Source organism: Phocoena sinus, chromosome 18 (genome assembly GCF_008692025.1).
Source record: "Phocoena sinus isolate mPhoSin1 chromosome 18, mPhoSin1.pri, whole genome shotgun sequence".
NCBI classification, from domain to species: Eukaryota; Metazoa; Chordata; class Mammalia; order Artiodactyla; family Phocoenidae; genus Phocoena; species Phocoena sinus.
In genome coordinates this window covers 26182046-26254134 of record NC_045780.1, presented here as the reverse complement: position 1 = coordinate 26254134, position 72089 = coordinate 26182046, and the positions used below count along the sequence as shown (strand labels likewise).

Sequence of the window (72089 nt, the reverse complement as noted above, 5' to 3'; positions counted from 1 at the left end):
TGCCCATTCCAGAGAACCTTCTCTGAGATTTGAGGGCAGCTTTTCTCTTCCATCCTTGGTATAAAACTCTTCAAGCCCAAATCCAGATCCTGTCCTTCAATCTCATGCAATTAGAATTTCTGGTGGCCTGAAGTGTCACATCAGATTTCCTGGGCCTGGTGAGCCAATGACACCTCACCAGAGCCTTCAGTTAGAAACACAAATAGACAGACAGATGACTAACAATGCAATTTAGGTGATACAAAGAGCCAAGTGTGTGGCATAGATTATAAATATCATTACCATTTTTGCAGATAAGAAATAATCTGAAAGCTAAAGTAGCCTGTGTTATTTTCCCAACCAGATGGTTGAGGAGGAAGATTAGAATCTGTGTTTATTGTCTTTCTAGAATGTCCCAGGAACTGTTCTAATATTTGTCTCATTTAATTCTTACAGTATTACTATGAGCTAGACACCACTGTTGCAATTTTATAGATGAAGAAGTAAAGGTTGGCAAATGTAAATATCTTGTTCTAAGTCACTCGATTAATACGTAGCAGGGTGGGTCTATAAACAGCAGGTCTTTCTGACTAATGAAGATGTTAAGTCCATCCTATTAGTGTTTTTCAAAGCCCAAGCCGTGGACTTCCTGAATCAGAAGTACCTGGTTTACCTCTTAAAATGTAGATTCAAGGGCCTCTTCCTGGATCTATAGAATCAGAATCTCCAGGCATGGTTTGACAATCTCTGCAGGAGACTCAGATCCACTAAAGTTTATTTACCAGCATCTATAGCATGCTGGCACCCTCTAAAGTCAAAGGCTGTGTCTCATAAATCTTCCATACCCTGGCAGCATCAAGCACAGAATTGAGCACCTGGTAGGTACCTAATTAAATCCATGTAGAAACAAATTTGTTCAGATGCAGCCCTTTTTTTTTTCAGCTGAGCAACAGTGTCTGTGCAGAGGCTAAGGTGACAAGAGCCTTCCTTACACAAACACAGGGCTACAAAACCAAATACAAAATGAGCTGCCTGGGAGAAAAATAGTCAAGGAAAATTCCAGGGCTTGTCTCACTTTGATTCCTTCCACTGCTCCCATGCTGGTCCCTGGGGAGAGGGGAGCAGAAAGGGGGGTGGCTTCCTGAGCCCCAGTTTGAGTCAAAGCTGCTCTCCTTCGCGCCTCTGCACTCCTGAATCTCATTCAAAATTCAAGAAATAACTTGGCCAAATGCTACACAGGAGTACAAAGAAAATATTTACAGAAAATACAAGTAAAACGAAAACAGACTCGTATCTCGGAAACAAATGTGATGATCTCTTTGGCCTTGAGATTTCACAAAGCAGAATGACAGTGACAGCTTATGGAGCCCAAATGCCCTTCTGAAAAGGAACGACATTTCCGCCCCAAGGGACGAGTACAACATCAAAGGAGCCCTTCTTCCTCTCTCAGATCTTTGTTTCTACACGAATTTTAGGTTAACTAATTTTTTTCCAAAGTAAAGACTTATTCCCTTAGGCAGAAAAAAGAAAGGCAGGAAAGTGGTTTGACGCGGGCCTCCTGCGCGACACAAGGAAACACAGAATGTGGGGCCTGCCAAGGAAGGGTTACAGAAGCCAGCCTTTAACGTATCTCCTGAAACCCAAATATCTACAAGAGAGAAAGCACTGATTTCCTCTAGTGAGTAGTTTTTAAATTTACATGTCAGCAGGGCCTTAGTAATATATTCAATTAAAATTCAGCCTGATTATTTATTGATTTTACATTTTCCTGCCCTGCTCCTGTCCAGGCAATTTTCTAGCCACTCTCAAATACCTCTCATGCTTCCCGGGAAAAGGCTGATACAAACCAAGAATTCCCAAACAAGAGCTGAAATACAAAGCTAATTATTTCGGGCATGCCTCTGCTATTCCAGCAGGTCTTTATGGGTTCAAGAGAAGTCTTAGGTCTGTTACAAAGGCCCGGTTTCAATTTGGGTAATTAGACTTCACCCTACCCTTGAGAGTTCCTCTGACATAGTTTCCTTCCTTTGCTTCCTGAGTCTCTACACATCTGTTTTGTTAATAAGCTTGGTTCCTCCACAGTCTACTAGTCTTTTCCAAGTAGATGGCTCTGACAGCATTTTCCTGGGTATTTCTCATCAGCAAGATCAGAAGCAACTGTTTCAAATCCTTCCGGACCTGTGTTAATGTCACCTGTCCCAAAAAGCCTTCCCAGCCCCCTTTCCAGCAGAATCAATCTTAGCTTTTTCTCCTATATCCTTCTATCTATCTCTCCTATTAACACACTTACTTCAGTCAGTCCCATATGATTGTCAATTGTGTGGCTTTCCTCCCCATTGAAACATAAACCCTTTAAGATCACAAACACATCATCTGATTTCTCTCAACAACCTACACAGCCCCTAAGTAGAAGGGGGAAAAAGCTAATGTTTATTAAAGCTTTTCAGGTACCAGTCACCTGAAATACTCCTAAATACTCACTAATCCTCGAAACAATTGATCTTAATTTTACAGGTAAAAAAAAAAAAAAAAAAGGATGTTAAACAAGATGGCTTATCATACTAAGGTGGAAGTGCTGGTAAGTGCTAGAGCAAGGCTGGGTTTCCAGGACTGGTGGACCCCATGGCTCATTTCATGGTCCAATGTCACTTCACTAACCTTAGCCAGGGCCTGACTACCATGGGCACTCAAGGTTGTTGATGAGCTTTTATGGAATATCTTTCTGAATCTACTACCTTCCTGTACCGATTTCTGTGCTGATGAGCAAGTCCACCAGCCATTTATGGGGCTTGAGGGTCACTCCTTGTAGGCTCCCTGCCCCCCGCCCCATGGCTCTTAAGGCTTTGATAGAATCCTATCTCCACCCAGTCATTTGAAGGATCTCTAAACAACATCACCTTCCTCTCTTCACTGCCTCCTTACAGGATCAACATGGTTGAATCCTGATGTAAAGTATCAGACCAATTTCCCCCACGCGTAGATCACACAGATTGATCTTTTCCCTATTTTTAGAGTTTCCGAAGCAAAATTCACAATCTCAGGATAAACATTAGGGAACTAACTATGTGTAAAATAATGGATGTTCTTACAGCAGGAATGACATACATCCTGCCCAGCCGTGAATATGAATGAGCCTCCCAAACGCACCTTCTCTCACTCCTGCTGCACCTCAGGCCTCCAAAGTCCAGCCAAAGGTGTGAATCAGAGGCCATGGTTCTACTGATGAGGAGCTTCACTTTCAGCTGGCAACTCTGAAGACAGCCTCTGCTCCAGCAAAGCTTTCCATCCCCCCCAGACTAGTGGATGTCAACTAAAATGCCTCTCTCACTCCTCTCCGACCATCTAGCACATGAGGAGTTGATGGACGGTCTACTAGCCACAGTAAAATGCATAAAACGCAAGTGATTTTTGCCATTTGCCTTGTCTACAAGAAACATATAAGAAATGGTATAAGAAATACCAAAGAGGGACTTCCCTGGTGGCGCAGTGGTTAAGAATCCGCCTGCCAATGCAGGGGACACGGGTTTGATCCCTGGTCCGGGAAGATCCCACATGCCGCGGAGCAACTAAGTCCATGCGCCACAACTACTGAGCCTGCGCTCTAGAGCCTGCAAGCCACAACTACTGAGCCCGCACACCTAGAGCCCGTGCTCCGCAACAAGAGAAGCCACCACAATGAGAAGCCTGTGCACCACAACGAAGAGTAGCCCCGGCTCGCTGCAACTAGAGAAAGCCCGCACACAGCAACGAAGACCCAACACAGGCAAAAAGAAAAAAAAAAAAAAAAAGAAATACCAAAGAGGCAGGAGCAAACCCTCTTTGGGCTGGACTCTTCTCCAAAGCCACTAAGTCATTTAGTTGATGGGAAGGTAATTTGGAGTTTTTATTTCAAAGACCAGAGATATTAATAAAATTCCTTATCTCTTTTGGATTCAGACCCTCTATTGCCTGAATTCTGTACTGAATATTATCTATATTGATAATATTCTCAAGTATTATTCCTGAAGTCTCTTCCCTACTAACCACGGAAGCTACTCCCTTACTGCGTGAGAAGCCAAGGGGTCTCTCTGTTGAGGACAAGCAACTAAAGGAGAGACTCTCTCATCCTATCCCAGGTACTGGTGTTTATTTAGATGCCCCTCCAGCATTACATGAGACAGCTCCCTCGTGGTGGCCAAAAGATGAGACTGACAATTTCAACCCACTTTTCAGAGAGAAAAATTGTGATTTTAAAAAATTCAGTAGAGTTATTCATGATGAAATACACACGTGAGAGATTACAGCAGGAGTCCTGAATGTGGATTGTCACATGGCTGGTTCTCTTCAGATGTTATTTTGGTTGAAAATATTGTTTGACCCCCAGGCTTCAGTATTTCTGTCTCCGAAATATGGCCAGTAGAAGGTGTTGGGTCTGTATCAATTTGGAGGTATTTAAACCAATAACCTAAATCCGATGGTTCTGAAATTTTTTTCCACGATTCTCTTTTTATTATTCTGGGAGGTATGAGATTTTGAAGTATTTTTTTCAAAATACTTCAAAATTTGAAGTATTTTTGAAGTGTTGACACCATCAACAGTGGAAAAGAAATACATTAGAAGAATGAAGTAGAGTTATAGGACAACCCCCTGTTGGCTGAGACAGGTGGACAAATGATGGAGAAAGCAGCAAGAAGCAAGATTACAGGTCAGAGAGCCAATCCCCTTCTTACCTGGAAGAGCCTACTCGCTTCTGTCTTTGGTGTTGGCGACTGGATAGAATTCTCTGGTTAAAGGGCCTTGGTTTCTTCCTGGGAGAAAGAGTGCTTTGTAACCCATGGTAAACATTCAGAACAGGGGAAAGAGCTTCACTTTCTCAATTACAGCTGCATCTATAGAAGCAAATTAACAGACATAGACTCTGCCCTTATTAGAAAAGATTGGCGTTGATGATCAGCATATTAATAATGGCACTAATGCGCTGTTATAAATATATGGCAGATACCATAACAGTGATCTGGATTAAGTTTCAAATTAATTGTTCTATAAATTGCATATCTGTGTGGTTATTTCATAATAAATCTCAAATCAGTTGACTGATCTTGACAAAATTTGGTTCATTTATCAAGGGAATAAATTTACATCACATGAAACCCATGAGTCAATGCATCAGATGACAGCCAATAAAAGCTTTCAAAGGGCTCTCTTTACTATAATTTGTAATTACGTTCAGAGCCATCATTCTCTTCCCTCTTTAACCACTCTGCAAAACACAAGATAACTCTCCCTGTTTCGGTTTATTTCACCATTTTCTACTTCATTCTCCTGCTTAAAAGCTTAGCCGGTAAAGCCTAAATTCCTCTACCTGACTTCTGATTGACTGATAAGTAATTATGCAGGGTAAGAACCACAATTCACAGAATCACAAATATCCAGGCATTTTCACAGGGCAGAGGGCAGGAAATGTTATGAAACTTACGTCTGGGGGGTTAGAGAAAGGATTACCTCTCTCAAGTTAGATGAGGCAACTTCATAGAAACTTCCAGGATTCTGAAATGTGTTCGAAAGATGAGAGCTACAGGTGTCCCTGGCACAAGTTTCTGTTTGGGACAAAAGTTCTGATGTGGTCAGGAGAGATATTTAGAGAGCCATCTTAAAAAGGAGGAAGTTGACCAGCTCTGTGTGCTCTAGCTAGTAATCTTGAAGCTTTAGTGTGCCTATGAACCACTGAAGGTCTTACCGAAATGCAGATTCTGAATCAGTAGACCTGAGGTGGTGCCAAGTTCCCACACTTCAAACAAGCTACTGGTGAGGCCCATAATGCTGGTCCATGGACCACGCTTTAAGGAGTCATCTCCGAGCTATAAGAAATATCAATAGTTTTGTTTTGTTTTAACAGAGCTGTCAAAAGATATGGGGGCTGGGGCGGGGGCAGGGGAATCTGTCAATGGCAACAATAAGTTTCTCAGGAAATGTTGTATATGGCATGTGGACAAAGTAAGACCTTTGGTTTTAACCCAACTCTACCATTTAGGGACTCCATTTCTTCATTTAATTAACCTCTTCAGACTCAATTCGCTCGTCTGAAGGAATGGGGATAATGAAAATCAACTTGTAGGGATGGTGATAAGAATTAAATGAGTTGAGGGGTATAAAGAACCTATCACAGCCTCTGCACAAAGTAGATTGTTCAAGAGTGTAGGTGTCCTTCCCTTCACCTCAATTACCCCCTTCATCACTTGAGATGTTCAAGCCGAGTTTCAATCGACACCCTTGAAGGAAGTTACAACGAGCATGCTCACTTCAGGGTGAGGATGATGACCCTGAGACTCTACAATGCCTGGCACTGATCCATGGAACTGGAGGGCAGTGACTTCTGGGAGGTGAGCCCCGGATGCACTGGTATTATTGAGGCCTGCCATTGTCGTGAACACATCTGTTATGCTCATGGGATAGATCAACAGTCTGGAATCTGAAGCTAATGACAGCTAATAAGTGAATAAACAGTTCAATACTGACATGCACGGCTGCATAAAGATGTTTCCATCAATACTGTTTAGAAAGAGCCTTTTATACAAATACCTTCCACTTGCACTGCCTTTCGAGAGCGTGCAGTTCTGTTATCACAGTTGAGACTTAAAAGAACCATAGGAGTGAGGCTAATCATCCCCATTTTATAAACAGGAAAGCTGAGATTCCCCCACCCACGAGGCCCAGGACCAATGTCAGAACCTGGGGTTCCCCTTTAAACAAATCGTTAACTCTGCGGATTCCAACAATAGGTAAGTACCCTTCATGAGCAAAGTCCTGCACAAGGAAGAAACGAGGCACAGTTAAAGACTAGAACATTCAGAAGCATTTGCTTGCAGCTACTCCAACTCCCTCCCTTTTATAGATCAGGTCACTAAAGTTCAAAGAAATGCAGCAACTTGCCTAAGTTCTCCCCTGAAAATGGAAAGCACATCTGTAAACATTCCATTAATCCTGCATAGCTGCTTTTAATATTCAACACTCCAGGACACCCCGGGTTCTCGTTTTTATTCCAGATTCTTTATGACCTGCTATAATTATCAATTAATCTGGGGCCATCACGTACTTATTTTAACAAACATATAAAATCTTGAGATTTCCATCAGAGGAGAGAGCAATCCTCCAGTTATCTTTGTCCTCTTTAAGTCAAATATTCTTAGACGATTCTCTTTCTGTTAATGTTTAAGGGTAAGAGATATGGCTAATGCCCCAAAGCCAACCGAGAGTGGTGTTGAAAAGGTTCGATTCTGGACTGGTGGGAAGAGTCACATTTACCATCTTCTCAATAATGAATTAGCCAAGGACTGGCCATTCTTTGTTCCATTTCTTCTACTTCCTTAATCAAAGCTGAACAGAATGAATTGCATGTAAAAAGGGAAAAAAGAAAACATTAAATATGAAAGGCCAACTCACTCACCTATATTTTTAGTTCAAGTGACAGCTTTAAAATTACAAAGGTAAAACCCCTTTGTTAAGTCGGGTTTTAAATGTGCCATTTGTCAAACTGGCACACTTTTACGATTTTTAAAATTACTGTTTTATCATGAAAGGTAAAAATACAAAGTGGTGGTATTATTCTTCATTTCTACCACCGCCACCCCATTTGCATTTGGGGGGCCGTTGTTTTTCTAGGCGGGAAACTGGGCTGTTCTCAGCAAAACGCTTAGACACATTTTCATTCAGGGAGCAAAGCTGTTAGATCATTTTCCAACCCCAGAGCTGTTATTGTTTCACAGAAATAGGGAAAATGATCCTTGCAGCAATCACAGAATTTCATAGCTGAAGGCGACCTGAGAGGTCATCTTGAGCAGCGCCCTCTCTTCACAGATGAGAAAGCTGAGGCCAGATAGGTGAACAGATTTGCCTGTGTTGCCCCAGCCTGTCTGTGGCCGAGCCTGGCCTGGATTCCAATTCTGTCCACGCCTGATGAGTGATTTGGCAACACGTCGCGATGCCCTTCCTGACATTACCTTCCAGTATTTTCTGGTTTTGCCCCTCAGGTCTCTTCCCCTCTTCCAGCCAGAGTTAGTAGTTTGACTTACGGAATGACCCTCACCTGGAGACTTGTAGGGTCTTTGTAGAGATGGCCGAGAGCAAAACACCTTTTCTGCAAGGTCAAGATAAGGACCAATTCTTTGTTTGGTTATAAAAGGGATGTGGGTATCTGGGAATAAGAGGTGAGAAAGTAACAGTATCTCAGAGAGAAGAGGAAGCTATGGAGGGAACAAAAGAACCCTCCTCCACCCCCTGCCGAGTCTGCTTTTTTTTTCTCTGTGATTATCTTCAGTAACAACTTTGTAAATCTTCCCTGAGAGACAGGGAGAAGAAACTGATTTCAGAGTCACTGGGAGGCACTCTGTACAGCTGTGGAATCTGTGCCTCTAAATAGAAATAGCTATGGTTGATAAGAAGTAGGCTGAAACTGTCATCAAGGCGAGCAAACAGCACCCAAGTGGATGGATTCTCTGACCAGGCTCTGCCCCAGGTCTTGTAAGGGTCTCTGACCAAAGCCCCAAGCTCTCTGCAACCCTCCATGCTTACATCTTAAATGGAAGCCCCAGTAACACATTTATAGATGGTCTTATTTCATCCCATCTCCAAGACCCACTAAGATTGTCCATTTCCATCCTGTCCTGTGATCACAGCCATCCTAAGAGTCAGACCAGCCCTGGTCAGGGCACGAGGAGACACCAGCAGATGAACAAGCACTGACTAAATATAAAGTGTCACCTAATGGAATTGCAGCTCTCAGTCCAAAATTGAAATTTTAATTTTGCTAAAAATGGGTTCTCACCATACAATTCATTATTAATGAAAGAAAAAGCGTGTATTCACATTTGCTAATTATTTTTCACTCACTTATGGCAAAAAAAAAAAAAAGCTTTAAACCCTATAATTTGGTCACCAATTAGTCTTTGATTTATCCTGACCTACTTGGTGTGTGTGGAGGTGTTTTTTAATATTAAAAAAGTCTTGCAGCTGAAAATTTACATTTAAAAAGTAATTAATGCCAATTCAGTGAAGAAATCCTCAGTTTCTTGCAGAATTACATTGAACGTCAAGCCCTTTTTAAGATTGGAAAGAATTGATCGTCATTTAAGAGGCGCTTCCTTGGTGCTTTGCCAAACAAAGTTCACATGGTGCCTTCCTCCAGGTAAACTGACATCAGAGCCGTTCCCATTTCTGTTAACTTTGTCTCCGTCACTCTTTGTACGTACGTGTGTTGTTACTCAGAAGAGAGCATTTGACTAACGGTTACCGTCAAGTTCCATTCCTCCCTGTTCCAGCTGAGTGCTTCTCAGACACACACTGTTCTGCTGCTTCGGGACCAGGACAATGATTCAGGCAGAGCCACTCGCATCTCTTGTCAGCTGAATTTCCTCCCTCCCGTCTCCTTTCTCCCCTCCTGCGTTTCCTGAGCCCTCATACACATAGTCATTTCCCCAGTGTGAACTCACCATCTCATTCTCCATTTCCCTCTGTCACCCCCCCAAAACAAGAACCCCTCTTTGGAGCAGGAGGGTGTGGGGGCCAGAAGCAGCTGCTATCCACGGAGCAGTGGTCTAGCTTGCGATAATCGCTCTGTTGTTAGCAGAACCACCATTGTTAGAAAATGAACCTCTGCAAGGTTTTCTGATCTAGATAAAGGAGGGTATTGGGCAGTCGTTTTACTACTGGACCAAGGAGATGTTCCACCTTCTCTTTTGATCTGACTCTTCCTGGCTTTTGTGTTGTCATAAACTTGAGCAAAATGCAATTTACTGAATTTTTCCCTTAAAAAGAATCTAAATGGGGATATAGTACCTCTGGGAGTTTCCGGCATGTGCAATGTGTATCATTTCATTCTAACACCATACCGTTCAGATGTAAACACTCAGCTGTCACAGGTCTCCTTATACCCGCAATCCCAACTGGAGTGAGGGGGCAGGATGAAGGGCAGGAATCACTAGTGCATACGGTCTGTAATATGTTCAGAACGAAATGACAGATCTGCAGTGGAGAGTTTCCATGTGGTTTTCGATCAACAGAAAAAGGCCAAAAAGAATAAAATCATTTTATCATTGTTTCTGACATCCTCAATTCATGGCAAGTGTGGTCCTGTGCTCCCTGACCTGGCTTCCTGAGTACACATGGATGCATGTACAGGCCACTTCCAGCTACTAAGCAGCGACTCTGGGACAGGCATTCCGCATACTTTATCTCCACAAATCCTCAAAGGCAATGTTCTGATTCCCATTTTATTGATGAGGAATCTGAGGTTCCTCAAAGAAATCATTTGCCCAACGTTACTTGGCTCGTGAGTGGCAAAGCTAAAATTCAAACCATTTCTGTCAAGTTCCGGACACTATACTCTAAAGAAACCTGAAAAATAGGATTTATTCAGAGTTACAGTTTACACCAGGATTTGGAACATATGGCCAGTAACCTCTGTATGGATTCTTTACACAGTTGACCCTTGAACAACATGGGTTTGAACTGCGTGGTCCAGTTACACACAGGATTTTTTCACTAAATGCGTACGTACAGCACTACATAATCAGCAATTGGTTGAATCCCGGGATGCAGAGCCATGGATATGGAAGGCCGACTGTAAAGTTATATGTGGATTTTTGACTACCTGGAGAGTTGGCACCCCTAACCCCCATGTCGTTCAAGCGTCAACTGTATTTTAAACATCTAGGTTGTGATTATCTAAAGATGCTGGAAATATAAAGGATTCAGATGTTGCTTTCGGCATCTTCATTCAGCAGCTGTTTGCTGGGTACCTCGATGGAGGTCAAGGCCCTGGCCAGTGGAAAGGGCGGGCTTTATGGGACACGGAGGAACTATTCTTAGTAACTGGGCATCAGTCCTCTCTCTGCACATCTTTGTCTTCCCCAATTCACCACAGCTTGCGTTTCTGAAAAGGCCCACCTTCTGCTCCAAACCCCTCTGCAGAGTAGCAGCCTCCGTTCTGCCTGCTCTCCGTGGCTTCAAATCAAAGCATGCGTTCCAGATCTCAAATGTGAGGCGTCTGTACAATCGCTGGGTTCCTACGTTGCCCTCCCAACAAATTTATTTCAAATCCAGCAGCCACGGGATGTGGAGGACCCACAGGGAGCCCTGGGTGTCCAGGTCACTCCATTCCACAGTCCTCTCGGCCCCTCCCATTCTGGTCCCATCCGTAAGACAGACCTTCAGCATTCATTCCCTGTATCAGAGATAGTTCACATCAACTTCTGAGCCTAGGTGTGCAGACCTGCTCTGAGCCCTGGCATGATTGGGGCCCCAGGGGTCCCCCATGCTCCACAAGCCCTCTTCCCCAGAAGCCGGTGTTGTTTCCTTGTACTCGGGGGAAGGGGGGGTGGAGCCTGGTCACATGTGTTAAGGCCTTCTGGCCTGCTACCTCCCACTTGGCTCTCACAATTCCAACCAGCACATCTCGGGACCCCGCCTCTATGAATGGACTAACTCAGACCCACTGATTGTTGTAGGCATCAGACACTGATCTTGGATAATCCAGCCGCTCTCATTAGACGGCTCCTGGCTCATCCCTCATTCCCAGATCTAATGAAAGGTCCTCTTCCAGGGCCAACTCACTCCCACCCCTCATGGCTTCAGTTGCTGCCCAAGCTGCCCCAAACCCTCGGCTTCAGGACTTACCCTATTTTCAACTGTTCCCACCTGAACAGGCTGCGATGCCCCTACCACCACTTGAGTTGCCCTTACTCTCAGTGCCACTACAAGAGTGAAGGGAAATGATTGTGTGCCCTCTCTTCGGGCAGCCTGCCATCAGTCAACTAGCCCACTATTAATTAGAGCCATTCACAGTGACCCTATAGTAACCAGGTCAGTTTCACCTGGTCACTCTGATTAAACATTGGATGGGGCTCTAGTTCAGGTATTCGGAGGTGTATTTGGAAATATCTAAGGAACGACCAATTTCTTCATGGTTTAATTTCAGTGATTGCCTCCACGGAAACCCGGCAAGAGGCCCAGCCAAGACCACTCAGGTGTGGAGGTCCAGCCATGGTCTCCTCAAGCCACAGGACCCTGTACCTCAGGTACTGGAGGGCATCCACCCAGCCCCCACTGATATGCACAGAGAGGAGCTGCTCCACCAGCGGCTCAGCTTTTGAAGCTAAAGAAAACATGAACTGTAGAAATGACATTATTTCTCTAGCAATTTCATCCTCTGCTAGGATAAAAACCAGCACCACCAAAAGGTAGATTTTTCAGCCTCTGTAAGCCTCAAAGACAGGAACCTGATCGCTTCCACGACTCACTGGGGCTGACTTGCAGACGCGTGGTGGCACTTGTTCCTAACAGCCTCCTTCCCAAGTCACAGGCTGCCTCCTAATGAGTGACACTAAGTGTACTGTTAACTATATCACTTTGTTAATTGCTCAGCCTAAATTAATCATATGTTCAGAAATTCCTCTTGTTTTTCCAAAGGCTCGTGCTACAGCAGACGTAAAAGAATCAGGGTCTCTCTTAATGAGGCCATAACGTATTTCGTTTTTATGTACTGCCCTACCGCCTATTAACTCAAAAGCTTACTGTGTCCGCACAGGCAGAGGGAAGTACAGGGCCAAGCGATTGCCTGTAAATATAATTGCTGTAGCGATTTAACCTGGTTCAACTGGCTGAAGGAACATTTTCCACAAATAGCAATTTAAAATCTGAATTATATTCATAATGACCTTGGCTCTCAGTGCTTTCCTTGTTTCATGAGATCTCAGCACCTCAGAATAATAATGCCAGCGGACCATATGCTTCTTCCTAAAAGTCCTTTTGCTGCCTCTGTGCCAGCCAAAATCAAATCTCCAGGAAAACTTCTTCTCCCAAAGGGGTGCCAAAAGGAACCATCTGAAGCCAGGGACAGTCTTCCAGATTTCGGCAATGCCTGGCACTGGATTTCAGGATAAGCCAAACAGGTGACCCTTCACTGCATGTGATGTGAAGGAGGCCAGATGAGAAACCCCAACCAAAATATCCTTCCCTTAATTTAATTTGATGCTGAAATTATAGAATTACTTGAAGGTGTTTTAGTCTCCAGGACAAAGAACACAAGGGGGAAAACCTGGGGGGAGGAATCAAGAACCTTTGACTGAAGTCCCATCTCTGTCACTTACTAGCTGTGTGACGTTGGCAAGTTGCTTCACCAAGCTGAGCCTTGATTCCTTATATGTCAATAGCAATAGTACCAACTCCATGTTAACCCTGTTGCAAGCATTAAACACAATTGCCCTTATATTCATGGAACATCAGAAGAAACTCCGAAATGTTAACTCTCTTGTTTTTGATGACAATGGCATCGATATTGTTATTACAAATTAGTCAAGGCAGGGTAAGCAGTTAATCTTGACTGCCAGCTCATAGGTGAGGAGATTAGCAATAAGGAACTAGACCAATGAGATTTTTATAAGCCTAGTACCCTGGACAGCTGCCTTGGTGGCAGACGGGTCAGGTCCAGAGGATGAAGAGTACTATCTCCAAATATCTCCCATCCCTAAGGTTTTGCCTGAGGTCTGAGCTCTCAGTACCGTTTCAGGGACAGAGTTGAACTATTTCTACCCCAGGTCACTTGTACTAACCACTCCCATCTTCCTGTGGCCTACTCCAAGGCAGCAACAGTAAAAACAACACAATGGAGGGGAGGCTCTGATGGATAGAGGATCAGAGCTCTGGGGGCAGTGGGGGAGCAGTAATCCAGAGGGATGGTGGGCCTTGCACAGCTTCTGAGGAGCTTGCAGTGGCCCCACTGCAGAGCTGCAGGTGAAAAGTCAAAGATATGACCCCATCAGGCTGTGGATCATTGTTGCATATCTCGGTCGCTGAACTTCACCCATCAGTGCTCTCTCATTTTGGCCAACTTAGAGAACAGAAGCACAAAGTGGGGGAAAAGGCAGGACAGAAGTGAAAGGAATCCAGATTCCAGATTCATTAAGTACTCGGTTCTATCACTTATGTTATTTTTAAAATATGGCATTTATTATTAGTTGTACACTGGAACCAAATGGTAAAGATACAAGAAATTGTCACATAGAGAGACATACCAGAAAAGGCAATTACAATACAGTGTTTAAATACTGATAAGATAACACAAGGTGCTTGGGAGCATAAAGAAGGGACAGACAAAAAAAATCAAGAAAGATTTTCCTGTAAAAGCAACGTCTCAGCCAGCACCTAAATGATGGTAGGAGATAGCAGGAGAAGCTGGAGGATCAGAGGGCGCCAGGGAGAGAGAACATGTATTTGAAGGACCAATAAAGTGCTCACTGTCAGAAGCACCAAAAGAATTTCACTATTCAAAGGCAGAGGAAAAAAACTCTACAAAAATAATAAGGGCCACACGATGTAGAACCTTGTAAAGTGGAAGTCTATCATTGCTTTCTCAGCCTACGGAAAACAAATCAGAATGCAATTCCCAGGCATCAGTCAGAAGAGTCCAGGTTTTGCAGTGGTAACAAATAATCTCCAAAGCTCAGTAGCTTGCTACACACACATTTACTTCTTACTTCTACTGAATGCCCACCTTGGAATTAATAGACACATGATTGCGGAGGGGGGCTTTCTCATTGTGACCGCTTTAGGGGCTCAAGCTGATGAAAGTTCCACCTCCGAAAATTCTTCAGAGTGACTCAGGTAAGGGGAACAGAACATAGCCATTCAGATCAGGTTCTTAAAGCTGCAGCCTAAAAGTGACACTCATGTTTCTTTGGCCAACACAAATCATATGGCCACATCCAACTTGAAGAGCACAAGTCAGAGGCCACCAAAGCACTTTCTGAGTCCTTGCTCTCTTCTTCGATCACAGAGCCTCTTTGTGGAGAAGCAGTTCCAAACACCATAAAGGAAGAATATGCATAACTCACCCCAGAATACCATGTATTGTAGAATGGCCCACTTTCTCTTGAGCACCAAAGTTCATTCTCATCACTCTATTATTATAACTCCAAACTATTAAAAAACCTGCTGTAGTGATCACTAACTTCACAAAAGAAATAAGTAACCCAAAAGATTGTGTGTGGTAGGTACATAAACTCATGCATACATGACTGGGCACCTGAAATGTTAGAAAAAGAAATGAGCGCTCTGACGTGATTTTCCCAGGAAGAAATTAGGCTGTGACAAACACCAAAACCTCCCCCTGCTTTCCCTCTTGCCAAGATTTCAGACGGTAAATCCAAGTTCAAGTCCAGCAATTCTTCCTGAATAAAACTGGAATCCAGAATCTTAGCCTAGACCCAAACACTTCACTGAGGTGTCCATTTACCAACTGGCCCTGATCTCAAGCTGTGAGTCAGAAAAAAAAAAAGAAGAAAAAGTGCGCTCAGCCAGTGCCCTGCCCTCTGAAACCTCGTGGGTGGCTTGGAGCAGTCTTCATTTCCTGCTTTCTTGCCAGGGTGGTTTAGCCTTTGGTATTTCTAAAGGTTTGGGAACAGAGATAAAGATTATCTCTCTTCCTGCCCATTTCTCCATCAGTTCGGAGCTGTATATCTGGGGTCCATGACGTGTGTGTCCTCATTCTGGATATTGAATTCTGTGTTCACCTTATGTATCACTCACTTGCTTCATTTCCTCACCACTTTTTTTCTTTCTCTCTTCCTCCCCCCCCTTTTTTTTTTTTTTTTTTTCCCTCCTCCATTTGAGAGAGGCTGCCAGGCCCTTTTAGAGCACAAAGACAGAAATGAATCTAACTTGAGTACGGAGGCTAATCTCTCTGGAATATTTAAATGAGATAAATGACGCCGGTTGGAACAGCGGTTCCCTGACATGTCGGAGTGCCAAGAGCCATGCAGAGTTGTCACTCAGAAGGATGACTTCTCGGCCGCCATCCCGCTGTCCTGCTGTCCTGCCACCCCCCAGAACCGTCTCATGAATGTGTATTTGCTGCAGGAGGTGAAAAGACAAGCCCATCCATACTGCTTGGGGCCAAAATCGACTAAGACACAGGTGTTCCCTTCAAATGAGCTAGCACACTCTAACCCAAGGTTTCAGGTGAGGCATCAAAACTGTGTCAGTGTTGTCTTCCACAAAATGGATGTGGCTCTGTATTCACCGCGAATGCCTGCAGTAACCAGCAAAGCTGCCTCGGGTACACGATCCTTCTAAATTGGACTATTGTATTCAAGCTGTCATTTTTCATTTTTAAAACCAGGATCCCTTCAGGTAATCAGTAACCTTGAAAAGAACTGAACTCTAAAGCACAGGTCTGCCGGATGTCCTCCGGGAGCCAGGAAAAGTTGGTGAAAAATACAAACACCAGTGCCCACACTGGCACTCCTCTACCAGCTCCCACGCTATCTCCTTCCATCTTCGCCTTGAATGCTTCACGAAGCTTAGACAGGTTTAGGTTATCACTCAAACACTGCGACTCACACTCGGGGAAATTGTTCCTGTAATGGAGTTCTCAATTTACTGGTCAATTTCACCTTGATTTTGTGTCACTGTTTGCTTTGCTAGCCCTTCAGCTTGTATTACATACTCTAAAAATGTGAAACATTTTCAAATGTTTTAAATATCACAGATAATTTTATTCAGCTCATAATCTCCTCCTGGAACAATAAACAAAAATAATTTTTCTAAAAGGCAACATTGTTCTCTGTGCTTGTCTTTTCATAAATAGCTAAAATCTGCCACCTTCTGGATTTTCCAGGACGGCTAAAACGTAAACTAGCCTTATTTTCTGGTTCCCCTGCTTAGATATTCTTCAGCTATGTAGTGACACTGCCATCTAGTGGGCATTTCCCAGACTACTCATTCAGCAGAAACATAAAAGAACATGGGTTTTTTAGAGGGAGGCAAATATTCATTTAGTGCAATTTACTCAAATTACAATTACTAAAAGAAAATGAACCTTATACAGCATATTGATATTTGAAACTAAAAGTCAGAATTTATTAAATAAATTTGCAAAAGGAAGATAAAAGGAAGATGTGTATGTTCAAATAAATGCAGCCTTATATGGAAAATGCAATTTTACTTCAAATTGAACAATACACATATTAGAACCATAGTAACTTCATTCATCCTCCACAGTAACCTGAAAGAAGATGGAGAAATTGAGCTATTTCTCAGTCCTTTTATCTCCTTTGTGTGAGGAATAGATTAAAACATACTGGTTGTCTAATAGCCCTAAGATTGTTAAATATGCACTTGACCTCTTCCTGGAATTTCCTCCGTGCCGGAGGAGAATCCATTTTGCAGAGCGCTGGAGACCATGACTGACAACGCGTTCATTACCCCGCCTCATCCCGGGGAATCCGGCCGCAGTGAGAGCAGAACGTAGGATCAGATGGGTCCCTGCTTGTGATGTTTCAAGGATGTAATTTCATTGCTCTCTCCTCTCATACGTTTTGAAATCTCCCCAGAGTCCTCCTTTGGTGAGATGAAAAGGTTTGGGGGGATTTTTTTCCCCCAGTGTCAGAAACCACCTCTGCAGCTGCAGCTGTGAGCTCCATTTGGGGGGTTGTCAGGAATTTGACAAACTCTCTCAGTGGCTGTAAATCTACTTTGTGCTGAAATGCTGTGAAGTGCCGACTGTAGATTCGCCCTGTGGTACCAAATTTAGTTTCAGAAAATCAAAACCGGTTTCAAGTTTTTTACTGACTGAAGGGAATGGGAATCTCACTATCCCCATCCTTCTTCATTCCTTCTTTTCCTCCCTTCAAGGCATCTACTTCACCTCCTCTTCCCATGGGCTCCAGTCCTAAACAAGGACCCCGAATCTCTGCTCTTCACTGTGACCATTTGATGCTGGAGGTGAGCACTGATGGGTTTGCCCTTTACAGATGTACAGATAACCTCAGGTCATCGGTCAAGCCCATAAAGGTGGCCCCAGAGAAGGCTTTCCCCTTGGTGCCAAGGGTCTCATTAATCCTTATTTATTTTGTTTGTTGTTTATTGGGGGGGGATGAGGGGAGGTGGAAAAGGATTGAGGTTGAACATGAAAAATAAGTTGATCTGATCACCCCAGAGAAAGAAATACCACATCTGAAGCCAGCCTCCAAGCTCACAGCACTTTAAAATTTGGCACCCCAAGCAGCAGAGGCCTGGTCTGGCCCAACTCCCAAGCTGTCTGGGAACCAGAGCAAAGGATTTCAGTAATGATTCTGGCTAGGATATTATTAGCAAGACCATCTCCAGGCTGATATTAATCACAGAGGGTATTCATTCCTCTCTCTCCTTCCTCTCTCCCCATGGCCATCCCCAGATTAGATCTGAAGGGGGATAAAAATGCCAGCAGACTGGGGTAGGGGATGAGCAAGGGGGCCCCAGGGTTTGGGTGACATTCTGACTGCACATAAATGAGGTTTTGAGTTTTAGCTTCTGCCTGTTAGCATCTTCCCTGAGATGGCTTGAGCTTTCTGATCTCTGGGGCCAATGTCTTCACAAAGTTGCTTAGCTTATCAACCGCTCCAGATAGAAAAATAAAACAGAGGTCCGAACATGATTTCAGTTCGCTAAATCTTAGACGCTACTCCAACTCTCAGCTATCAGATCAATCAGCTGTTACAATAGACATTAGAGACACAAGCTGGAGGGAAGAATGTGTTCTGTGGACAAGAAACCACAAGAGCAGCTGCCTGCAGTGGGCTGAGCTAATGGCAAGAAGAGGATTTAGGGCCTTAGAGAGTGCTTTTGCTGGAGACACCAGGAAGCTATAGAAAAATACATGGCTAATGTATAACATAAATACACCCTGATCATCCTTCTATGCCAAACTCTGTGCTAAGCACCAAAGATTCAAAAGAGCCAGGAAGGTTCAAAGGGCTCTCAGGCTAGAAGGAGACACAGCACTTATATAACTAGCTGTGGAGCAACAGGGTAAGTAGAAAAAGCCAAGTCTATGGGAGTAAAAAGGACAAAGGTACTCATTGCTCTGGGAAGGGTCAGGGAAAACCTTACAGAAAATGTGACATCTGTAGGGGTTTGAGGAACAAGAGACGGGAAGGGAGGTGATGGCAATGCAGGAAAAGGCTCCGAGCAAAGGTGGGGAGGCCCGGGCGACCATGCAGGTCCAGGGAACTGAGCGGAGTCCGTGTTATGGGTGTTAGGCCTGCAGCAGTGGGGTGGTCCGTATTGGTTGGAAACTGTCTTGCCAAGAGGTAGGCAATGGGAAGCTGGCAGACCTCTTTAAGCAAGGAAGAGCTGTAGAGATGAACTTTGGCAGTGGTGATAGGAAAGATGAAAGAGGAAAAAAGAGACAGACAGACCAGGTAAGAGGTTATTGCAGTGGTCCAAGCGAGAGATGGTAAGATCCTTAACTGTGGACAGAGAATTAGAAATGAAAAGCAAGACAGAGATTTGGGAGAGAAATCTGAAGCCGAATTTAAAGAGTCTATTGGAAATGAGGGAAAAGGGCAAGGTGACTAACTTGGGTAGAACGGGCGGCAGGGGCGGTGATGTCATACCTTAAGAGTCATAATGACTTTGGGTTCAGATGTGATGAGCTTGTAGGGCGTGTGGGACATTCGCTGGGAAACTAAAATTAGAATTCTGGAGGTCAGGCGAAGAGCTGATAGTACAGATTTGATCCTAGAAAAACATCATCTAATAAGGGCATGAATCTTTGAGTGTTTTGTTCACCGGTACATTCCACGCCTAGAGCAATGCTTGACACGTAGTAGGTGCTCAGTAAATATTTGTTGAACAAATGAATGAACTTGATGATCATCAATCTGTGGGGGTAGCTGAGTGCACTGGAAGTGGGTGAGATTTCTGACAGGGTGGAGCGCAAGATACAGTGCAATCAAGAAGGGCATAGTAAGTACATACAGGATAGTTTCAGGAAGCTTGCTGTGAAGAGAAGGAGAGAGAAAAGGGCTGTCCCTTGAGGTTTCTTTGAGATAGGCACCACGTAGGGTTCATTCATCAGTGACCTAGCAACCACAGAATTCCATCAGATAGTTCAAATAAGAGACTTAAGGATGAGGCTGCTTGTAGAGGTCCAGGCACAATAAATCGGACCATGAGGAGTGGCATGGCACCAAAAGCTGAAGCAGCCGAAAGCCACTGACATCCCCTGATCTGAAGGGGCAACAGGACGAAATAGCGTCGCCAGAAATGGAGCCCTGAAGCAGGAACCATCAGGCTGGAGCTGTAGTGGTGGAAGAATAGAGCCATCACCAGACCGTGGTGCCAAAGCGGACACTCAGCGGGGGAGAAAAATCCTCATCTACCCTTTCTCCCACCCTCTAATCTCTTGCCAACACGTCCCATTGGCAGAACCCAACTTGTAACCAAAGGGCAAGGGTGGGGTTAGCCTCCTTGGGGGCAGAGCAGTACTGGGAAGGGAAGAAATGGGACCTGGCAGGAGAGGGGGGCATGCTAGGCGTGATGGAGAGTTACCAGCACAGAGACTGAAGAAAAATAGCCCGGAAAGATGGAGAGCTTGTAGGTACCGTTAACGCATGGAGATACTTGCTGGAGTTCGGGGACCTTCCTATGAGGTGGCAGAATAAGGAGGGCAGGTGGTCAAGATAAGGGAGATTTTGATGACACCAAGCACATGACCCTCCTAAGTGCTCTTCTCCAGACTCTAGAAGTAACTGCTGCACTGAGATCTCCCTCCTGGTGTCCCAGATGACACTGATACTGTGAGTTAAAGGCATGTGGTTCAACTGGCTCATTTCAGGCTCCCCTCTGGGTGTATTCTTAAAAGGCTCTCCTTTCCTCTGATACCACTACTGCCTGCTATCTCTCTAGAGCCCACACATGCTGTATCTTCAGAGTGAGACAAGGAAGAAGCAGAAACCTCCAAAAGCACTTCTGCCACTGCAGATCTTAAAGCTGAGGTTCTACTAGCTTTAAGCTAGTCGATCCACAGCAAACATCTGTCTGAAGCCCAGAATGCCAGATGTGGAAACAGGCGCCCTGCTTCAGCTGCTTTAGATGTCCTGACAAGAAGGCTAGAAAATCATTGTATCACCATTCCTCATTTAGGGATGCAGGAACTGAAGCCGAATATTATTAAGAAAGTTGTCCAAGGTCACCCTTGAACAATCTGGCTGCAGAGCCCTTGCTTGGAGTCCTTTCTTTCATGTAACTCATATTTACTGAGCACCTAGAATGTGCCAGGTACAGCTGTGGACACTGGGAAATGAAAAACGAACAAGGCAGACAGATTCCCCCTCGTTCCCAGAGTTCACAGTCTAGGTGGGGCAGACAGACTGCAAGCACAAAAGCAAGCATAAATCAATGTGAGCTTCTCCGATAGTGATCAGGCTCTTTTCCCAGAGCCTTGCCGGAGCCCTTGGACACACTCCGACGCCGAACTCCAAATATCCATGATCACAACACAGAACCCTGATTGTTAAGAAGGCAACACACCCACACAGCAGGCCCGTCTGCTGTGTTTGCGCTGCACCTCCCCACCAAGCCCTTGAAACGTGTTAAATCATCACTGCCATTCCACTGCGAGCACATTTCTCTTTTATTTTAATCCTATTATAGAAGTTTTGATAGCAACCTGCTGTTAGAGTACATCTAACTATGTTAAAGCTCCCCGGGCCCTGAACATGAAAGAACATCCTCAGAACACACGCTAGGACAGTCTACCTTGTTAGCATGGAAATGAAAATAAAAAGAGCTGCTCTGGGGCAAAGAGGTGGAGGCAGGTGTCCTAACACCAACACTGAGGACCATCTCTCCTCGTTCTCGCCTTCATGCTTCGGGTGGTGGAGGCCGGATGGCGAGGATCCTTTTCTGTATTCTGCCCGGTGCCTGGTGCTTGGTTTCAAGCCCTGATGACTAGTAACATAACTTGCAACCCTTGTAGCTAAAGGTCATCTCTGTTGCTTTTATGCCCGGGTTGCTTTTTGGTGCCAGGGAATCAGTAGCCAGGATAACCTACAGGTTCCCTCCTGAACTTCAGTGGTGTTTCATTAATGAAATGGAAATATATATAATTTAAATATGCAGGCTTTATCTGCAATTATGCAAATAGGAGCAGCCCCGGCGTGGCCCGAGTAACAGCTTCCCAGAGAATGTTGCGTTCACAGTCCTTAAATGAAGTTCCACTTGTGGATTGCCACAGGAATGTGTATTTTGATTAATTATTTCACTCCAGAGAATAACAATACTCAGGTCACCCTTTCTTGGCAGTACAAATTAGAACACATCGAAGGCACCAGAGCCTTCTGGGTCTCAGTGTGCGTGCACAGGAGAATACAGAATGGATGCTGTAAATAAAATTAATAATTGAAGTCCCTCTGAATATAAGATGGATAGACTTGTTGGTGGTGGTGGTAGAGGCGACAATCATTAGCCAGCCTTCACGTGTTCTGAAAGGCCAACCCCTGGGAAGATGGTATGTAACAGTCAGGTTCTCCTGAAAGGATGATGCCTTTTTTTAGGATGTTTTGGGCCCGTGGTCCAATGTCAGGTCTCAGTGTCTGTTCAGGAGTCAATATAAAGAGTTAGAATCATTAACATCTTCTAAATATTGTTTATGGATTCTTTTTATACTAAGAACAAAAGTTGCACCAAGGAGATAAGAGCAGATTGTTCTCAAGAGAGTTTGGCCAAATCATCTCCATATAAGTGTGGGTGTGTGTGTGTGTGTGTGTGCGTGCAACCACAAGATTCCTCACTGGTATGGGAGGATACAACTCATCCCCTTAAAGAAAAACATACTGAGTCAATCCCTCAAACCGGGTGTTATATATTTAACTGCCACCCAGGCATGTGGCCTTCAGAAAGGACCCTGGCCTCACCAATACATTTGTCATGAACACAAGACCTGCATTTGCTCATTCGAGGCTCTCCTGCCGATGGGAGCATCTATTTACTTAATGACAAGCTCTCACTACTAATTGCACTTCAGGGACCCTGGGCTAAGTGTTAGTGATTCCAGAAGAAAAAAGGTATGGCCCCTGCCCTCAAGGAGCTCAGAATGTAGTAGAGGAAACAAAACACATGCAAGACCATAATACACAATAGAAAACATAACTGCCCTAATAGGTTTATGCAAAGAGTCACAGCAGTTGAGAAGATGGAGAATTATTTATAGCTGGAGGAAACAGAGAACTCTTCATGGAAGAGGTTGTATTTTAAATGAGGCTTGAAGAATAGATGGGATTTAGACATTGTTATGGACTGAATGTCTGTGTCCCCCGCAAAATCATACGTTGAAGCCTTAACCCGAACCCCCCATGAAAGCATTTGCAGGTGGGGCCTTTGGTGGATAATTAGACGTTGATGAGGTCATGAGCGTGGGGCTTAGTGTCCTTAGAACAGGAAGAGCCCAGAGCTGTCTCTCTCTCTCTCCACCTTATGAGCACACACAGCAAGAAGGCAGCTGTCTGCAAGTCAGGAACCAAATCTGCTGGACCTTGATCTTGGATTTCTCAGTCTCCAGAATCGCAAGAAGTAAATATCTATTGTTTAAGGCACCCAGTCAATGGTATTTTCTTCCATCAGCCCTAGCAGACTAAGACAGATGTGGACAGTCAGGAAAATGAGCATCCCAGGAGAAGGACCAACGGAAGCAACAACCCAGAAATGGGAAAGTATGGGGCAGATTCAGAGAGCGGTTCAGCTTGTCTGCATCACAGGACCCGTGAAGCCTGGTAATCAAAGAAGCAACTGGGAAGGTAGATTGGGGTCAAATTGTGATAAGCCACGAATGCCAGGGGAAGGCATTTGACCCGACCCTGGAGAACGTGGAGCACAGTCAAAAATTATTTCAGCGAGAGAGTAACATGATCAGAGCTTCAACCCCCATCAACTCGACCATATTTTCACCTTAACAGGTAATGGTGGCAGCGAGCTGGCCCCAGAGTGCCAAGCTCAGCTGCGTAAGGTCAGGCAGGGGGTTTCTTGTGTCCCCGCGCCTGAGCCAGGAGAAATAACCGCTTATTCAGGCTGTCAGTCACTGAGTCCCTCAAAGCACCCTCTGCGTGGGAACGACAGTGAACACTTCTCCTACTCAGTACTTAGCAGCAGGATTTGCCCTGCCCCACAGCTGTCATCCGGGACCAGGACAAAGACGAAGCTTAAGAGGATCTGAGAGAGGAGTCTGTAGACGTTCCCATTTTTACTGGCTGTTTCCGTGAGCTTGGCTGACCGTGCTGGTCAATGCTGATTTTTTTCTGCATGAAATAGAAAAGCAGAACTCTGTTGATTTTGTGTTTTATGGCTGACCGTGCTGGTCAATGCTGATTTTTTTCTGCATGAAATAGAAAAGCAGAACTCTGTTGATTTTGTGTTTTATGGCTGATCGATGGGGGTCAGAGTGAGGGCTTTGAGACATGCCGAGGGGGAGGAACCGTGCTGCTTTTGATGGCCTCATTTGTGTCATGTCTTCTTCTGGGAAAGAGGAAGGTCAAGGTGAATCCCTCTCTCAGACTCAGATGACTCCGGCGACGTCACCCCTAGGCAGAAGAGGCAATGGCGCGGGCGTTTCCAGCCGGGCCGAGCGAGGCGAGGTGACATTTAAGGGCTTTGAAGAAAAGCTGCACTTTTAGCAGAGGGACCCCAAACTGCACCTGCGTTTCTGAAGGCTCTTCACTTGCTTTTTATATCCTTGCCGGCTGTCTCTGGAATTGCTGAAAGGTGGAAAATCTGCACATTTCTTAGGCATTTGGAAAGACAGCCAGGACAGGGAAGAAAGGTGTGAGAACGAGGCTCTCCAGGAAGCAGGCCTTCAGCCAATCCTCATAATCTTGAGTTCTGTAATACCATCACTAATAATAATTGCTGTTAAACAGCCTCTGTGCTAAATGCTTTACTTATGCCCAATCGCATTTGATCCTCACAAGAACCTCTGAGGAAGTAATGATTGCTTCTATTTTATGGAAGAAATCGAAGCTCTGACAGATTAAGTAGCTGGTCCAAGGTCACACAGAAATAAGCCACAGAACGAACGTGAGCCCAAACCCTACGCTCTTAGTAACTGACTGTGATGCTGTCTCCTCCGCCTTACTCTTCTCACCTGTGTTATGGGGCTAACCGTGATAAGGATCAAAACCAAACTCAGGAAAGAAAAAAAAAAGAACCCAAACTCAGCCACAATGTGTGTCAACAGGCCTTGCCAACCATGAAGACTGGCAAATATACACCACCACTGCCCCTGAGTCCACTCTGCTCTCTTCTGTTAGGGACATGTAGGATTTAGATGCGAATGTGCTTCCAAAAGCCAAAAGGTGTTACCAACTGAAGTGTTAATATCATGAGCATTTCAAGAGTTGGGGAGCTTGTCCGCTATATGATATGCAGAAGTCAGGGAAGCAGGGAAGCAGGAGGGCCTACCCTGGGATCCCCAGAAAACATTTGACTAGGTAAGGAGGCTAAACGGCCTCATAAGCAAAAGCAAGAGGGAAGAGACACATGCAGAGATCCATCTGCTGCATTTAACAGACGGAGCAGAGACAGCATCGCCCTTCCCTTCCGCCAAGGGAAGCTTTTTCCGTTGTTCTGCCCCCTGCGCGCTTTGCATGGAAAAGCAGCACAGTGTGGACATCACTAAAAGTGTCATGACTGGAGGCTGAAATGAGACACTGATCGTCCAATTAAGCAACAGATTCCATAAACAAATGCAACTCATTCTGCCTGCAGCCTGACATCGCTGCCTGAGAACCTCTGCTGAAAATGATGTGTCTGCCTGCGTTCTGCTTAAGCTTTCGGATGCCGGAGAGCCCCACTAAGTCACGGGGAAAGAGGTCTGCAGATGGCTTGCTGCGGCCAAGCAGCAGTGAATGAGCCCCCGCCCCAAGCATCAGCCCCCTCCCCGCCCCCAGAAAGCCTCTGAATGTCCCAGTTGCTGTTAAACCGCCATGGCTACAAAGCCACCGGTGCAGCCAACCGGAGCAATGGCCTCCCGAAAAATGACAGATTTAAAGGCAGAAATACCGCGCACTTGCTGGAGGCGAGTTATTTTAATATAATGCCGAGATGACAGCTCTCCACATTTAATCATCAGACTCCAGATTTTTTTGCCACGACATTAGAATCTCTCACAATTTGGGAGAAGGCTTCTTTTCCACCCATGCCTGACAGTTGCATGTTGGCAGGAAATGTCTGTAAACTTCTCCAATTATTTTTAATAAAATGTAAATGATTGTCTGCATAAGCCCTCTCTTTCCCAGCCGCTCCCGCCCACAGCCAAGGGTAGCAGTTGGCCATGCCTTCCGGGCAAGGCCTCCGTGGCTTCGTAGTGTTCCTCGCGGTACTAACTTGCCACTCAGAAGGCTTGCCTCTCTCTTTGTCACCTGCTACTATGACCATTTCTTTTTTAATGGTGTCTGTGATCTGCAGCTGTCAGAGAGACTGTGCATTTGATTATCTGCTCCTAAGTGGACTGAAGCAGCCGGATGCTTCCCAATCACAAGCTCAGCTTCGTCTCAAGGTCTGGCAGCCATTGAAAGGGACATTTGCATAAGTCTCGAATTTGCTAATTCTTACAAGGTCCCCTAAGGTAGGTCTGTACCGTTCTCACACCCGTTTCTTCCTAACGGATGAGAAGCAGGAAGGGTGACACATTATATCTTAATTAAAGATACACAGCATGATAGGAGAACAGCCAGGACTCATACCCAGTGCAGAAGCGACTGTGCATTTCTTCTTTCCCCAAACTTTCAGTGGGTGTCTACCATCTGGAGGCCCTGAGGATGCAAAAATAAATAAGACACAGGTCCTTCTCTAGAGGAGTTAACAAGGTAAAAGAACAGACAGACAGGTGAATAGATAACGTGAGCACATGTGAAAGGCAACACAAACCAGGTAAGCTCGAAGCACCATGGAAACGCTTCCATGACTTAGTGTGCCTGTGGGGTTGGGTGCAGACTCACGGAGACGACAGCTGAGCCGCGCCCTGCAGGATGCTCAGGTAGGCAGGGGAGGAAGGCTTCTGCCTGCTGACAGATAGAACCACACAAGCTAAAGCAGGAGACATGAAATAGCATGGAGTGTTTCAAAAGCAGGGCATCACAGGAATAAAGACGCAGACGTAGAGAATGGACTTGAGGGCACGGGGAGGGGGAAGGGTAAGCTGGGACCAAGTGAGAGAGTGGCATGGACATATCTACACTACCAAATGTAAAATAGATAGCTAGTTGGAAGCAGCCGCAAGGCACAGGGAGATCAGCTCGGTGCTTTGTGACCACCTAGAGGGGCGGGACAGGGAGGGTGGGAGGGAGACGCAAGAGGGAGGGGATATGGGGACATATGTATATGTACAGCTGATTCACTTTGCTATAAAGCAGAAACTAACACACCATTGTAAAGCAATTATACTCCAATAAAGGTGTTAAAAAAAACAAAAGCAGGGCATCTTTAGGGAGGAAAGAGTCCAGGCCCCTGAATGGAGGGAATATCCGGGAGCTCAGCTGGAAAGGAGGATGGCGATCAGAAGATGGATGGCTTTAGTGGTTTTCTAGTTACTGCTGATCTAACGCCTGTCCCAAAGGAGGCTGGAATAAGTTCTTGTATGTCAGCAACCCTTCTCCCCTGCCCCAAGAAAGGGCAACCCAACCCACGGGGTGAAGTCGCTACTATCCTGTGTGATAAACCAACCAGGGTGCCTTCAAAGGGCAAAACAGCCACTGAGACTAAGGAACCCACTTCTGGCACCTGAGTAAACAGGAGAGGACTCTGCTTTCCTTAGAGGAACCTACGGACACTCAGCCTCTTCCTGGGCTCTGTTCAACAATTCCTCACCTGCCCAATAGTGCTTCGTTCACCTTCATTCACAGCCTTCTCTTTAACTGGAGTGTGGGCCTTTCAGAGAGAACGGGGCTGTCATTAGTACCCCGCCCTCATCTATCACCTGAAAGAGAAGCGCTGATATGCTTCCAAGGAAGCAGTGCCCGGAGCCCCCAGAGCTGCCACTTCCCTCCCATCTCATTTTCACCTCTTTCTGAGGTGCAAAAGCTGGGATTTGAGAAGCGGTGCTCTTGATAATAACAGAAGGCATTTTGCAGATATGGGTTAGCTTCTGGAGTGTATTCTGGGTAAACAATTAGTGCTTCTTTCCAGCAGCCTGGGCTCCAAAGCTCCACTCACGAGAGACAAGTGAGGGGTGTTTGAGTCCTACTAAGGATGTCTCCAGAGATTAGCAACATTCCCCGCTCTGTCACCAGCCATGTTTGACACTGGATACCTCGCCCAGCACCCCCGGCAGTGATAATGGGCAATTCCCGTACGGGGCCCGCTCAGGATGCCTGGGCAGATCCTTGCTTTGCAAATGCAAAATAATGTTCCCAGCAAAGCACACGCCCGCTTCTGGGCGATGTACATGATCCAGCTCTACAGCCTCTCGCACCTGTGCTATCTTTGCAACTTCCCTTCCTTCCCTTTCGATGTGCTAAACTGAGATATAATCGAAGCTGAAAGAACCCAACTCTTTTACATGCGCTCCACTTCAAAGGAAACATACAATCTCGTGAGGTGACTGTATTTATTCTGCCACAGTTCAGTACGAGCACCACCATACCACCTCACCGCAGGTTCCAAGTGACAAATTTTGAGGGCTATTGAACACGCTGAACGTTTTCAGAGCAGATCCGTGGAAAGTTACTTAGCACAGCTGTCTCGGTAATTGTGATACATTAGAGGAGTGTGTGGTGCTCGGCGGCCTGGGCAGTGGGACAGCCTGGGCTTGGGATTCGGCACCACAATCTGTGAAGCCAGCAGGGAGACGGCTGCCTTACGAGCATCCCGAGCCAGGGTTTGCAGCTTAATCTTACTTGGTTCAGTGGATTTGTTTCCCCCATCAGGAGGTCACGAAGAGAGAGCGGATAGAATCCGTGCTACGGTGACGCCTTTGAACCAGCCTGACATGCCTATCAAGTGGGCTGCCCCCCGCTGACATCCACGTGTCTGGAGAGTTGAAGGCAGGGTATGTGCACCCTCCAGAGTTCTTCTTAGTCTGGAAGCAGCTAGAGTGTTTCCCCTCAACCACCTTCACGGCCCCTACCCCCCATGCCTGCACCCTGCCCTTTGGCTTCACGATCCGACATATCAGCCAGGCTCCTAGGCATAAAAGGGATTTAACATTCCAACACACACAAGTTTTTTCCTTTAGTTCTTCATTCGGCTATGCATGTGTGAATGCCCTTGTGCTCCCTAATTGACTCAGGGAAGGGCCTGGCATGGGATAACAATAACAATCAAAAGTGACCATATAGCCCATGCTTACTAACTATGTGCCAGGCAGACACCAAGTGCATAATTTGTAATTGCCTTTTTACTCATAACTACCCTGTGATGAAGCTACGATTATTATCCCCATTTTGCAGATAAGCAAACTGAGGTCAGGAGAAATTATTAAGTAGACATTAATGACTGCAAAACTGTGTGTTTTTATAACGATACAATGACAATGGTGGGAGTGGCCAGAGTTATTAAAGGAAATTATCTCCTGGAGCGGAGGAAAGAACTCAGATTGCAGAATCAGAGAGTCCTGGAAATCCCAACTCCACTCCTTACGACCTGTGAATTTTATACCATTTTCTAACGTATCTGGGCTTCAAAATAATTACATCTATGATTGATTTTTGTAAGCATTGCATATTAAAAAATATATGATGGCTTAGCACAGAGTAGGACCTCAAAACTACACACCTGTCCCTTTCTCTGTCCCTATCTCAGTCCCACATCTCATGAGCCACAGTCCACCCCGCATCTACCAGGCATACGTTCCAAGACCCCCAGTGGATGCCTGAAACCACCGGTAGCACTGAACTCTACATATATAATGTTTTTTCCTATACATACATACTATGCTAAAATTTAATTTATAAATTAGGCACAGTAAAAGAATATCTGAATTGCCAGCATCAGTACTCTTGTGCTTTGGGGCCATTATTAAATAGAATAAGGGTGACTTGAACACAAGCCCCGGGATAACAGAGACCGTCAGTCTGATAACCCAGATGGCTACTAAGTGACTAACAGGCAGGACAAAGCGATGGTTCACGTCCCAGGTGGGATGAAGTGGGATGGCTGGAGATTTTATCATGATACTCAGAACAGCAACTTAAAACTTATAAATTGTTTATTTCTGGAATTTTCCACTTAGTGCAGTTGCCTGTAAGTGAAACCACAGAAGGTGATACCCTGGGTAAGGAGAAGCTACTGTATTGCCTGCTGAATTGCTTGTGGTAACCCAGAGTCACTTTATGGTTATATCTCATTATTAAGATGTAAAAGTGAAAGTGGGGCAGGGTGGGGTATGGGTATGGGCAAAATGCCTTCACTCATCTCTACTCAGAAAGGGCATAAAATAAGGGCATGAATCAACAAAATGCCTAGAATGATTATCCGTGCATAAAAAATATTTACAGGGGAAAGCCTTAATTAACCAGGACCCAGCTATGGAATCGGTTAGCTAGTATTTCTTCTCTCTTGGCCTAAAGAACCATGAACCAAGAACAACAAAACAAACTTTCCAAAAATAGAACAGAACTAAAATAGAATAGAACAGTCTTAAAACAGCTACTTCCTAAAGTAATGAGCTCCCTGTCACTGGACATATTCAAGCAAAGGCTGGACAACCAACTGTAAGAGATGTTGTAAAGGAGATTAATGCATAAGCCAAATGTTTGATGAAGTCAGTGATTTTCAAACTTTTTAGCAGCAGAACATAAAAGAGATAAAAGTCGAGCCGCTTGGGGTGAAGAGAGAGGGGAAGCTCTGATCCCTCCATGAAGGTGCCGAGGAGTCCCTGTGAAGTCTTAGGACTCAGGAATTAAGCCAATAAGAAAAGCCAGCATTTGCAAAATATCTTGCAGTTTACAAAGTCTTCCTGTGCATGCAGGTTATCTTTCAAGAGTATGTTACAGGTGAAGTTCAGACTAATACACATTGTGCTTTATGGGAGTATACACTTGATAGCCCAAGTAAGGTGAGTGTGACGTGATTAATTTGTAAGCAGAGGGATATCTTGCGGGGTGGGGAGGGGTGCGGTGCATTTTCATTGCAAACCCAAAACAGGGAGAAGTAGTCTCCTAAAAAGAAAGAAGAATCTGGAGCCAAGTGACAGCTTGGCACTCAGCTTCCATATAGGCGAATGTTCCAGGCCCTGGGCACTACCAGAGAAGCGTGGAAGGTACAAAGCCCTAAGGTGAGAAAAAGCACAGACAGCGGCTTCTCTGGTGGCACAGTGGTTAAGAATCCGCCTGCCAGTGCAGGGAACACGGGTTGGATCCCTGGTCTGGGAAGATCCCACATGCTGCAGAGAAACTAAGCCCATGCGCCACAACTACTGAGCCTATGCTCTAGAGCCCACGAGCCACAACTACTGAGCCCACATGCCACAACTACTGAAGCCTGCGTGCTCTAGGGCCCGTGCTCCACAACAAGAGAAGCCACTGCAATGAGAAGCCCGTGCACAGCAACAAAGAGTAGCCCCCGCTCACCGCAACTAGTGAAAGCCTGCATGCAGCAATGAAGACAGCCAAAAAATAATTTAAAATAATAATAATAAGCACAGACAGAGGCTCCAAAGATTCCAGGATCCAAGTGGGCAGGGAGATTGAAATCATTAAAACTAAGGATAACATCTAGATTTTTGGCTTCAGTAACTAAGGAGTTGGTGGTTACATTATTGACATAGGAACAACTAACAGTATCAGTGGAGGGGGCGTTAAGAATTCTATTCTTTTCTTTTGACACTGAAGTGTTTTATTTAGATTGTTAAAACCAGAAATATAAGATGAAGAATTCTATTTTGGAAATATGATAGATCAGATATCTATTAGGTACTCAAAAGTATAAATGATATAAGATTCTTTCTTTCTCTTTCAACCTACTTAGAGGCCATCTTCCATAGGATGGCCTCCAAGAGTCTTCATTTTTGGATGCGGGATGAAACAAAGGATCCACACGCAAAGTGACTCTGAAATACACTCTGGCCCCGTAGCCGAGCTCTTCCTATAGACACAGGTACTAACAGGGGATGGAATGGAGGCTTAGTTGAGGACTTGAGGTTGCTGAGTACTCTTACAGCTGTGCGATTCATCAGAGGTTCAGTTTCAGGGGGATCATGCTAATCCCAGGGCTGCTAAACATCAGGCAGCCCCCTACTGCAGCCGTGAGGCAAAGTTGGTAGCATGCTCAAAAGCAGCCATGGCTTTGTTCTTACAGAAAAGTGTCATAAGCTCAGCTCATAAGACTCATCCTCCATATCCTTTCCCATTGCTATTCATGCGTAATTGAGCAGGGTGCCGGGGACCGTCTGCCTAACCTTGAGATGATGATGCAGAGATGCAAACACATCCCATTAACACATAAACCCAAACTCGTCACTTGGAACATGGAAAACTGCCTGCAAAAGGGTCGAGGGATATGTCTTTCTGACTAAGAAAAAATGTTATTTGAGGTATTGGGAGCAAGGTATATGTGTGGAGTGTTGCAATATTCCCAGCATTGCCCCCGACCCCTGTTTTCTTTATGCTCATTTTCAGGATGTGAGTCCATATGAATGAAGAGCCATAATAGAAGCCACTGATGAAGGAAGATTGGTGCTTCTAAAGGGCATCACCCCCAAGAAGCTCTGAATTAAATACAAGGGAGGAAATGAACATTGGGGTGCATGTATCTTTTTGAATTATACTTTTCTCTGGACATATTGCCCAAGGGTGGAATTGCAGGACCACATGGTAACGCTATTTTTAGTTTTTTAAGGAATCTCCATACTGTTCTCCATAGTGGCTCTACTAATCCAGAGAAAACTGTAATTCAAAAAGACACATGCACCCCTATGTTCATAGCAGCACTATTCACAATAGCCAAGACATGGAAACAACCTAAGTGTTCAACAGATGAGCGGATAAGGAAGATATGGTACTTATGTACAATGGAAATAATGCCATTTGCAGCAACATGGATGGACTTAGAGATTATCATACTAAATGAAGTAAACCAGACAGAGAAAGGCAAATATCATATGGTATTGCTTATATGTGGAATCTACAGAAAGAAAAAAAGATACAAATGAACTTATTTACAAAACATAAAAAACAAATGTATGGTTACCAAAGGGGAAAGGGAGGGGAGGGATAAATTAGGAGTTTGGGATTAACATACACACACTACTATATATAAAATAGATAACCAACAAGAACCTACTATATAGCACAGGGAGCTATATTCAATATTTTGTAATAAAGCTATAAGGGGAAAAATCTGAAAAAGAATTTATATATATACGTAAATATATATTATTGAATCATTGGCTGTACACCTGAAACTAACACAACATTGTAAAGCAACTATACTTCAATTTAAAAAAAATAACAAGGGAGGAAAATACTGTACTTACTCCATTCTAAGAGAATAAATTGACCAGCCTGTTGAAAGACATAATCCCCATTCATGTGAAAGTTGCAGACACGTATCTTCATGGTTATCTGTGGTTGATTTGAAGTTATTTATCAAACCAAATCAATCCAACTGATAACCAGACTACTTCTTTCACCAGAAATATTTCAGATTTCTTTTCTACTCTCTTTCAAGATGTAAGCTCCTTAAACTCCTAAGTGATCAAGTTCCTCATGACAGAGGATTATTAATTCTGATCCTTTTACAATTTGGAACTTCAATGAAATCTTCCCATTTGTCACCTCTTTAACCCAGCACAGATTTGACACCTCTCAGATTAATTTTGGTGATGAATCCGATTTCAAAGAACATTCATCCAAAGTTGAACCCATGCACCTGCTAATGTATTTCTGTACTTTTACTAATAGCTTTAGAGAGCTTTTTAATTTATATTTCACTGTATATTAAGATATCCTCCTTCAGTTTGCCTGCATCTCCGTGAGAACATTTTTCATATTTCAGATTGACACCAAACACTAGAACTAAATGGATGAGATAATTTTAAATATTATGCAAATACACACGCAGGTCAGGTATTTTAATATTTTCTCATCTCTAATTTATTTCTGTACTTGTTGAATGTGGCTTCTCACATGTCCTTTTAAGAATCTTCTTAATTTTAATGACATTTTAGAAAATTATTTAAGTCTGTTCTGTGTGTAGAAGTTTTTATGAAATGGGAAAAGACCATGGGGGTAATGAAGTAGAAACTATTCTGGCTTGGAGTTTTTAGCACAATAAGGACACATAATGCTGCTATCAGTATGTTCACTGATCTTGGGCAAATCACTTAACTTCTATGTAAAATGGATCGAATGATGCTCATCTCATCACCACCCACCCAACTCTCCCAAGACAAACTTCAGAGTCATCATCTCTTCAGTCCTTATCCACGTGGATCAATGGAGCCAAGGGAGAAAGATGCTGGGGGATCTGGGGCAGGGGCGGGGGCGGGGGGCGTTGAGGATGGGACACATTATTAGCATCCTATAACTTCTGCACAAGAGGAGGGGTATGTTTCCAAGAACTACTCTTTGAGTCACAGTAAATACAGCCTTTAAGTTCTCTACCAGTTCTCCTGTCCCCACTATTTTTCAGCTCTACCCACATTACTTCACCCTTATGGTCCCTTTCCTGGCTCAAGCTTGTATCACCCTGATGGCTACCTCAGCTTCCTACTTGGTCTTCCTGCCACAACTCTCTTCTCCTAAAACCATCAGGTTCCTTCAGACCATTCACCTGCCAACAAACAAACCCACCCTTAGTGGCTTCCTTCCCTACAGGAGAGTCAGTTCACTTCAACAGTAGTTTCTTGAATATCTCCCAAATGCCAGGAACTTCTCAGCTACACCATGAAAGACCTTCAAAAGCTGCTTGCTGGACCAAAGTTGAGAACCAGATGCACAGGCACAAGGCAGACACCTGCTCACCAAGTATGTGTTTTCATTAATTTATACGTATTCAAAGATTTTTTTTTAATTGACAAAAGAAAGGGGAAGAAAATAGTGCATTAATAATGGTGCCTGGGGCTTCCCTGGTGGCACAGTGGTTGAGCGTCCACCTGCTGATGCAGGGGACACGGGTTCGTGCCCTGGTCTGGGAAGATCCCACATGCCGCAGAGCGGCTGGGCCCGTGAGCCACGGCCGCTGAGCCTGCGCATCTGGAGCCTGTGCTCCGCAACGGGAGAGGCCACAGCAGTGAGAGGTCCGCGTACCGCAAAAAAAATAAAACATAATGGTGCCTGTGCAATAGTGGAAGAGAAAAAGTCAGAGGAGGGAATGAGATGGCAAATCTCTTCCCTTTATGAGCCCTAGTGAGGGAAGAGTTTAGGATATAAGCTGAAGTGTGTTCAGGGGAGTCTATAAGATTCTGGTCTTGAGAAACATAGCCCCATAGACAGCTCTCTCTCTCTCTCTCTCTCTCTCTCTCTCTCTCTCTCTCTCTCTCTCACACACACACACACACACACACACACACACACACACACATTCCCATGAAATGGAGTAGAAAAGACCCTGCTCTATCCCCACTCCCCATTCCCAGTCACAGATCATGGGACAGGTTTGTGTCCCTGAGAGTTGAGGGTGGTTACCAGCCGAGGTGCCCCAGCTAGGCAGAATGTTTTGATGGAGGCACGGTCAGCGGTGGAAAGCTCAAGAAACCTTGATGAGAACACCAGAGCATAAAATGGAAGCAGCTGATCCTGAGTCCAGATGAGATAGATGCCTTGCTGTGGGGGAGGGGGTGCTCAGAAATACCTGGGGGAGACTTTGGGCATATCCTAAAGGATAAGATAGCAGTGAAAAGCCCCCAGAATCAGGACAGTAAATGCTAACACGACCGCATTATACTCACCAGCAGGTAAGGTCTGGGACATCCCCGTGGGAGGATCATCTTCCTCCACACGGCATCCCCAGCATCTTGTGGATAACCTGTGTCCCAGGGACCCGGACCACTGTGCTCACATGCTTCTGGGTCTTCTTCCTAGAGCACCTTTCCCTTCCTCTGTGGCTGGTGACATCCCACTCAGCCTACAAGGTACCTCATTTGCCAGCTCCTCCATGAAGTCCTCCCTCCACCCCATATCATCACTCCTCCCCCAAAACCTCTAGGCAGAATCACTCACTCTCTCCACTGCGCCCCCTATCACTTGGTACATACATTGCACTTTTTAATTATATTCTTAGTCACTGTTTTTATGGCTACTCTCCCACTAGGTTCAAAGGCGGAGACCAGATTTATTTCAATGTTTTATGCAATCAAAGGGCAACCTGAGGTCTGGCCCTATGCATATCCAGTTTTCCCTACTTCCTGCCCCAAAGGCCAGGGTTCTGCACCTCTCTGTCCTGTTGGTTCCCACATTCTCTTAGGTTAATCCCCACTGGGATTCTTAGCACAGTCACCCACCTCCTCCATGAAACTGTGATGTCCCCAGTGCCCATCCAGTGGTTGTACATGACAGGCACTCAGTAACCATTTATTAAATGAAGGAATTCCTTGAATGACTAAATGACAGAACAAATAAGAATTGGAAAAAAGAATACATGCCATGTTTCTTCTTGGCGTGAGTTTCTGTGAACATTCACAAATAACTAATAAAGTTTCAATGAGAAAAAAAATGTAGTTGTTAAAAATGAATCCCTCTCATCCTTTTTTTTTTTTTTTTTTTGAATTTTTTTTTTGAGTATCTTCAGGGCTTTTATTTATTTATTTTTTTTTTCTTTTTTTTTTTTTTTTTTTTAAACATCTTTATTGGGGTATAATTGCTTTACAATGGTGTGTTAGTTTCTGCTTTATAACAAAGTGAATCAGCTATACATATACATATGTTCCCATATGTCTTCCCTCTTGCGTCTCCCTCCCTCCCACTCTCCTCTCATCCTTTTTTAAAAGCAATTCAAATGCCAGCTTTGTGGTTTTGTCTGTGTGACCTCAGGCCAGTCACTTTCCCTTCACTTATCTGTAAAGAGGAGATTCGTCCCTTGGCTAGAATTTATTGAGCATTCCCTCTGTACAAGGAATTGTGTTAACCACTTTAATTGCATTGTCTCATTTAATCCTCAGTAATTCCATGAAGAGTTTAATTCCATTCAAGAGTTTAAATAATCTGCTCAAGGTCACACAGCAAATAAAGCCCTAGAAACCCGAGCCTAGGTGTTCCTGATGCCGATGCCCAAATGCTCAAATTACCCTGTCTCCTTTAAGATGCCTTCCGTCTCTAACTGTCATAAATTCTATCATGTTAAGAAACATCTACAGCCTCGAACATCATGTGCCAGACCAGTTGTGAGCCCCTTTCCTCCTCCTACAACTAAATAAGTTTGTGAAGAAAACGTATCCTATTGCATGATGTTTGTAAATTAATATGCGGTTTCCTCCTTTGTCACATCAGGGTCACATATGGAACACTAATGTTTCAATCCTTCCTTGAACATGCACTTTGGAACTGCCTGTGCACATCCAAAATGGGTCATTAAAGAGGGAACAGGTGGAAAAAAACCCGTGTGTTCATCGAATAGATAAATGGATAAATAAAATGTGGTGTATACACACGATGGAATATTACTCAACGCTAACAAGGAAGGACATTCTCACACATGCTACAATGTGGATGAACCTTGAGGACGTGATGCTAAGTGAAATAAGCCAGTCACAAAAAAGACAGACTGTATGATTCCACTTGTATGAGGGAGCTTGAATAGCCAAACCCATCGAGACAGAAAGTGGAATGGTGGTTGCCAGGGGCTGGAGGAAAGGGCAATGGAGAGTCGTTTAATGGGGACGGGGTTTCAGATTTGCAAGATGCAAAGTGTCCTGAAGATGGATGGTGGTGATGGCTGCACAATACCGTGAACGTACTTAACACCGCTGCAGTATACACTTAAAAATGGTTAAGGTAGTAAATACGTATTTTACCACATTTAGTGTTTAAAAACATTCAAAGAAAAACAAACAAGTATACCAATTACTCAAAACAGGGGGCGATAAAAGCCACCTCCAAAATTCCTATGATCATCCTCTATTTAGCAGGAAACAGCTATCACTTGACAGAGCTGTGAGAGCTTGGATGAGGGGCAGGGGGGCTTAGACGGGGGATAGATCCTCACAGAAGGAATCTGGGCAGATGCAGGAGCAGCAGGAAGGCCTCAGGGAGGAGGGATTTTCCCAGGTTTGGTTTTTTATGTTGTTTTTTTTTTTTAGAATTAATCAGTTACTGAGGTACCTGCAATATTTAAAAAAAAAAATGTAGTTGGTTCAGGAACTAAATTTTCTTTCTACCTTTCTCTGTTTCTCAGTAAATAACTAGATGTGTGACTCTGAGCAAGACACTTAACCTCTCTGGATCTCCATTTCTTTATGTAAAATGGGAGAGAAGGGGACACGATGGCATTTAATTTTCCTCCCAGCCATAAAATCCTGATTCTATGACAAATTACCTTGTTTCTACTCCCCTCCCGCCGCCAAACCAGCCCCACCACCACACAAAATATAATTTAAACTCATCTTTCTTCCTTCCAATACTTCATATTTTCCTCAGGCAAATTGTCTCATTAAATGGAAAATATTTTTCTACATCATGAGAAGTATGGTTTGGGGGGCTTTTTTTTTTGGCCTAAGATGCATCCTTTTCATTAATACAACCACATACTTTGTGTCAGTTTCAATGATAAAGGGAATCACCAAATTATCTCCCTGCTCACATTCCTCTTCCTCCAAAGTCACCAATTACTTCATTCCCCTGGAGACTTGCTTCAAGAAAGAAGGAGTGTGATAAGATGAAATGTTTTTCTTTCTAAACTCCTTTGTAACTTGAAAGGAAATAAATTGTACTAAGAAATCCTTTTACTTATGGCAGTTTTTGTAACAGAACTAAACTTTCCATGATGAGAAGCCAAGCATAAAGCAGTATTAAATCAGGGTCAAATGTCAATAAGGCTTAGCAAGAGCAAATGCTCAGGGCAACCCCTGAGTACAGCTCTTCTCAATCTGAAGACCTGTGAACTAAAGACGCAAATGATCTGTCCCACATGCTCAACATACAATAATAATACCAGAGTATTATAACAGTGATAGACACTGTCATTCAAAAGTGAGGGTCAGAGGGTCAGGGTGGGGGACATAAGGGAAAATGAGTCACGTAGCAGTCACTGGTCCAAAGCAATTCTGAAATTCATTTGGGCATATATTGCCAGTTCCTTGATTAGGGCTCAGTTCTGGGAGTGGTTTTCTAAGGCTCTCGGTTCTACCCTCTGGAATTTTGTCTCCTCTCCTTCATGCCTACAAAAGATTAGGGACCCAGAGCCTTTCTTCATTTTGAACTACATCCATCCATTATACTCCAAGCTTATGATGCTTCTGTCAATACAATTCTCTTAAAGATCTTTGGGCTTCCTATGAACAGTAGTGGGATTCACTCCACTAGACAACACTCCACTCAGAAATCTTTTTGACGTAGGCCCCAGTCTGTCTTGTGCTGAAAGTCAGGGAGCTGAGAAATAACACCCTTAAGATTCTAAGAAAATTTTTGTCTAATTCTAATGGTCTATAAAGTGCACCCTTAAATCTTTCTGAAATCTTAAAAATGTGCCCTATAGCTGTGCCCTTAAGATAATCTTTATCCTGAGATCAGGTCTGATAGATATTGAGAGCCTTTGCATTATGGAGAGGCTGAAAGTAAGATACAGTTTTATTTTTACACTTAGTAAGCTCTGGATCCTTTATATTTTCTCTAATTTCTGCTTGAAACTGAAAAAGTTCCTTCTTAGTATCTTTCTCTTTCTCACTCTTGTATAATATTTTATCATACATGGTTAAAAATAACCAATTAGCACTTTTGACATTCTTTCTGAAAATCTCCTTATGCAGGTTTGCTATTTAATTAGGTACATTTCCTATTGTCCGTGTTAAGCCAGGCAACAGTTACCCTACGTTTTCTGCTACTATGTAACACGGGTTGCCTTTCCTCCAGCCTCTAGTAATAGCTCCTTCCCTGTCCTTCCAGTTGCATCAACAATTCTTTTGAGGATCTTCCAGGCTCCTCCTACCTCTGAGTCCCAAAGCTGATGCCACATGCTTTAAGGTTTTGTTTCAATCATATCCTACTTCTAGGTATTATTTTCTGTTCCATTTGTCTATTATTGTATAACTGACCACCCCATAACTTAATGTCTTAAAGTAATTTATTCTTGGATCTTACAGCTCTGCAGGTTGACCAACTTCAGCTACACAGTCCTTGCTTGGGGTCTCTTGCACCGTAGCAGTTAAACAGTGGCAGGGCTGAAGCCATTTGAAAGCTTGGCTGGGCAAGATCTCCTAATGACCCATTCACTCTTACATCAGGCATCTCAGATTCTCTTTCTTTCTCTCCCTCTCCCTCTCCCTCTCTATCTCCCCCACCCCTTCTCTCTCTCCTAGAATATATCCTCCAATGCCTCTCCACGTGGCATGATTCTCTTATAGCATGGTGGTCTCAGAGTAATTTCACATCTTAACAGTGAGGTTCTCAAAGGGCACATCCCGAGAGTGAGTGTTCCAAAAGGCCAGGTAAGCAGCAAGACTTATGCCTGAGCCTCAGAAATCACACAGTGTCAAAGCAGATGTGCCCTATTGGTCAAAAGTGAGTCACAGGGCTCACTTTTTTTTTCAAAGGGGCAGGACAAAACTACTAGGGGGCACGATTCATTAAAGGCACACCTTTGGGGACTAATATGGTAAAACCACTGAAAAAGAAAGAGAAAACTCTACAAAACAGTCAAATAAACTATGACATATTACCTTCAAAGGACCAACAAGAGGACTAATGCTGGCTTTTCAAAAATAAAATGATAGCATCCAAAAGATAATGGAATAACATTTTTAATTTTTTAAATTTATTTTCCTTTTTTTTTTTTTGGCTGTGTCAGATCTTAGTTGTGGCAGATGGGATCTTCGTTGTGGCATGCGGGGTCTTTCATTACAGGGGTCTTTCATTATGGCGCGCAGTCTCTTCATTGTGGTGCTCAGGTTTCTCTCTAGTTGTGGCACGTGTGTTTTTTCTTTCCAGTTGTGGCGCTCGGGGTCCAGAGTGTGTGGGCTCTGTAGTTTGTGGCACGCAGGCTCTCTGGTTGAGGCGCGTGAGCTCAATAGTTGTGGCGTGCGGGCTTAGTTGCCCACGGCGTATGGGATCTTAGTTCCCTGACCAGGGATCGAACCCACGTCCCCTGCATTGGAAGACAGATTCTTTACAACTGGACCACCAGGGAAGTCCCAACATTTTAAATTTAAATCCAGTTACTTGCTGAAAGAAAATAACTGCCAACTTGGAATTATATATCTAACAGAAATAAGCTACAAAAATGAAAAAAGTAAAAAGATATAATTTACAATAGCATCAAAGAACATCAAATTCCCAGAACTAAATCTAAACTATGTGCAAGACTTCAGCACTGAATAAGAGATATTTTTTAAAGACTTACAGATCCAGTACCATCAAAATTAAACTTCAAGCCACTGCTTTTACATAATTCACTGGTTCTTCTCATGGAAATGAAAAGAGTTAAAAATAAATGAAGTAATCTAGAAGAACAAAGCTGGGATCTTATTCTACTACATATCAACACCTATTATAGAGTCAGGGTGGTAATGATGCAGGAATAGACAGACTGACCTATGGAACATAATAGAGATGTCAGAAACAGACCCACACATACATGGTCCCCTGATTAATAACAATAGCAAAGAGGCAATTCAGTACAAAAAGATTTATCTTTTCAATAAACAGTCCTGGGCCATTGGATATCCATGTTAGGCAAAAAATACATGACCCGGTTTCTCCTTACTGCTTATAGTGAAATGTGAGAGAAGAGAGATAAATTAAAGGAATTATCAGGCAAAACGGAACCAGAAACTACAGATGTGGAAAATCCTCAGTCTATTCATATTGCCAAAAATGAGAAAGCATGCTCGGAAGAGATCACCACAGGTGTGGCTGGACAGTCACTCCATAGAGAGATTGTCCCACAGCCAGCTCAGAAGAAGCCAGGAATAGAGATGGGATTATACCAGGAGACACACTGCCAGCTTGGGCTAAAAAAACAGATAATGGACAAAAGGAAGGAAGGAAGGCTTTTGAACTTCTGGGATTCTACAGGATGGAACAATAGAGCTATTTGGCTGTGAACATGCCTTATCCCTCAAGAAAAGGGTTGAATGAACCCAAAGGTGATTCAGAGATGGGCAGGACTGCCACTGCCACTGAAGGTCCAGACAGCACCGGCCCAGGGTACAGGGCTGTCTTCTCCTTGGCTTCAGAGGGCCAGGGTGTTGCCACTAGTGCCTCAGAGACAGGCTGCCACCTAGAACCTTGGAGGCAGGGCCACCAGCCAGAGCCTCAGGGGCAGAGCTGCTACCTAGGACTGTGGAAGGGACAATGCTGCCCCAGTGGGCTCAGAGGGAGGAGAATCAAGCCCAAAAAGATTGTTTTCTTTTTCTTTTTAATTTTCATTATTCTTTTGCTTTCTTTTTTTTTAACATTTTTATTGGATATAATTGCTTTACAATGATGTGTTAGTTTCTGCTTTATAACAAACTGAATCAGTTATACATATACATATATCTCCATATCTCTTCCCTCTTGCGTCTCCCTCCCTCCCACCCTCCCTATCCCACCCTCCTAGCTGGTCACAAAGCACCGAGCTGATCTCCCTGTGCTATGCAACTGCTTCCCACTAGCTATCTATTTTACATTAGGTAGTGTATATATGTCCATATATACACTACCACTCTCTCACTTTGTCCCAGCTTACCCTTCCCCATCCCCATGTCCTCAAGTCCATTCTCTAGTAGGTCTGCGTCTTTACTCGCATCTTGCCCCTAGGCTCTTCATGACCTTTTTTTTTTTTTTAGATTCCATATATATGTGTTAGCATACGGTATTTATTTTTCTCTTTCTGACTTACTTCACTCTGTATGACAGACTCTAGGTCCATCCACCTCACTACAAATAACTCAATTTCATTTCTTTTTATGGCGGAGTAATATTCCATTGTATATATGTGCCACATCTTCTTTATCCATCCATCTGTCGATGGACACTTAGGTTGTTTCCATCTCCGGGCTATTGTAAATAGAGCTGAAATGAACATTGTGGTACATGACTCTTTTTGAATTATGGCTTTCTCAGGGTATATGCCCAGTAGTGGGATTGCTGGGTTGTATGAGGCAAGAATATACAGTGGAGAAAAGACTGCCTCTTCAACAAGTGGTGCTGGGAAAACTGGACAGCTACATGTAAAAGAATGAAATTAGAACACTCCCTAACACCATACACAAAAATAAACTCAAAATGGATTAAAGACCTAAATGTAAGGCCAAACACTATCAAACTCTTAGAGGAAAACATAGGCAGAACACTCTATGACATAAATCACAGCAAGATCCTTTTTGACCCATTCCTAGAGAAATGGAAATAAAAACAAAAATAAACAAATGGGACCTAATGAAACTTAAAAGCTCTTGCACAGCAAATGACCCCATAAACAAGTTGAAAAGACAACCCTCAGAAAGGGAGAAAATGTTTGTAAATGAAGCAACTGACAAAGGATTAATCTCCAAAATTTACAAGCAGTTCGTGCATCTCAATATCAAAAAAGCAAACAACCCAATCCAGAAATGGGCAGAAGACCTAAATAGACATTTCTCCAAAGAAGATATACAGATTGCCAACAAACACATGAAAGAATGCTCAACGTCATTAATCATTAGAGAAATGCAAATCAAAACTACAATGCTATATCATCTCACATCGGTCAGAATGGCCATCATCAAAAAATCTAGAAACAATAAATGCTGGAGAGGGTGTGGAGAAAAGGGATCACTCATACACTGTTGGTGGGAATGTAAATTGATACAGCCGCTATGGAATATAGTATGGAGTTTCCTTAAAAAACTAAAAAAGGATTATTCTTGAGCCTTAAGATCTAATGGAATTTTCCTTGCTAGGTTTCAGACCTGCTTGGGACCCATTATCTCTTTCTTCTTTCCAATTTCTCTGTTTTTGAATCTCAAGCCTCTCCCATATCTGATTTAGATGCTAGTTAGCAGAGACTTTGGACTTGGAGTTGATGCTGGAATTGGTTAAGACTTCTGGAGCTGCTGGGATAGAGTGAATGTATTTTGCATGTGAGAAGGACATGAATTTTGTGCTAAAATATTCATTCATAGCTGTACTATATGTAATCAACCAAAATTGGCAACTACCCAAAGGCCTATAAATAGTAAAATGGAGGGACTTCGCTGGTGGCGCAATGGTTAAGAATCCGCCTGCCTATGCAGAGGACACAGGTTTGAGCCCTGGTCCGGGAAGATCCCACAAGCCACGGAGCAACTAAGCCCATGTGCCACAACTACTGAGCTTGCACTCTAGAGCCTGTGAGCAACAACTACTGAGCCCATGTGCCACAACTACTGAAGCCCGCGTGCCTAGAGCCCGTGCTAGGCAACAAGAGAAGCCACAGCAATGAGAAGCCCATGCACTGCAACGAAGAGTAACCCCTGCTCAGTTCAACTAGAGAAAGCCCGCGTGCAGCAACAAAGACCCAATGCAGCAAAAAAAAATTTTAATAAATAAATATTTTTGTTAAAAGAAATATATAAAAAAATAGTAAAATGGATAAATGAATATTGGTAGATCCACACAACAGAATGCTATAAAGGCTAGCATCCACTCTTTATAACTGAATGCAACAATGTAAGTGAATCTCGCAAATATCAATGAGTAAAGGAAGCCATCACAAAAGAGCATCTAATATATGATTCCATATACACAAAATGCAAAAACAGTCCAATGTAATCTATGATGTTAGAGTTAGGAGAGCGGGCATGCTTTGATGGGAATAGACTGGAGAGGAGCATGAGGGCTCCCGGAATGCTGCTCACAGGCACGTTCAGTTTCTTGATCTGAGTGCTGGTTACACAGGTGTAATCAGGTTGTAAAAGTCCATTGAGCTGGATGCTTATTATGTGTGCACTTTTCTGTACATGTATTATACTCTGATAAAGGTTTTCTTTAAATGAAGAAATAAAAATGCTTTGTATAAATAAAATACAGAGAATTCAGAGCCAGCAGGTCCAGAATAAAATAATTGTGAGTTTTTCAGGCAGAAGAAAATGATTCTAGGTGGAAAAATGGAAATGAAAGAAAGCATGAAGAATAACAGACTATAAATAGGTATGTAAAACCAAAGAAATATCGACTGTTTAAAACAATAAGAATAGTATCTTATGAAGTATAAAGTACATGTAGAATTAAAATACATGATAATAACACAAAAGATAAGAATGGGATCAATGCAAAGTATTCTACATGCTTACATTTTCCAGGAAATGGCAAAAAAAAAAGTACTAATTCATAGTAGATTCTTATTAAGTCTAGTATGTATGTTATAATCCCTAAACACTAAAAGAAAAATAAAACAAGTTATAGCCAAAGGCAAGTAAATAAAGGGGGAAAATGGAATAGTAATGTTCAAAATTGTTGATTAGTTCAAAAAAAGGAATGAAAGAAGAAAAACAAAGAAAACAAATAGTAAAACAGTAGACTTAAGTACATTAAATAGTACTTATATCAACATAAATGAACTAAATATTTTAAGACTAAAATTTCATTTAGTTTTAACAAGCATTTCCTGAAAGTCTACTGGAGTCAAGCAAGTTGCTCACTGAAGCCCTATACAGAGAGAGAAGGGAAAAGTTGCTCTACTTTCTCTTTAGATGGGTTGCATAAGGACCAGACTTTTGATACCCCCTAACTTTACCAGATCTGAAGTACAAAAGGAAACAGGAGAGGAAGTATGAGTAAAATCAGGTCACAGTGTATATTTTCCATTTCCCAAACCACCCCAGGCCAGGTCCACACAAAACTACACGTGAGAAGTTATCTTACTCAGCAGAGTCAACCATCTCTACTCTCCACGACAGTGGGAAATCCATCATCTTCCCAGGCTGCTATGGACTCGGGCATCTGAGAAGGGAACTCACCAAGCAAAGAGTAGATGGCTACAGAAGAGAGGGCTCTGACAGACACCTGTGCCCCCAACTGTCCCCAAGCTCAGCTGTCTCCTTCCCCTCAGGGCAGAGCAGATGCTTAGCAAGAAGGAAAGCTCTGGAAAGGGGTTTCCAAGTCCAGTCAAATGTGGACAAGCTTTAGGGCTGAGAGAACATGTATGTTCTGACCTTTTTCTCATAAAGTAATTTTAGTAAAGAAAACTATGAAACATTTTTTTCACTAAATTGTCCTTTGGTTCTCTTTAGAAAGCATGGGTTCCAGCTCAGATAGCTGTTTAAAAAACAGCAGCAACAACAACAAAAGCTCGTGGCATAAAACTGGATTCTTTCAGTTTTCTGTATATTTATGGTTAAATGGAGTTTATAAATGTGACTCTTGTAGTCAGTAATCTCGAAGCTTTTTTAAAAACACAAAGTTTAATATCTAGCTCAATCATTTTCCAAGTTTATCTTAGTCTTTCTGAGGGAATGTGGGCAGTTGATTGCATGGTATTGTAAGTATGACAGTTAGGATCCCAGAAGAAAAAATAGTAGCCTTAAGGGAGCAAGTTCATATTAAGAGAAGAAAGACTCATATCTACTCCCTACCCCAGTTTATTCCCTATCTCCAGGAAAAAAAAATTAATAGAAGCTGCAGCTCCAAATTTTGTACCAGTTGCTTGATTTATTTGACCGCTTTTCTAAAACACTGGTTTGATCAAATCACAAAAGAAGTCAAATTTATGTGTTTGACTTTCCCCACTCTCCTATCCTAGTTTCAACACCCGAAAAGTGCTAATAAGTTGGAGAAAAAATGGACACTATTCAAGGGGCAAGAGGGAGAGACAGAAAAGATTCAGATAATCCACAAATCTGTAATAAGTCTCAGAATTAATGAATGTAAATTATATATACATTGAGCTAGGTAAAGACTGGGGGGGCACCAAGAGATATATATATATATGTATATATGTATGTATATATATATATATATATGTATATAGATATATGTGTGTGTGTATATATATATATGTATATATGTATGTATATATATATGTATATAGATATATGTGTGTGTATATATATATATATATATATATATATATATACAAGGGCACACTATCAGTTGGAGATGTTATAAAGCTGCTCAGATATACAATGAGCTATCTTAACTTTTAGTTGTCATGTGCTGAGCATTTTCAAAATGCATGTTTATAATTTCTTAACTTACAAAGGTTTTGTTACCTTTAGAGAACATTATAAAAGTAAGTCAAATGGCATTACCATAACCAGAAAGAGGAGGGCAAAAGAAAGTTAAATACCTTAGGCCCTTTATACTTGTAAAAGTAATTTTTTTTTACATTAGAAAGCTAGCGGCTTGTGGATTTCAGAAAAGGGGAATGGGTTGCAAAAGGGTTAAAGTCACCTCAAAGAATCACTGAATTACAAACATAACCCCACTAACTGTTTTCGAGTGTTTTACGTAAAACTCAAAATTGAATTTGCCAACAGACATGGAAAATTAAATTCCCTTGAGGAAGTTGCAAAGGCTTACATTTTGCTACAGGAGAAATAGAACATTAATGGAAGTTGCACAATATCTGTCTTTTTTAATCAAAATCTCAACAGGGCCCTGAACAGTAGCATGCCTCAAAGGAAGCAGCACGGAGAGAGGAAGAAAAGCACCCCTTTGTGCAAGCCTGCCGAGTCTATTAGGAGCATGCATGATGGATGAGGGACGCGCAGGCAGAGGACAGATCACATCTTTGAGGGGCTGAACATGCATTTAGATTGTTCATCCGCTCCTGGTGATTTCAGCAGAGAAACTACCAAAATGGGTTTTTAAGTACTCTGCTTTCTAGACCTATAGACCTATAAAATGAAGAACTAGCAAGCTAAAAGAAAGGCAGTAAGGCAAGGTGGGACATGCCCTGAACCCAGAAGATGTGGTCTGGCATTGAAGCTCCGCCAATCACCAGTACTGGAATTTGCCTAAGTAATTTAACCTCGATTTTCTTATGTGTAGAAGACAATAACACTGCCTGCTTCACAGGATTGAAGTATCATTGTACACGTGAAAAGCCTGACAGATATTAGCTACCACTGCATCACCAGCTGATGCAGACATTTAATTAGGAAATGCATTGGCATGGCCAATGCAGGGCTGGGGGGTGGCATACTGCCTGGGGAATGACCAGCGGGCTGTCCCCTAGGAGACCTCAGGGAATTGCATTCATTAGCTTTGTCAATTTATCATAATACAGTGTCCGGCCCTCAGAGAGGCAGATTCAAATCCCTGATTTTTCAGCACTACGAAAATAGATCCTTTTCTGAAGAGCAAAAATCACTTCAAGCAACCTCACGGTTCTGATGTATAAAACCAAAATTGCAATCTAATTAATTTACAATGAAAATTCTACTTTGCATAGGAACAGAATACATGCTTCCATAGGTCCAGCCCATTCTCTCCCTGAAAACAAGCTTACATGGAAAACCAAACCACAGGCAGGGGGAGGAAGGTCGCTTGGGGATAAGAACTCAGGTGAGTAGGTAATCAGCACATTTCAGGTGTCCATCCCTTTATAGGCCCTCAGGTGTAATATGTCCTCAGGGCTATCTGAGAGGTGGGCCTGGCTCCTGTGATCAGGGCTTGGGGTATTGTCTATATGGCTGTCCCATCTCCATTTTAGGGGAGGCAGACCATTGAGGCTGGGGCAGGGCACATAAGCAGGAAGGTGGCAGGAGACAGAACTGAAAACTAAGAAGCATGGACTAGAGCATATGCCATCTATAAAATATGTCTACCAGAATATCTATGAATGTCTGTGACTGCCTCCTGGGCCTTACGTGGGAGAAGTTCTACAGGTTTTCTTGCCTCCAGGTTGGAAAGAAAGTACCTTTCAAGCTGCGTGCTATCTGGAAGACTCTCTCCCATTACTTAGAAATGCCTATCAATCATCTCCCCAGCTGCAGTGGCCTGAGCCAGAAGCTGATCATCCACCACTTTATTACTTCATGCCTCTTGCAGGGTATCACGACAGCACCATGGGCTGATGGGGGTGCACGAGGTGCAGAGCATGTGACCTACAGGCTCAATTAAATGGCACATGAACAGTCACCAAAGCAGAAAAAGGTGGGCTACCAAGTTCTTGTGAGTTTTCCAAAGGATTCTTGAACTAACGAAGCAGTTCATTTATTATCACTGGGCTCTAACCTTTCCATTTAAATGCCCTCATGTGCCTGTCAAGTTCACTGCTGGCTTGAAATATAGCCAGAAGACAAAATGATCGACTGATCTAACTTTCCAAGAACTACTGTAAAAAAATGTTTCTACTAAAGGGTCTTTTTTTAAAATCAGAGGCTCATACCACTGTCAAAAAAATTGTAATCCACAGAGGACTTTATTATTGTTCACCTACTTGAAAAGTTAGTTTAAAAAGAATAATAATAGCCAACCAAAAGAGATGAAAAAAAAAAACCTAATTGCACCAAACAGAAAGGAAAAAAGAGAAAAAATTAGGAATATTTGGAATAACAAACTACATCCATTTAAACAAGACAAGAGGGAAGTGAAAAATGTTTCTGATGGTAATAATAAATATTTATTGAGTGATAACTATGGGCAAAGCATTGCTCTAAGCATTTTATATGTACTATCTCATTTAGCTATTACAAAATCCCTATAAAGTAGGTACTGTTATCCCCATTTCAGGTGAGGAAACCAAAACCAAAGAGATTATAGTATTCCTTTTGAGAAAGAAGACATTATCTTCACTGTTCCTTTAGGTCACTTTTTATATGAATAGTAGCACTCGAGGACAGGGCAAGATTACACATTCTGTGTTACGCTAGGTCACAAGGCCTCACAACTTGTCAAATCCTACACAAATCCCATCTGACCAAGGCAGCATGGATTGATCTTTAGGAAAACCAGGAACATTGTGGAAACCTGTTCTGTAATATACGGGTCAAGTCATTACCCTAAGATGAAATGCTGCATTGTCAAGAGTTCAAGAAAGCGAAACTGGTGGACTGAGTTCTGAGGAGAGCTGCTGTTTCACTTCCACTCTGAAGGCTAGTAAGATATTCTCTCATGTTGCTGGGCAGCGGCAACGAGGTGCAGCTCCCAGTTAGCCATGTACGTGATCATGAGGGTTTATCAGGATGTAACTCCGTTGTAACTTGAGGAAGGAGACAGATCCCAAAAAAAACTATCTCTACAACTTATGTCAAAGAGTGCTCTGCCTATGTTTTCCTCTAGGAGTTTTATGGTGTCCAGTCATATATTTAGGACTTCTCAAACTATGTTGAATAAAAATTGGCAAGAATGGGCAACCTGGGACTTCCCTGGTGGCGCAGTGGTTAAAAATCCACCTGCCAATGCAGGGGACATGGGTTCGAACCCTAGTCTGGGAAGATCCCACATGCCGTGGAGCAACTATGCCCATGCGCCACAACTACTGAGCCCATGTGTCCCAACTACTGAAGCCCATGCACCTAGATACCGTGCTCCGCAGCAAGAGAAGCCACCACAGTGAGAAGCCCGCGCACGGCAACAAAGAGTAGCCCCCGCTCGCCGCAACTAGAGAGAGTCCGTGTACAGCAACGAAGACCCAACGCAGCCAAAAATAAATAAGATAAATAAATTTATTTAACAACAACAAAAAAAAAGAGTTCAAGAAAGCTTGGGAGAATTCAGTTAGCCGGTTAAGTCAGTCTTGGTCCAAGCTTCTGACACCACATTACAAAAGGGCTCCTCTGTACAACATCCAACAATAAGAATCAATGGACCTTGAATTGAGATGAGTAAGAGTCTGAAAGAGGGTGATAGGACAGGCAGCTGGCTGAAGCTTTTCCTCCCACTACAGCTAAATATTTCATCTGCCTCAAGCAAGTGAAATTGACCAGCCCACACCTAATTAAACTGCATAGTGATGGTGCTGACAGACACATAGCCTCACCAGTAGTCAGCCACAGAAATCAATAGCTGACATTTGCTCAATGAAATACAAATTGAGATTAGCTAGCTTCCCTTTTTATTCAGCAAATTCAAGTCTGCGATCAATTCCTGTGCCTGTGTAGACTATGGAAATTGGTTTTAAATGGATTTGTTTCTTCCTTAGCTAATTACAGTACACAAGTAAATTCATAATCAATTGCTACCTCTACTTTTACTGTATACATTTCCATGAGCAAAATAAGTCTGTCAAAGATGGATATTATGATGTTTTTTACAGAGAGAAGCTACTAAGTGCTCCACATACATTGTAATATATCAGCTAGTTAATGTTAATTTAAAAGACTGTCTTATTTGTCGAACAAATGTGAAACCTCCCCTGTGGTTACTAGTTAAGCGTATAAAAAGTTCTCAGTTTTATCAAGAGTCTACTTGGAGAAATAGAGCTTTGCAGAGTGTCTGGCACATTATAGACAGTGCTCAGACAATGTTAGCTGTTATTGATGTAGTGGGTGGTGTACAATGAGTAACACTGGAGTCAGGAAACGAGGTTCATATACTAGATCCATCACCCTTTTGTTTGGGTTTTCAAAATTTCATTTTTAATTGAAGTATAGTTAATTTACAATGTTGTGTTAGTTTCAAGTGTACAGCTAAGTGATTCAGTTATCATATATATGTGTATATATACATACCCATATGTATATATATTATTTTTCAGATTCCTTTCCATTATAGGTTATTATAAGATATTGAGGATGGTTCCATGTGCTATCCAGTATAGGTCCTTGTGGTTTAACTATTTTATACATAGTAGTGTGTATATGCTAATCCCAAACTCCTAATTTATCTGCTCCACCTCCACTATCCCCCTTGGTAGCCATAAGTTTGTTTTCTATGTCTGTGAGTCTGTTTATGCTTTGTAAATAGGTTTGTGTGTATCTCTTTTTAGATTCTACCTATAAGTGATATCATATGATATTTGCCTTTGTCTGACTTACTTCACTTAGTATGATAATCTCTAGGTCCATCCATGTTGCTGCAAATAGCATTATTTCATTCTTTTTTATGGCTGAGTAATATTCCATTGTACAAATATACCACATCTTCTTTAACCATTCCTCTGTCAATGGACATTTAGGTGGCTTCCATGTCTTGGCTATTGTGAGTAGTGCTGCTATGAACACTGGGGTGTGGGGTACCTGTATCTTTTCGAATTAGAGTTTTCTCTGAATATATGCCCAGGTGTGGGATTGCAGGATCATATGATAGAGTTACAATATCATCACTCTTGACTCAACAGTTCCAATCCTGGGTATATGGCCAACAGAAGCAAGTGCCACATCCACCAAAAAACGTGTAAATGTATTCACAAAAGCCAAAAACTTGAAATCACCCTAATGACCATCAACTGTAGAGTGGATACATAAATTGTGGCAAATTCACAAATCAAATACTACACAGCAGTGAGAAAGAATGAAAAGCATGGATGAAGCTCACAGACATAACTGTGAGCCAGGCTGTACTGTTCCATTTATATAAAGTTCAAGTACAGGAAAAGTCAGATGGTGAAAGACGTTTGAATAGTGGTTTCCTTGGGAAGAGTTATTGCCTGGGAAAGGTGCACGAAAAGGAGCCATCAAGGGAGCTGGAAATGTTCTATTCCTTGATCTGGGTGGTGGTAACATGAGTGTATACATATAAAATTCCATCCAGCTGTAAACCTAAAATTCATGTACTTTAATGTTATATTGTAATTCCTTCACTGACTATATGACCTCAAACAAATCATCCTCTCTAAATCTCCATTTCCTCATCTATAGAATGGGGATGATAATATAACTACCTCCTAGGATAATTATGAGGTATAAATACAGTAATTCATGTAAAGCATTTAGCATGGAGCCTTGTATACAATGAGCATTTGATAAATGTTGCCCATTGTGGTCTCTCACTGAGAATGCAGTCATCAACAGGCAGGATTCCGGAGTTATAAATTGCTTGAGGAATCATCCTTAAGGTAGAAGCTAACATCACAAATGCATGTGAACCTGGTTTTAAGAAAAACAAAGACATCTAATCCTATGTTTATAAACTTGAGGGAAAATTTTAGATTCTCAGCTTCTAAATATTGTTTCCCACAGAATTCATTTACATAACAAATTACTCTAATGAAGTTGAAATACTATTCAACGTAAACCAAAAGATGGGTGTACATTTCACTTTGAAGGTATGTCTCGTGTAATTTTAGGTACACTCGTTCATGTTTGCTCTACTCTCACTGAGGCCTAGACCACCGATTCTGGAAAGCTGATGCTTGGGGCCACATACTAACTCTGAAGACACCACAGGACCTGGAAACCGATTTCTACAGCAGTGATTTTCTACGGAAGGCCAGCAGCCAAAGGAGTTTAAAGGACTTTCTGGCGTCTCGCCTGAGCGTAGGTAAAGAATGAATTACTGATCATGAAAATGGCTGAATTACTTCTTGGGCAAGTTTAGGAATAACAGCAGGTTGATTTTATCATGACCATTGCTGCAAAATCTCTAAGGTTATAGGACTGAATATGAGAACTACAAATTTAAGGTGCTAGCTAGAATAGCAGAGGAGCCTTTAGAAATTAGAGTTTCTGCCTGCAGAAAATCTTGTAGTATTGGGAATTCTTTTTGTTTTTTTTTTTTTTTTAAAGATCACACTGCCACAACTTGTGGAATCTTAGTTCCCCGACCAGGAATCGAGTCTAGCCCCAGCAGTGGAAGCGAGGAGGCCTAATCACAGGACCTCCACGGAATTCCCGGGAATTCCTGTCATTAGACATTTTTCAAATATTTTATAATAAATAATATAATGTGTCCACCCATTTTTAGATACTTCTATGAACCAATAAAAGACTGATGTCATGAACCAGGGAAGCGTGGAGAACAATGAAAACACAGTCACCCTGTAAATGTGTCGAGCAACGATGGTGGGTCAGTGGCTCCCTCAATAAGTCCAGCCTGTGGATGTGGTCCTCCAGCCTGGCCCTCCTTCTAAATCCACTAGAACTGTGATAATGGAAAGGTTGTACAGCTTCTCTGCCCAATACCGTAGCCACTAGCCACACATGGCTAATGTGACCAAGGAACTGAATTCTTCATTGTACTGAATTTTAATTCATTTAAATTTAAGCAGCCACATGTGGCGAGGGATTATTGAATTGGGTGGACAGTTCTTGCCAGTCAGATCTTGATGAGCCCGGACACTTCCTACTGGGGAGATACTAGTGTCCTGCCGTTGCAGATCCAATTCTTCCCATGGTCTGAGCCAATCTTGAAGCCAACAAGACATAATCCAGATCCTTCCATCCCATCACCCAACCTTGCTGCCCCTGGATCTGGTCAGCTGTTCACCTAAGCCTTCCAGTCACTCCATTGGGCATTTGATCTCTCCTTTTGCCCCCGGTCTTCTGCCTCAGTGTCTGCCTAGCTTCTTGTTCACAGCTAAGGGAAGAGTCCTGTTGGGAGCTCTAACCCAGATGACTGAGGCCTTAAAACTCTCTCTAGGTCCTGCCATCCCTGCTCCCTGCAGCCCTGCCTCAGATGGAGCTGCAGCCGTGAATGGGCTGAGTGCCCAAAAGCACAACATCACCAGTCATCTGTATTTGGTTTTCACCCATTGCCAGAATCTGCCACTGCTCTACCCACTAAGCACCAGACAATCCTCTCAGATGTTAGGCTAGAGAAACGGTTTGGGTTCCCCCAGCCCAGTGGTGCCCGTCCACAGCTTCTTCTTTCTCCCCATTGGGCCTATGGTTACAGCTGGGGTCCAGATTCTTCATCCAGCCTAAAGTTAAATTATGTTCCCAGTAAAACTGTAAACACTTAACTGTATATGAACAGCTAGATGAATATTTTATTTACATTCATAAATGATCCTAGAAAATAAAATATATGTTCACTAATTATATTTGTGGCAATAAAGGGCTCTCATCTAGAACTCTTTGGTAAAATAGCGTGGATTATATAAAATCATCATGTACTCTGACATTGACTATTATCGTAATTTAGGGAAACGTCTGTCAAAACCAGGAGGCTCGTGGGTGCAGCTTGGCTTACAAATGCTTGACAGAAACATAAATGTGTATATTCCCCAGACGTAACTGTCTATATGAGTTGCAGCATTTCAGAATGAAGTGGCTATTTCTGAGGCATGTGAAGGTGATTCATCCACTGAAGGATGATTTAATTCATCATTCTGTCCAAGAAGTGTGGAACGTGGCCCTGCTGGCCTGCAGTTTTGAACTCTGTCATATATACTTGGCCACCAGCACTTGGGGAGGCATAGGCTTGAAAATAACATCCTTTGGATTCTTAGTGTTCTGGCTGGAAACCCATATTTCTCAGCTGGGAAAAGTGAGGGCAACGGGTACTTGAAGAGAGTACAGTCCTGTAGCTGTCTTCATGATGTGATGAAATGCCTGGATTAACCTTTCAGGATCCTTAAAAGCTTTTTGTTCTGAATGATCTGAAACAACTTGGAAATAAAGTGAAATAGTTTTAAATGTTTTAAATAACCAGAATGCTACATAGCGATACACTTAAAAATGCAAACAGCATTCAGTTGTCCAGAGACTAGTTTTCTAGCTGTTTATTTTTTTCTTCCTCTGGATTTTCTACCAATGACTTGTACCTCCACCTGCTGGTGCACTGAGGAAATGAAATGGGAATAAAATCCAAGCAAGTAAATTAAACGATTTGCGAGAATCTCTGATACAGGTTTGGTGGGAGAAATGGTCAGAATTACAGTCTAAAATGAAGTTTCTGAAGATTATCGGGTTATGGGGGCGGGGGGTGGTGCTGTGATGAATTGGGATATTGGGATTGACATATGTACACTAATAGGTATAAAAGGGATAACTAATAAGAACCTGCTATATAAAAAAATAAATAAAATTCAAAAATTTTTTAAAAAGATTATCGGGTGTATCCACTCATCCTCTGTGTTATCTATTAAAAGTGAGATGCAAAAAACAACTTAAAATACCTGCAATAAACATCTTATGTCCAGTTGTCAACATCTAATTCAATTATCTTGCCATCACCCACGTGGCATCCCTTCAACACTCCCACTAAAAGTTTTACAAGAAAATGCAGCAGACAGTTGACGTATAAACCAAATCATAAATCGGAACAGCTCATGAAGTCAAAGACAGAAACATCCTCAGAAATGTAAATCGGTCCTAAATCTTCAGCAGGCTCATAAAATAAGTGTGTAAAAACCCTACTAAAGCTACGCTACAGCAGAACATTTTAAAAGCATGGACTCCAAAGCCAGACTTCCTGAGTTGGAAATCCAGCTCTACCCCTTACAGCTGGGTGGCCATGATCAAATTACTCCAACAAGTCTATGCCTCAGTTTCCCCATGTGCAAAACGGTGTTAAATGACAGTACCTACTTAATAGCATTATCACGAGGATTAAGTGAGTTAATACTTGTAAAGCACCTGGAACAGTTGCTGACACATGGTGAAACTTGTATAAATGCTCAATAAATAAATAAAATGTAGCTGTTGCATACTGGCAGGAGGAAATGTGATGGTTATTACCGAGAAACGAGAAATGGTATTTTCTCATGGTGAACACATTGCCTTGATCACATTGTTTGCTAAAACTGCACCTTGAGCTATCATGGATTTAGAGAGCTTGCCTATTATTATAAAGAGGAAACTGAGGTAAGGGAAGAATAAGCTGGTAATTCCCTAAATAGTGAATAAACAGTAGGAGTTCCAGGAATTTGATTTTGTTTTGTTTTGTGTTTGGAAAAGGCTTATTTACCATTAAATGATCTGGAAAGATACATTTACTGTAAAATCTTCAAGTTTTAAGATGACACTAAAATTGTCCACAAAACAAAGTAGCACAATGGAACTTGTAAAAACAAGATAAATTTATCCTAATATAAAATGTGATATTTATGTGATATATTTATGTGATATATTTATCCTAATATAAAATGTGATATTATCACCTGACATAGTCATACAGTTGTGATGTATATTCTGGTTAAACCACACCTTCATTCATCCATTCAGTAAAAAATTGCTAGTACACATTTGATGCCAGTGATTCAGCATGGAACAGGGAACAAATAATAAACAAGCAAATATATAAAATAATATGAGGCAGTGATAAATGCTATGACGGAAAATAAAGCAGGGTGGAGAGTGGCAGTGACAGTGGGGAGAAGCAATGTGCAGTTAGGAAGACCTCTTTGAGGATGGATATCTGAGCAAAGAACTAAATGAAGGCAGAAAGCAAACAATATGGGTATCTTGAGAAAGAACTTACCAGGCAGAGGGAACAGCAAGACACTGAGGTCTGAAATAAAGACACGCTTGGTCAATTCAAAAAAAACAAGAAAGCCAATAAAATGACCTAAATTATCAGGGGAAGAGTGGTAAGAACTCAGATGGGAGAAGCAGCCAGGAGCCAGATAATACAGGACTTTATGGGCCATGCGTGGCTTGTTTACAAACACGGCCCCAAAATTCTTTAATAATTTTCCAATGTAGACATGGGGTCTTTGTCCCATTCCTTTTAATCTGGTGGGCTTAAGATTGCTTGGACCAGTAGAATATGATGGAAATGACTATGTCTTTCTGAGGTTGGGTCATAAAAGAAGATGGGTCTTTGTCTTGTTTGTTGGAGCATTCATGTTTGCAACCGTAAGCTAGCATGTGACTTTCCTGAGGCCGCCATGCTGTCAGAGAATCAAGCCATGTGTACTTCCCATCCCCAAGTCTGCAATCCTAGAATTTCAGTCATCCTAGTTACCACGCCAGACACATGACTGAATAAGCCTTCAGATGATTCCAGCTCCCAGCCATCACATCTTCTCAGCTAAAGCCTCAGAAACTGAAACAGGCACAAGCTATGTCCCGTCCAAAATGGCCCAGAGAATCCATGAGCATAATATGATTGTTGTAAACCACTGTATTTGGGGCTAGTTTGTTACCCAGCATTCATAACTGGGACACCATGATAGGGATTTTGGATAAGTGAAAAATCTTTGGAGAGTTGATTAACATAATCTGATTTATGAAGTAAAAGGATCACTCTAGTTCCTGCAGGGAGAACAGACTGCAAGAGGGCAAGCATGCAAGCAGAGAGGCCAGTTTGGACCTACTGCAGTTGTCCAAGCAAGAGATGATAGTGCCCCGGCTAGGGCAGCAGCAATGAAGATAGTGAGAAGAGCTTTGATTGACAATATAGTTTCAAAGTAATTCCAATAGGATTTGCTGATGGATTGGAAGTTGCGTGTGGGAAGACACAAATCAAGAATGACACAAAGGATTTTGGACAGAGCAAGCAACTAAGTTAATAGAGGTGTCATTTCCAGAGCTACAAACATTAGAGGAAGAGTGGGTTTGGGGAACAGAAATCAAGAGTTCAGTGTTGAACATGTGATATGTTCATTAAACACCCAAATGGAGACGTGGAAGAAGCAAGTAGGTATACAAATTTGGAGGTCAGGAGAGAGGCTGTTTCCGTAGTACTATGTTCAACTCTAAGTGCCTCATTTTAGGAGAGATATATACAAACTAGAGAATATTCAGAAGAAGGGGACCAGGATGCAGATACTTTTAAAAGCCATACCATTTAAAGTAAAAAATGTTGAAGGAACTAAACATAGGGTGGGCAAAAGTATCTATGATGGTGAAGAGGCACTTGAATCAGTAGGACATAGCATCAGGACTCATCTCTGAGAGACTAAACATCTAATGCCCACTTTTGTGGAGACTAACATAAAACACCTCAAAATTGACTATGCCTTTCCCCACAGGAGCTACCGTTCCAGAACCAGACACCATTACAGAGATTTTGACCTCAACACTACAGGAGATGGACTGAATAGCATAAGACTGTGTTGGTGCAGGATTCACTGAACAGAGCAAAGCCAAAAAAACCCACACACCCCTCAAAAATAAATAAATAAAATTTAAAAAGAAATATCAAAAAAAGAAAAAAAATCTATCCCCATATGTTCCCAGCAAATGGCATACTGGCCTATATGAAATTTACCTATTCACATGCTGTTCCCTTCTGGAATACCCACAGGGGGGAAGTTATCCTTAGTGCTCGTGACACTAAGTTATTTTAGTATTAATAACCACAATATTCTGATTTTTCAGTATTTTAATCTTTTGCATTAATAGAGGCAGTTTAGTCGGGTGAGGAAATCTGGGGCTTCCCTGGTGGCACAGTGATTGAGAGTCCGCCTGCCAATGCAGGGGACTCGGGTTCGTGCCCCGGTCCGGGAAGATTCCACATGCCGCGGAGCGGCTGGGCCCGTGAGCCATGGCCACTGAGCCTGCGCGTCCGGAGTCTGTGCTCCGCAACGGGAGAGGCCACAACAGTGAGAGGCCCGCGCACCGCAAAAAAAAAAAAAAAAAAGAGCAGGAAATCTAAAGCCAGAATTCCTGGGCTAAGATCTTAACTCCAACACTTGGGCAAACTACTTAAACTCTCTGTGCCTCAGTTTCCTACCTCATTAGATTTATCATGGGGAATAAATAAGTCAATAAATAAGTCAATAAATGTATTTAAAATACATAGAAACAGCTATATAGTCAGTGATTAAAAATATTAGCTCTATTCAGCAGCATTCAGAGTACTCCGATCTATGCATGTACAGTTAAGACCCCTTGTTCAGTTTTTTTTAATTATGCATTCGGGCATATAATATTATGACTTTGAAAGCAAGAACTTCAAAGTCACAGGTGTGAACTTACCCTCTTGCTTTGCAATCATTCCAAAAAGTGCTTTCTTGATATCAGAACTGTTGTCATTCAATTCACTGTCTCCTTTTCCACTATCTCTCACACTAAACATCTGGATTTGAATGTGTCCTGGAAGTGAAAAGGAAAAAAACTACTCTGTTATCCATAAAAATGTACAAAATTTCAAACCCATGGCTTAGAGATAATGATAAATACTCTGCAATTACCTTAAACTTGCAGTAGATTTATCCTCTCCCCACAGGAATGGGGAAAGAAAAGGACCTGAGACGGAACCCTGTTTAAAAAGAGGTGTGAGAGCAGCAGTTAATAATATTTCACCCTTAGATATCAGAACTGACAGAGCAGGTACAGCATCCCTCATCTGCAGTGCTGCAGGAAGACACCATTTAAACCCTGATGGAAAGGGATTCGAGCTGGACCCATAAGGAAGTTACCAGGGGCCGAAACAGCAGGAATAGACATGGGCCTCCAGGAACACATGAGCATCAGGTCTCCTCCTGCTCTCATCGGTGAAGAATTTTTCCTCTCAGATAAAAAATAAGTCCCGAAAAATTAGCCACTTTAAGTCCCAAATCTGATCAGGCACTGAATTTTCATAAAGCTCCCAGCGTGAAAATTTACTGAATGCTAACGAGGACACTAAGAGAGCTGGGGGTGTGCTACCTGGGCCCAGGGGATCTCGTTCCTCTTCCGAGGCGAGGAGCATAAGGACACCGCACTGTTCCCGGACTGGGAAGTCTCGGCCGACTCGTTCTCCTACGCCTCTGAGGAAGTGGAAAGCGGCGGTGTCTCCACGAAGAACCTTGGGTTGAACCTCCCAGGATCAGCCCCTGATGTCCTGCAACATGGGCAAGCCTGGCCACTGCTCGCATGGCACCTGCTCTGTCTGTGCTCACAAAGCCTCTTCCTCCGCGTCCTGGCCTTGCCTGAGCAGGAACAAGTCACGGTGACGATGGCCACCGGCGGAAGGCCGCAGCCGCTGGTCAAAGCCCCGACCACAACCACGGAGAGGTCAGGGTGCCGTCCTGCTCCATGCGCCGTGCGCCGTCCCGCGGACACCTCCCATTCCTCGTTTGCCGGCGGAGGCGGCCGTGGCACCAGCACCACCTCTCCGCCAGGTGGCGCCGAGTGCGCGGGCACGAGGAGCAAGGTGGCCGTGCACTACCGGGCCGGCTGGCCTCCGGCAAGCACCACGACGGCCGCCGTCAGCGGGTCGGCGGGCTGCGGGGACAGGCGGCACTGCAGGGACAGCTCACCCGTGGCCGGGTGTAGCGCTAGCGCCCCGGGGCCGCAGTCGCTCCGCGTTGAGGTCTTTGTCCGTGTCCCTAGCCTGCAGTCGGGTCAGCAGGTAGCCCAGGGGCGCGTCCCGGGGCAGAGGGGCCTGGGCTGAGTCACTGACGAGCGGCGGGGTCACCAGCCGAGGAGCGTGGTCGTTCTGGTCCTCCACATGCAGCCGCATCACGGCCCGGCCCCGGAGCGGCCGAGAGCCGCCGTCGAGCGCCTCCAGCCCCAGCCGCAGCTCAGCCAGTTCCTCGCGGTCAAAGCACTGTCGTGCGTGCAGCTCCCCGGTGACGGGGTCCAATGAGACGTAGGTGGACACGGAGCCTCCAGCAGCCAGTAGGTGACCTGGGCGTTGCGGCCCGGGTCCGGGTCCCTGGCGGCCACCGAAGCCAAGTAGGCCCCGGGCAGGTTGTTCTCACTCACCGACACCTCGTAGACCGGCCGCGTGAAGAGCGGCTCGTTGTCGTTCTCGTCGCTCACCCGCACCAGGTAGGGCCGCACGGTGCGCAGCGGGGGCGCGCCGCGGTCCTCGGCCACGAGCGTCAGGTTGTACTCGGCGATGCGCTCGCAGTCCAGCGACCCCGCGGTCACCACCAGGTAGCTGCCCGCGTAGGCCGGCTGCAGTCGGAAGTGCTCGTGCCCATAGAGGGCGCAGCGCACTTGCCCGTTGGCTCCCGAGTCCCTGTCCGAGGTGCTGACCAGCGCCACCAGGCTCTTGCGTGCCGCGCCGTCTGGCACCAGGGAGATGGCTCCGGCCTCTGGCGTCCCGGGCCCGGTCGACGAGGTCGCGTCCGCACCCCCGAGAGCAGCGGCGGCGGCGGCGAAGGGCGAGGCGACAGGCGCGCCCGGGGCGGCCAGCGGGGTGATGGCGATGTCCGGCGCGTTGTCATTGACGTCGCAGATGCGCACGATGACTTTGCAGGTGGCGGCGCGGGGCCCGGGGCCGCGGTCCTGCGCCCGCACGTCCAGTTCGTAAGTGTCCTGGCGCTCGTAGTCCACGGGCCAGCCAGGGTGAGGCGGCCCGAGCGCCGGTCGAGGCGGAAGAGGCGGCGCGCCTCGGGCTGGGTACGGGAGCCGAAGGCGAACACCACGTCGCCGTTGGGGCCCTCGTCGGGGTCCGCCGCGTCCAGGTCGAGCAGTAGCGAGCCCACGGGCGCGTCCTCTGCCAGCTCCACCTCGGCCACGGCGCCCTGCGGGAAGGCCGGTCTGTGGTCATTCGCGTCCAGCACGCGCACACTGAGGGCGGCCGTGGCGGAGCACGGTGGGCAACCTCCGGCCTGGGCCACCAGCTCCAGGTTGTAGGCGGCCTGGCTGTCGCGGTCCAGCTCCTGCAGCAGCACCAGGTCGGCGCACTGGGCACCGTCCGCGCGCGTCTGCAGCTCCACGCGGAAGGGGCTGTGCGGCCAGGCACACGCTCTGCAGCCCATTGGCCTCCACGTCCTCGTCTATGGGCACCTCCAGGGGGATGCGCGTGCCCACGGCCGCGCCCTCAGACACCTCCTCCGGGATCTGGGCCCGGGAAAAGCGTGGCTCGTGGTGGTTGACGTCCCTTACCTCCACCTCCACGTGCACCAGCCGGAACTGCTCTTGCTAAAAGCTTACCACTTTGAAGGCCTGGCCGCACAGCCGCTCGAGGTCCAGGCCTGCATCTCTGAGGACGGTCGCCCTCTTGCACCTGGACCAGCGAGCTGTTGATCTTAATCAGGCGGAACTGGCTTGGCACCTCGCGCTGGGAATTAAACAGGATGTGGTCAGACAGAATACCGATGAAGGTGCCGAGGGCTTCTTCCTCAAAGGTGAGGAAATTGACAGTTTCTTTGCAAGACCCTGACACCAGAAGCAGCAGCAGAAGAAGCAACAGGGACCCCAGTCCAGCCCTGTGTAAAGTGTCAGCGGGGAACCTGAGTCTCCAGTGAGACATTCCTGTTAGTCAAAGGGAAAGAAAAGCACCAACAATCCGAGTCTCTGCGCTCAGACTTCCAGCCTTCCCAAGGCCTCCTGAGTGCACAGTCAGGAGACACTTGCTGTCTTAAATACTTTTGATCACTAAACCCTCTCTGCTATATAATCGCTTTTCTCTGCCTGGGGCCCAAGCAAGCTTTTTCTGAACCCTACCGGGGAGGTTACTAGGGAAGAATATGCAAATTAGCATCCATCTGGACCAATCCACAGTCTCCCAGCCTCTGGGTCATGTTCTTCCCTTGAAAGAGCTCACAGAAGGGGCTGGAGAGCTGAACAGTGGCCAGGGCAGTGCAGGGGATCATTAAGATCCCTACAGAAGTTTACACGATAAAAACGCACCCTGCTTGCTTTGCTAGTGTACCCGAATCTCACTTTGAGAGTATGCACAGGGGACCCGCAGCATCTTTATTCCTTCCTGAGCACACATAGTCCTCGGACAGAGGCACAATTGCTATTCTCCTTTACCATTTTGAAACTAATGCATATATGCATCCTTTGCCACCCACGGTTATCCATCTATATTGGGTTATCATTTCCTGTATTGAAAGATTCTGGGGGAGCAGCTTCTCCAGAGTCAGGCAGTCTCTAATCAGAGAAGAACTGTTTTCCAAAGTAATCATTTCTGAATAGCTTTTCCCAAGCAAAGAAACCATTAATGATGAAATTTCAGCCCCTTCATCTCCTTTTATGTCAGTAATTACTTACACATGAAGACTCGGTGTCAGTCAGGGAGGTTAGTCAGCCACAATTCACTGCAAGGGATAGTTAAGGGTAAGAAAAAGATTTAGGGAAATACATTGCAGTCAGTCTCGTTAGAAAATTGTTATACACCAATTATTTTTTAAAAGCCCTTGGCTGAAGAAAACCGCAGGTGGCCTGATAGGCTGAAGGCTAAAGAAACATTAAACCATCTGTCTAAAGCACAATAGTCCTATATTAAGTTCTCTTTATGTGTGAAGTGTTCTAAATGCTAAACAGTCCCACATGTTAATGATGACATTGTTCCTCGTGCCATGGAGCCGTCATCAAGGCAGAGTGTCCTTTAACCAGTCATCTTGAATAAAATCAGTGAGCAGGCTAAGCTATTAACATGCCCAGGCTATTCTTAGCTCCTACATGATCTGTAATGTTATTGATTCCTGTAGAGACATGTCAGTAAATGACTTTTTTTTTTCCTTTCACTCTTAAGAGGGAGGTGCACTTATTTTAGCACCAGGATCTGTGGACCGAGTTCTGAAACTGAGCCACCTTTGATGAGATAATTAATTTCCAGGGGTTTTAATTTAGTGGAGCATTTGGCAACGACTCTAATTATAAGTACCAGTAACCGATAGAGAAGTACAGTGGGGAGCATGGCTTGATTTTCATCAGGTACTCTGAGATCCTAAAAAGAGAAAAAGCTTCATTTTGTTTACCTTAGATTTTTTTAATTTAATGTTTTAATGTAGTATAGTTGATTTACAATGTGTTAATTTCTGCTGTACAGCAAAGTGACTTAGTTATACACACATAGACATTATTTTTTTTATATTCTTTCCCATTATGATTTATCACAGGATATTGAATATAGAAGGACTGGGAGTTTGTGATTAGCAGAGGTAAACTATTATACATGTGGTGGATAGGCAACAAGGTCCTACTGTATTTTAGATTTTTAAAATTTTGCCTGGTGAGGCATTCATCTGAGGAAGGAAACAACTCTACTTCAGTTTAGTGAGATTAGATTTCTTTCTTTTTTTTAATTTTATTTAATTTAATTAATTAATTTATTTTTGGCTGTGTTGGGTCTTCGTTTCTGTGCAAGGGCTTTCTCTAGTTGTGGCAAGCGGGGGCCACTCTTCATCGTGGTGCGCGGGCCTCTCACTGTCACGGCCTCTCTTGTTGCGGAGCACAGGCTCCAGACGCGCAGGATCAGTAATTGTGGCACACGGGCCTAGTTGCTCTGCAGCATGTGGGATCCTCCCAGACCAGGGCTCGAAGCCGTGTCCCCTGCATCTGCAGGCAGATTCTCAACCACTGCGCCACCAAGGGAGCCCGAGACTAGATTTCTTGTTGGTCAGTATCCTCAATGGTATTAAGACAGTTTGCTTTCTTTCTTAGAACTGAGTACTCCAAGGAAGCGTCTGGTTATTCAGTCTTTGGGTCTCAGGGAAAACAAGAGGATCTGATCCCTTTACCCAATTTCTTCATTCCTAGATGCCCCTTATCAGAAGACTGAAAACTGATTCGGCCCATGCATTTTAAAAGGCACATGCTTCCATGCACTTTAGCCAGGAGAGGGACCCATTTCATCACAGTCCAAGTCTTGGCCCTTCTCTCTCTCGTGGCACACGGTCCCTGCCAAGCCTGGCTCTTGCCAGTTTTCAGCGTCATTCTTGCCATTCACGATCAGATAAACTGCTCAGTATCCTGAAAATGAAGACTAGTCTATGACTCTATCTACTGAACATCAAAAGACACAGATAAAAGATTTTAAAAGTCAGGCAATCATACACATTACTTCCACAATGCTAAACAACTGGCCACTTAATGTTTGAAAACATCCACCTATGATGCTTAAATGCTTGATTGCATTTTCCCCACTTCGCCTCCAGCCGTTTGGCAGCAAGGAGACCATCTATGATAAGGAACGTGCTATATTGTCAGAGACTCATTATTAGCGTTAGCTTTGTTTCCTAGTAAACAACCACGTTATTAAAACACTGCTTTATGAATGAAAGACAGCTGGAGTTTCAAGAAAGAGACATTTTCTGAAGCAAAAATCAGTTCTGTGCCAGTAGATTGACAAGCTGAATAATATAGAAACTGCATGATCTGTCCCCTTAGGATGTGTCATCGGGAAGCCGTGTTTACAGCCTTGAGCCCATGGTACTCTCATGTTCCATTCTGTTGGCTCTATTAGATAAAAATCTGTCTCAATATTAAAAGCACTGTGGCAGAAATTTGCTTTATGTCGCTTGTTTTCCCATTTGCCAGCATATTGCCAAACTATACTGCCACCACTACAGGAAGACCAAAATGTGGATAAAGCAGCAGTTTAGTTTCAAAAGGGATGAAGTGGGGGGTGGGGGGATTTGGTTGAACTCCCTACAGTGTTTACTTTTGTTCCTAAAACAAAAGCACCAGACATACTAGTGTTCCCCCAAAATGCCAGAAAACCAGATCTGTAAAACAGGATTTGCATTCTAATCATTTTAATAAAAGATTTTCTCTTTTGCTGAACAAGAGACTCCAGCGTGCCCCTTACACACTGAGGCACGCTGGACAGAAACTAAGGTAACTTTCACCGTAAACATGGGGGAAAATGGTCCCTAATTCAAAATAGTGCCTGTGCCTTTGCATATTCCCCTTTTCCTATTACATAAAACTAATAACATATTTAGGGGAAAAACTGAAACCACAGGAAAATCCCTAATGTAAATATTTGGCTAGATTATGGTGTTCACACTTGAGAGTAGGTATCAACTTCTATAGAACCTTAAACTAACAGTTCCAGAAACAGTTTTTGTCCCATTTAGAATAAATCACTCTATGTACTATGTGAGACCCATTTTCATTTCTCAACTGAACAAACATTCTGGAGAAAAGGTTTTAATGAGCAAAACATTATCAAGTGCAATGTTGCTGTCTTAAAGCAGCACGTTCTAGAAATTGAAGCAATGAAGACTGTTTGAAAGGAAAAAAATCAACCTAACAACTGGGGTTTTTCTTCCTATTTTTAAAATCATACCTTGAGGGCTTCCCTGATGGCGCAGTGGTTGAGAGTCCGCCTGCCGATGCAGGGGGACACGGGTTTGTGCCCCGGTCCGGGAAGATCCCACGTGCCGTGGAGCAGCTGGGCCCGTGAGCCATGGCCGCTGAGCCTGCGCGTCTGGAGCCTGTGCTCCACAGCGGGAGAGGCCACAACAGTAAGAGGCCCGCGTACCGCAAAAAAAAAAAAAAATCATACCTTGAAAAAGCTAAACTCATTCTTCAGCAGGATGAGCCCCCCAAATTGAGAGTAACTGTTTTAAGTGCTCGCATAAGAAGGGTCATTATATCACATTCCTGTTACCCCACTGACCCCATTAGGTCTTGACTGTGCATTCATTTATAAGAAAAGTCATCAGCAAATTGCTGGTCTTTCTGGAAAATGATTTCAGGGAAAATAATTCATCTCTGAAGTCAGCCAAAATACTGTCTACAAGCGTAGCCTAGAAACAAATGATATTTATCAACTACTTAAGTGCTTGAACCTAGACAAAATCACAGGGAACCACTATAGAGTATCAACACTAATCATAAATTCCCCTTAACATTAAACAAGGATTTAAATGACATAATCTTCACTTAGAAAAAAATTTTCCCATAGGATCATTATGTTAATAATGATATTATCAAAACTATGTAATCTTAAAATACAACATAAAACTAGTTTTTAAACTGCTGATTTTATTAGCCTAGCTCTATGAAGGAAATTAAGTCAATGAATAATGAAAATTATTTTACCTTTTTGGTTCAGGGATACCTCAAACCCCAACTGAGCCAGAGAAATTGACTTTGGTACTTGACTTCGGTCATTGGCTCAAGGACCATACTTTGGATTCTTACCACTCTATAGGAAAAAAATTATCTGCCCCCCTCTCAAGAATGTTGCAAAGCAAGAGAAAAATAAAAGAATATGGACTAAGGAGTAACTTTTCATCTGTGCCTTATTTTATCTTCATCTCTCTTCCTCTCACCTGAACCTCTCTATTCCTAATCTAAAACAAAGCTTGTGACCACCAGTAATCAGAGCACTTTGGGGTCCTTTTTTTTTTTGGCTGCATTGGGTCTTCATTGCTGCATGCAGGCTTTTTCTAGTTGCAGCGAGCAGGGTCTACTCTTCATTGTGGTGTGCAAACTTATTGCGGTCTCTTCTATTGTGGCGGAGCATGGGCTCTAGGCGTGTGGGCTTCAGTAGTTGTGGCACGTGGGCTCAGTAGTTGTGGCTCACGGTCTCTAGAGCGCAGCCTCAGTAGTTGTAGCACACAGGCTTAGTTGCTCCGCAGCATGTGGGATCTTGCCGGACCAGGGCACGAACCCGTGTCCCCTACATTGTCGGGCAGATTCTTAACCACTGCACCACCAGGGAAGTCCCCACTTTGGGGTCCTTTATCAACAGATATTTGATCAAGTATTGGTGATGCAATATAGCTCACAGCCTTGTAGGAGAAAATACTTAAATGCTAAAAACATAAAGCCATCAGCGTTCAGAGAAGACACAGTGCCAAATGACTTGGAGAAAGTTATATCAAGTGCAAATAGGAAGAGATCTCAGGCTTTACAGGTAAAGTCAGAGTCAGCCAGAACTGCCAGGGATGTAGAGAACCCAGGAGTGATGTTTACAAGCTATGGAGAAAGGCAGGCACAGAGCTTTTTATGGCGACTAAATATACCAGTTGGTCGGAATGGATGGCTTTAGGAGGACAAGCCTGAATGGGTGGCACAGTTGAGGAGGACCTTGATGTAAGCTAAAGAGTTTAGACACTTTTAAAGCAGTAGTGAGAAAGTATTGAAGTTTGTGGAGAAAGAGCTTTTTGATATGTATTCTATTACAGTAGCTCCCCCTTACTTAAGGGGGATTTGTTCCAAGACCCCCACTGGATGCCTGAAACAACAGATAGTACTGAACCCTATTATATATTCTATGTTTTTTCCTATACATATATCCCTATGATGAAGTTTAATTTATAAATTAGGCACAGTAAGAGATTAACAACAATAACTAATAATAAAATAGAACAATTTTAACAATATACTGTAATAAAAGTTATGTGAATATGATCTCTCTCTCCTTCTCTCTGTATCAAAATATCTTATTGTACAAATTTCATGCCTTTTCTATGCTCACTAAGTACTTCTCGTGCACTGTAGCCATAGCTTTTGCAGTTTGAGACGCAACAGCAAAACTAGCACAAATTTCTTTTCCCTTCTTCGCAATTTCATGGATAGAAAATTTATTCATACCATAGATCTTAGCAACCTCAGCATACAGTTTTTTTTCTTTCCTTATTAAGTGAGGCAACTTTCACCTTTTCACTTAAAGCAAGCACTTTATGGCTTCTCTTTTGCATATTCAAATTCCCAGCTTCACTATTCTGGCCCTTTGGGGCTATTATGAAGTAAAATAAGGAGTACCTGAACACAAGCACTGTGATACTGACAGTCTATCTGATAACCAGGTGGCTACTAGGTGACGAAGGGTCAGGATTCACTGGACAAAGGGATGATTCTTGTCCCGGGTGGGATGGAGCAGAATGGCATGAGATTTCATCACCCTACTCAGAATACCATGCAATTAAAAAAACCTATGAATTGTTTATTTCTGGAACCTTCTATTTAATATTTTCAAACTTCAGTTGACCATAGGTGACTGAAACCAGGGAAAGTGAAACCACAGATAAGGAGGTGGAGATAAGGGGGAACTATTATATGATAAATAACATAGATGATTGCCTTTCCTGAACATTGGTGAAATCCTCAAAAAGGATTGGATTTTTTTGGAAGCTTTAAACCATGATCCAGCACAATGACTGGCTTATCATAAATATTTGCCAAATAAATGATCAAGGCAGTATGATATGGTATACAACTTCTGCCTACCTCAAAACCTACCCTGTAGCAGAATGTAAAGAGAAGATAGGAAGCAAGGAGAAGACCAATTTAGGTGCCTCTGCAATTATATACCAGATGTTAAAGGCCTGAACAATGACTTTGAAGAAGTATTGGGTGAGAACCTAAGAAACACTGAAAAGGAAAACTTGGCAGGATTTCATGGCATATAAGCTGTAGGAGATGCAGAAGATGGAACAAATAAGTGATTCTAAAGTACTGGATGGCTTAAGGAATAGTCATACTTTCTCAGTGCTCTCAAATATTGAGCAATACGGTATTCCCAAATAGAATTCCCAAAGGCCTCTGCTACTTACCAGCTGAAGGACCACACACAAAAGACTTTATCTCTACAGACTTCAATGTCTTTAGGAAAGAATGCTTACTTTGAGGGATTGCCTTGAGGTTTAAGAAAGAAAATGTGGGAAGAGCAAAAAGCCCAGTGCCTACCATTTTGTGAGGTCTCAAAAGACAACTGAATCCTTTGTTAGAAGCACTTGCATATCACATACCTTTATTTAAAGGTATATTTCTTATCCCCATTAGAAATTCTTCCAGGTATTAATCATGTTTTCATCAAATTTGTATCCCGGAGCCCAGGACATTGCCAACCACATGAAAGGGGCTCATGAATATTTTGAAATAGTTGTGAGGGTCCCACCACCCAATGTCACTTCTGTGTAATTCTTACCACATTACATCATCTGAATTCTAAACTGGAAAACTTGCTAAAGGATCATAAGATCCTCGGAACTTGTAGATTATGTGAGACTTCTGCAATAAGTGAGACTTATGGAATAATATGCAAGACTTGGTGCAGCCACAAGTAACAAAACTGGTTTCTTGAGTCAGTTTTAACACTGTCCTATCAGGGCACATTGGACATTCATTGTTTTTGCCTCTTCAGCATCCAGTTTTCTTTTGAGAAACCACCTCTTCGATAAGTCAGTCCATGTGAGTAAGGTATGATAGACACCACCACTCCTGGTACTCAGATCACCACATGACCCAGGCTTAGACAAATTAAAATAGCCCATCCTCCTAGCTACAGTGATTGACTCAGGTACGTGCATGTTTCCCAGTTCGGGCCAATCAGAGCCATTGGGCGTCAGCTCCAGGATTGTTGCTACTATTACTAAGAAAGGGATATTTCTTTTTTTCCTCTGGAGTTGCTGAGCTAAGAAGATGTAAGCTGGAAATGAGCCACTAGGTTGAGAGTGCTTGCCTGAGTATAAATTCAACATTAAAAAAAAAAAAAAACTGAAATGGCTCTGAGCACTTAGATCCAACCATGCCTGATCTCCCACTGGAGTTTTCATTTAAGTATAACAGCAAGTTCCCCTTTTTTATCCAAGAAAATTAGCAGCTGGATTTCAGTTATTTGTGTCCTAAACAATCAAAACAAATTCCAACAATGGGAAAGGAATTCTAAGTAACAGACTCTAAAATGAGTAATTATCTGAGGGGATCCAGGGAGGAGGTCCATGGAGACCTATCTATACACTAAGTCAAGAGGTTGCCCTGCTCTCTTGCTATGTGTTTGCACAGCCGCTGGCAAACCATTACTTGTATTTTGGGATTCAGATCATGTGTCTACTAAAGCCAGAGAATATGATTGGAGGGAAGGGCTTGGCTACATTTATTTTAAAAGAGGATAGTCTCCAGTTGAAGATAGTTCCTCAGAGAGCAGAAGGGGAAGAAAGTATAATATCACTAAAGGAGCCCCTTTTCTGACTGAGGCCAATAATCCAAGAAGGTTGAAAATTGGCAATCTTGGCAAGTCTTAAGGGAAAAAAAGCAAAAATGTCTGTACCAAACTAAAGTTAGTGCAAAAAAATCAATGGCAGAAATAATCAGGAAGATAACATTGAGGTCTCACAGAGCCTTGAGGTCCCCAGTCCCTCTCAAACTCCCCTTAAGTTTGGAAGATACAAGTTAAGAAAAATTAAAATCACCTCACAGCAAAAAAGCCATCCCTTGAGATGCAACTTGGAAACAGAGGGACATGTATCAACTGTGATTCCCACCCCAAGAAATTGTTCTGAACGACTCTGGAGAGGCCCAGGTGGAAGTCATTTAAGCTGAGGGTTAAAGGCATGAACAGAACATTCAGGGCTGTTGCTAGGAGATGGAAATCCCTGGGCTGGGATTTGAGCACTGTCTTCAGCTTTGATAGTGGAGTTGATCAAATGCAAGTAAATATTAAACTATTACCTGGCAAACAAGGGGCTGAGATTCCTGAACCCTCAATAATAAATGGTAAAGCCCCTGGAATATCATCTCAATTCCCAGCTCAGATGTGGTCACAGAGGAAAAAGGCTAAGAAAGAGCATCTTTGTGACTAGGATCCGGGGAGGCCATCCTGGCCAATCTAGGAACACACATCACAGTCAGCTTAGGGAGTCCTTTCATCTTCTGGCAAACAGCCTACGTGCTGTGGACAGTGGCCACTGAGCGTGGTTCTCTCTTTTCCAGATGAGTGTTTTAAATTGAAGTTATTTGTCATTGATCTGTTGGGGAACGTTAAGTGTATCAGATAAGTAGTCAGATCATGAGCAGTTGTTATACCCAACCCTGACTGAGAGCAGTGCAAATCTCAAGATTTGACTTGTTACAGGACGCAGTAATTATACCTTATATTAAGCTTCCTTAGAGAACT

The 72089-nt window shown here is 43.5% G+C and overlaps 1 protein-coding gene across 1 annotated transcript; it reads right to left on the bottom strand.

Moving 5' to 3' along the window:
- Positions 1-16144: 16144 nt before the first annotated feature.
- Positions 16145-62756, bottom strand: LOC116742939 (protocadherin-8-like). The gene is given in 9 exon segments (XM_032610894.1): positions 16145-16367; positions 26763-26850; positions 59546-59662; positions 60218-60318; positions 60811-61156; positions 61159-61836; positions 61839-62245; positions 62247-62495; positions 62497-62756. Coding segments are annotated over 9 exon segments (2469 nt in total).
- Between the last annotated feature and the right edge of the window lie 9333 nt (positions 62757-72089).